The sequence below is a fragment of the Pecten maximus genome, chromosome 6, assembly GCF_902652985.1.
Source record: "Pecten maximus chromosome 6, xPecMax1.1, whole genome shotgun sequence".
In the NCBI taxonomy this organism is placed as follows: domain Eukaryota; kingdom Metazoa; phylum Mollusca; class Bivalvia; order Pectinida; family Pectinidae; genus Pecten; species Pecten maximus.
Genome location: NC_047020.1, coordinates 32,196,251 through 32,268,339, shown reverse-complemented (window position 1 = coordinate 32,268,339; position 72,089 = coordinate 32,196,251). Strand labels below are relative to the sequence as shown.

Below are 72,089 nucleotides of genomic sequence, written 5' to 3'. Positions count from 1 at the left end.
GAAATATAAAATGATGTAGTGCTACATGTACTGTGGATCACATGGGGATCATCATCGTCAAAATCCAAGGGTCACATTACCACGTAATCATCTCCTCTTCACAAGATTACATGAACACAATCCTTGGAATTTTGAGGAGTGAGATCGAATGCAGCTGATTTTTTTTCCAAACAGTTGCAGATTCAACGTCATGTTTGCTAATGTGTTAACATATAGTACATGTATTATCGTATTTATCCTCTGGTGTGACTGTGCCCCTGTGTTATCAAGTGAGATAAACTTTGTGGGCTTATTTGCACATATCACTTTTCTCATTTATCAATTGCTGATATATCCGAATACTAAAGATATATTATTTGTGGGTGGGGCTTTATTAACAGATAAATATGTAATAAGATATAAATATGTTTAATACAAATGGAATTCTAACATTTCAAATTTAGTACAGTTGTAAAGATCAAGGGAATACTGATGCTTATTAGAAATTTGATAAGCTTCCCCACAGGTTATACCAGACAATAACTTGGCCTTAGTCAACAACATCTAAAAATAGCACACTGTCGACATAAAATACTAATAGATTTATACAGTAAGTCCTTGATGCTAACTTGTATATATTGAAAAAAAATATTAAATCTTGAGTCCCTACCCTTGTATTATCAATTTTGAGTTAGAATGAAGGTGTCGTTATTTGTCCATATTCCCTGTTGTTTGTTTTCAGTCAGTTATATCACAGATTTAAGATACATCAAATTCTCTTACCCTACGGCCTAACTCTGTTTTACGTTTGATGTTCATTGTGAGGATCCCGACAACATCCTGGCCTTTTCTGTAGAACACCACTTTCCTGTTATCTCCGTCCTCCACATTCTGTCAATAATAATCTTGCAATGTTACTTGTTCCATGTATTGATGAGTGTATTAAGATGATTTTGTTTTTTAACAATTTTTAACGTATGTCATTAAGGAGATTGAATGAGGTCACAGCAAAGGTTAGAGACGCTCAATAGTATAGCATAGTCTATCAGAGTTATAGGTTCTTCTGGATTAATACCTCAAAATTACTGACAATTTGAAATAGTAAGAATCCCTTTACACCACAAACCCTTGAACTGTGACAAAGTTTTTCCTCTTCTACCATTACTATGTATACACACAGTACTACTTAGCTAATGCAATGACTTTAGTTTTTATCACAGAAAACTGATACAATACCTAGTATATAGACAGTACAAAGATTGATACAATGAGTATAGTTATGCAGTAAACATACTAAATCACTCTTACCTTTACAAGTTCACTGATGGTGGTAGTTTCTAGTTTGGAATCCACAAGGCCCACAGCCTCCATGAAGATGTCGCCAATGTCTGACCTGGAGTGTATATAAAGTGAAGTACATTGTATATTCAATAGGATTCACCACTTACACTGCAATTCACTCTGGCAACACTGCAGAAATTTACTTCTAGAGACATTTGTCTTTCATAAAGGTGATTAATATACAGTGTATGATAAGTTTTAAATTCATGACGTAGCATCATTATCCAAATTATGACGTCATAATTGTTTTCGGCCCGGCACAGCTCCAGAGTATGTTATACTCTTACAAATGACATGCAGAAATATTACATAGGCAAACATCATTGGTTAACAGACCTATTATGTGATAGATATGGCTAAAGTACAATATGCTGTTTGCCTGCAAAGCTCTATCACTTGTAATGACTTTATATAAGTACCATAGTAAGCTCAATAATCATGATATTTTGCTGATTAAATAATCATGATATTTTGCTGATTAAATAATCATGATATTTTGCTGATTCAATAATCATGATATTTTGCTGATTAAATAATCATGATATTTTGCTGATTCAATAATCATGATATTTTGCTGATTAAATAATCATGATATTTTGCTGATTCAATAATCATGATATTTTGCTGATTAAATAATCATGATATTTTGCTGATTCAATAATCATGATATTTTGCAGAGTGAATGATGCATAAAACTTTCATCCCACAACAGTATTTATGATTTTTCATTCAAAGAAACTTGAATCATCTCTATAGCTACCTAGTACAATTGTTATTGGAGAAGGCATTGATGAGTGAGGATGGATATTTGTTACGAAGTATACATGTATATGGTACACAAACTTACCAGAATGTAGATTGGTATGTGTAGGACATACCTCCTCCCGTCATATTCTGTCCAGCAGTACGGCCACTTTGCTCAGCATTGTCGTAATGTTCTATCCTACGTCGACCCAGTCTCCTGTCATAGAAACAGGCAGCGTCTCCAGCCTGTTTATAATATCAATCAATAACAAACTCAACATCAAATGTGAAAATAACTGACTTCCACTTAATGTAGCCATTAAAATAGACAAAAAAAAACCAGCCATCAATTTCATGTATCAAAGGTAATCAAGGGGACATAACTCTATGTAGTTAGGGTAAATAACAAAATTCATTAAATAAAGGGCCACATCACTATGTTTACAGTTAAATCTGTCTATAAAGGCCTCTCAAGGGAGTGCCATTATAGGCAGGTGGCCTTTATACAGAGGTTCATATACAGTCAAACTTTGTTGTCATAAAGTCATTGGGATTGTCTACAAGCTTATTCAATACAATATTGGAAAGTAAATGTGGAACAAATACATGCATTTTTCTTTAAATGATGACGAAAATTTCATTGCGAAATACACCTACCTTTATCATTTTCATCATCTTAAACACTTAAAGGGAATATCAACACATGGACTTTATCACCCTGTGTGGTACTCACATACAAACTTTTGCTGGTCTTTGTGTCTGAGATAAGCTACAGACAGGTGATATACAAACTGATATAAAGACAAATGTAATGTTAGTATATGGTCATAATGTGAGGAAAAATTGACCAAAAATTACATACCACCCAGACATTACTTCTAGCTTCTAACTCAGAGTTGACCAAGAATCCGCCTAGTCTGTCATCAACCTCCAAACCAGCTGTTTCTGCTAAGGCCACGTTGGGCTCCAGTCCTACGGCTACAATTACGTGGTCTGCCTTTATCTGAGGAAGCAAAGTAACATGTATACATTACATCAAGTGACAGGTGGCTTATAAAACATAAAATACCAAACGTTACACAAACAATTGGATTCAGTTCACAATGTAAACAGTTAGGGTCATCTTGAGGTAGGGTCCCCCTGTAGTAGCTGGTGGCTACCTCACTTAACATGATATGAAGACCAATGACATGCAATCAGGGGCAATTAAGGTAAAGTGTCTTGCCCAAGAACTCATCTATAACAGTACAGGGTGGTCTGTGGCCTCAGAGAAACACAAACTTCCCTGATGGAACCCAACATCTTGGATCAGTCCCTTTCTCTTAAAACTGAGCTATCCCCTTCCCAGTAATACAAATAAATATATAAATGATTATTGAAAAATTAGCACTAGACAAGAAATCACAAAAGAAATTTACTTTAATAGATGTTGACACAAAAAATATAAAACGGTAATCTTACCTCAGTGTCGTCACTCAGGTTGAGTACCACCTCGTTGTTCTTATATGCTAATTTGCTTACAGTCCTCTCACTCAACACCTGTACTCCTTCTGTAAACAAAAACACAAATCATCTGAAATATACTGGTCAACCCTCAAAGGGTCAGGTCTGTACTAGTTTGTCTGGGATTATCTCCCCTGAAAAAAGTTAAAATCTATTCTGTTTACGAGTATATTTACAAGACCTGTACTCCTTCTGTATATAACAACACACTTCAGTTAAAATATGCTTGCTAACTCTCACCAATCTTCAGAAGATCAGTTCTGTACCAGTTTGGTATTATCTCCCCTTACAATGATATGATGAGGTACACTGTAATTATCTCCCTTTGAACAAATCCTGATCAATAGTCTCGCATTCCCCAAACTCTCGTCCTCACTCGAGACTACCTGAAACAAGGCAGTCTCGTGCGAGGACGAGAGTCTGGGGCAGTCTCGAGCGAGGACGAGAGTCTGGGGAATGTGAAACTACCTGATCAATAGTTCTGTCTACTACTGAGATGACACATCTTTCAATGATAAACAATAAGATCCATTAGTCCCGGAAACCTACATTCATTAGAGATGAGGGTCAGTGTTCCAATCAAATTATTTTCTGAATTTCTGCACCACGTATGGGATTTCAGTCATCAATTTCACAACAGTTAAAAACTAGTTACATGTAAACAGAATGCAGCTGATGTTTTGACATCAATATAGTCTTAGCAAAACTATTATCTTGTCTGGACATGAAGGGAATTGATGACCTTACCTGAGGCAATATGTGATGTCAGCCATTTACATAGTTGTTCTGGCAGTACCAGTCCAAGGTTACCTAATAAGGGAAAAAAAGAAGAGGAGGTAGAAAAAAAATAACATTCTACATGTATATGGATAAAAATTGCAAACTTATGTATATAAAAAAATCTGGACATAATCATACAAATGAACAAAGAGTGCTTTGGTATATATTAATGGAAGGTACCACAGTCATAGATGTCTAAATTGTTGAAAAATGTATTAAAAGTGTTAGAAGTGATTAATGTTTTCAATATACATTCAAGGTAAACACATAGGCAGATAAAGAACACTCACCACCCTCTGGGAAAACTTGTGTTACTTTTAGACCACTTCCATCCTGGTTGGCTGTAATTATAAAAGACAGTTAAGAAGAACTGTTATTGATTTAATATACAAAAAGACCATCAATTTAGTATTAATTGACAATCCACAGAATCTCACCAGCCCGTAATTTATTCAGGGCTGTACAACCTTTGATCTAGCAAGAAGCCACTCAAAGGACACTTTACAGTACATATTAAATATCAATCATGCAGCAACTGCTATATGCAATGAGGTGCTATCAACGTGTTACCCTAACCACTACATATGCCCCCTGGTCGAGGTATTATTGTTCTGTTTGCTTAGACCTTCAATGTCACTTTACAGAAGAATGAACCCAGCCCAGACCATCTCAAACTCCCATGGTAATTTTGGAGATGAACAATGGCCATCTCCCTGGAATGCTACAGTTTTTGCCAAGTCTGCCTATTACATTGTACTTGCTTACATTTACATTCAATCTAAAGAGTACCACCTCCTGAATGCTTGTCATTACCTCTGCTCTGAAGGGATACTGCCAGCTCACTCCCCAGAAATCCTCCACCAATAACTGCTATGGACTTGGCGGATGAGCTCAGGGCATATAGCTTTTTGAAGTCATCAACCTGTAAAAGTCAAATCTGTGAATCTTTGAAACCTGTCACAAAACCAATAGTGGTCATCTAGAAAATTGATTTAAAACACTGAAAAGTTGTTTTTTACGATTTTAATGACAATATTATTGAAATAGTTAATCTTCACGCAATAAATCTAATATGAAAGCGTATAACACTGCAGGACTCACCGTTCTGAATACAGTTACTCGATCCTTAACCTCTTTTGGTGCTTCTTTGAATATAGGGAGATTTCTAGGTTCACCACCTGGAATGGGTTGAAATTCAAAATTAGTTTTTTAAAAGAAGGTCAAAGATCACAGGTCAAGGTCAACAAATGTGTTGTACCAATGGAAAGGTTGGACAAGGAACACACATCAAATATGAAACCCTTAAATCTTGTACAGTTACCAAACTGTGAGAAAAGATATAAGTTCTTTAAAAGTAAGTAAAAGGTCATGATCAAAGTAAGTGAGTCTGAAACATATTATTAGCAATAGTTCTCCTGGACTTCATCTTGATGCAGGGTAGCCCAAGTTTCGTCTGGCCCCGACACCATGTCAGACATGGTGTCAGGGCCAGAGGAAACTCGGGCTACTTGATGAGCTAATGAAGGGCAGCAAATGGCCATACCCTCATACTCCAAATCGGAGATGGTTAAACAGGAAAACTTCTGTATAAATTGCTTTGAAAATCTGTTTCACTTCTTTTCACTCTAAGACAGGATTTAAATTTGTTCAATACTTATATAATACATGTATTTAATGCTCTACCTACCTGTAGCTATAAGACATTTATCATAGCTTATTTCTTTTCCACACTCCACATATACTGTTTTCTTGTCTGCATCTAGTTTCGTTACCTATAATATAAAAATTCAAAATTAATAACTTATTTCAAATTGTAGGCAATAGTATTGGTTAAATTTGTGTAAATAACTTTTGTGCACATCATTGTAGAACTTTCTAGACATTTTCATTGCTTTGATACAAATGGGAAACTAATTGTAATTTGGATAATTTGAGGGAAGTACAGTTGTATATACAAAGAAGTGATGTCATGGTTTCAATGCAAAAGCAAGGAATGTAACTAGTTTGAAAAGGTTCACATATTTTGCCATAGTTTGAAGGAAACTGAATGATGGATTCAGCAGTTATAATGCAGAAATAAATTTTGAACACAGAAGAAAGAAGGAACACTAATTATTAGTACAAGTAAAGCGAGCTTAGGTACATTTTATATAATGCTTTTGTTTTTGAGGTTTATTTAAAGTTTATTTTCAAATCAATATCTTGTTATAATAAGTACATGTAATTGTTTTTCAAATTCATAATTTGACTTACATGTACCATAAAGACAAACTATCTAGCTGGAGAAAATGTAAGGTACAAAGAACATGTACCTTTTGGCCTCCTATAACACAAACACCTCCATTTTCATTCTCCATAAGCTCCTTCCCGGAAAAGTAATAGCTCTCGGACTCATAGAAAATACTGCAACAACATAAAATGATGATTACTCTCAGACTCGTCATACAAATCATGAAAATAATAAACAAAACGAGAGTTGTCAGAAGACAACATGGCATGACAAGTGGGTTGAAATTCAGAATTAGTGTTTAAACATAGGTAAAATGTCATGGTCATGGTGAGTTGGTCCTCAAATGTAGTACCAATGAAAAGGTCTTGTCACAAGGAACACACATGTGAAATACCTAAGCTGTATATATATCCTCATTAGTATTGACACAATGTGACAACATCGTTTTACAACAAAAACACTTAAACCTAACTGTCTATGGATGATGTTGATTCTGCTACCATGGAGTATGGCGATAGTGATAGCTCCCCTGGACTTCACCCCAGTGAGATAACAAAAATATCTCTTCCTACATCCTGGTCCTCTGCAGGTAAGGAATGAGAAAAGGATACAACTACTGTTACATACTGTGTAAGATAGGGGTAAAGGAAACCCCTTACAGAATTTTGAATTAATTTCTTGCCCACGGCTAGAAGACACAAAATGACCAAAATATATCTACTGCCTCCACTGCAAATTCTGAGACATTTTGTCCTTGCTTTCTTTCCATTATATTCCATTCCTGTCCTGAAAGTATATATATCTTGCTTTGGCCTTGGTGTTGAGTATATGTTGTAGTGATGAAGCTATTTATGGGATTGTCTTCTGATTGAGAGAGACAAAAAGTCTATGAAATTGGTATGTGAAGTTGGCAGTATAAGTACAGTGGAGTGGTATTTGAAGTTGGCAGTATAAGTACAGTGGAGTGGTATTTGAAGTTGGCAGTATAAGTACAGTGGAGTGGTATGTGAAGTTGGCAGTATAAGTACAGTGGAGTGGTATGTGAAGTTGGCAGTATAAGTACAGTGGAGTGGTATTTGAAGTTGGCAGTATAAGTAAAGGGGATTGGTATGTAAAGTTGGCAGTATAAGTAAAGGGGATTGGTATGTAAAGTTGGCAGTATAAGTACAGTGAATTGGTATGTGAAGTTGGCAGTATAAGTACAGTGGAGTGGTATTTGAAGTTGGCAGTATAAGTACAGTGGAGTGGTATGTGAAGTTGGCAGTATAAGTACAGTGGATTGGTATGTAAAGTTGGCAGTATAAGTACAGTGGATTGGTATGTAAAGTTGGCAGTATAAGTAAAGGGGATTGGTATGTGAAGTTGGCAGTATAAGTACAGTGAATTGGTATGTGAAGTTGGCAGTATAGGTACAGTGGATTGGTATGTGAAGTTGGCAGTATAAGTAAAGGGGATTGGTATGTGAAGCTGGCAGTATAAGTAAAGGGGATTGGTATGTGAAGCTGGCAGTATAAGTAAAGGGAATTGGTATGTGAAGTTGGCAGTATAAGTAAAGGGGATTGGTATATGAAGCTGGCAGTATAAGTAAAGGGGATTGGTATGTGAAGCTGGCAGTATAAGTAAAGGGAATTGGTATGTGAAGTTGGCAGTATAAGTAAAGGGGATTGGTATGTGAAGTTGGCAGTATAAGTACAGTGGATTGGTATGTGAAGCTGGCAGTATAAGTACAGTGGATTGGTATGTGAAGTTGGCAGTATAAGTAAAGGGAATTGGTATGTGACGTTGGCAGTATAAGTACAGTGGATTGGTATGTGAAGTTGGCAGTATAAGTACAGTGGATTGGTATGTGAAGTTGGCAGTATAAGTAAAGGGAATTGGTATGTGACGTTGGCAGTATAAGTACAGTGGATTGGTATGTGAAGTTGGCAGTATAAGTACAGTGGATTGGTATGTGAAGCTGGCAGTATAAGTACAGTGGATTGGTATGTGAAGTTGGCAGTATAAGTACAGTGGATTCGTATGTGCAGTTGGCAGTATAAGTAAAGGGGATTGGTCAAGCTATGACATTTCAGTTCGATGACACTATAAAAGCATATGTCAGTGATCTATCATTTATGAACACTGTCTTCCTAAAACCACAGCTCTTAGTACAACAAAATCCTTAAACAAACAAATACAACAGTCCTATCTCTGAATCCCTAAGGGCTATTTCAGTAAAATATTCATCCCACGGAAGTACTCCAGAAATACAGAAATTCTGTGCACGGTGGGTGTGGGAGAAATTGTCTTACCATATTGTGCTGTTTGAATCAAACTACTTCTGTGGGTGGTTCCTGTTTTACTGGAGTCCTCCCATTGGGCAGATAATTTACTGGAATAGCCCTCACTGACAAAACAGATACTTACCTCTTTGATCCCACAGGATGGTCCTGTTCCATCCACTTATCAATCTTCTCCGGTGCGATGTACCACAAGTATTTAGACAGATAAGGACGGCTGTAAGGTATATATTTTTCCTTTCCAATGATCCACACCTATAAGATCAATTACAAAATTAAACTCTCAGACTCCAAGATGACTATCTGTTTCCCATTTTTGTTTTCCTATCAAACTTTAACTTCATCATGCACAAATACCAAGAACATGAGCAAAGGAACTTTCATAAGAAATTTAGAAAGATCCTTCAGTGATTATGACAAATAATGACTACAACCTTTTAAATCACAGAAAATAAAGATGGTCATCTGTCAGCCATCATATTCTTTTATGTGAAATTTCAGGGAAAAGAAAAAGGCCTAAACATTCTTCCTATCACTTGGTACTCACAAAAACTGTTAAATGATGGAAGTCTCTTTATTGTTTTGTAAGTAGATGACAGAGACGAAAATTTTTGGTTCTGTAAACAGTTCGTCCTAACCTTCAATCCAGGATCTTTGATGTCCTTACCTTAGCTTTTGGGTCTCTAGCTTTGATTTCCTGGTAAGCTGTAAAGGCAGCAGTACCAGCCCCAATGATGAGGTACTGTGCATGGTCGGGTAAGAAAGGTGGCGGAGGTGGTGGTGCTTGCATCTTTTGAGCTCTAGATACTTTAGGTATAAGAAAAACATACATCTAAATTCTTAGTTTAAACATAACAGACATTCTGATTTAAATATCAATTTAAAACCATAACACATTTAAAATTCCAATTCAAAATTAATAAACCTATTTTTGCTCTCCAATATATCATGCATGTTCTTATTTACAAACACTTCAGGAATCCAAAAGCTGAATTATGACAGTTTAGTGTTTATAAAAGACCACTAAATCTTTGTGATTCCAGTAAAATATCTACCAAAGTTAATTTGAATAGTACATTTGTATATCATCCATTGATGGTTGGCTAAAGATAATACCTTTTTCCTTGACCACTGATTTTTTGGAACTTGAATCAGTCCATGTACTTTTGGTGTAGATAATCTGTTGAAAAATATTTAAAAAAAAAAGAAAATGGTTAAGAGGATGACATGATTACAATTCATGCCATTGAGAAGAAAATTAAATCAAGAAAGGTCATCATATATTATTTCATATTCTACCATGTTTGCTATGTAATGCCAGTTTTGATTGGTTTAAAACCATGTAATATTTTCCAATAACCCACGCTCGTGCCAATAATACACGGTAGTGAGTCACGGCTGTTACAATTTTATATATCTAATATTCACACATTTTATAAAAGGTTACTATAGCCGAGTGGGCTAATGGGTTAGTCATTCAATAATTTTTTTTTTATCCTTTTTTTTTCAAAATCAATGCCATATGATAGATGCTCTTGATCGTAGTACTGTATTGCCTGTATATTTCATCAACAAATAATGCAATACTCTAGAAATAAATCACAAGGTTTTCTGGGGGTTTCTTTGCTTTTTTTCTATTAGAAATTAAGAGGTCGATCTCAGAACTAAACAGTACAAGGTAGAATAGAAATAATCAACTTTGACTCGTGTATTGTTGCAGGGTATACAACTCGGACTCGGATATTTTGCAATTTTAATTAATAACTCAGGCCTGCGGCCTTCGTTATTAATTTAATTGCAAAATATCCTCGTCCTCGTTGTATATCCTGCAACAATACACGAATCATCGTTAATTATTTCTTAAATAATTTGGACACACATGTACATGTTTACTGCCACCAGTATTGGAGGAGCCTAAACTGGGATTATCTCTCTTACAGCATGATCATATTCCTAGCTCAATCATTATGTGATATCTTTCTTACCTAAATGACCACCAATCCCTCACAAAGGAACCTTTCATCCAAAAACATCTTTAAATAAATAAATCCCTACCTAAGTCATAACCTACTTAACTTAATTAACCATGTCCCATGCCTTACCCTGTTGGTCAGTCAACCCTGACCTTTGTTGTTATATAACACAATAACAGATGGCATACATATATCCAACTGGCTACATAAATAAAAGATAACCCTTTTTCTCCTAAAGTATCCCTTCCCTATTTAAGTGATAATTACCCTAATCCCTGAAAGTAATAACATGACTGAATCACTGAAAGGCATATGCTCACTCCATCCTCCCTTTTCACATCCAACAACACACATACATATAGGCTACATTTTGTATGTCTGTAAAGAGAGGATAATGGTTGTATAATTATCATCTTACTTACCCCAAATGCTGTGAAGCCTACACATAGACCAACAGCAGTAAGAGTGGAACCTTGATCTGACAGCTGCTGTCCCGAACCAGTGGACATCCATTTTTTAGGGGTCAGATGCGTCTTTGCTTTAACTGGGTGAAGAATAATAATCTATTAAGTGTCCATAAGTCAACTGAAGCTCATCAAAATCACAGGCTATAAAATTCTAACCAGTCATCTTTAAATCATCATCATATTATAATGTAGTTTACATAAATTAACAACAATTGAAAATAAAAAAAAATGTCTTTTATCAAATTTTAAAATTATTTTGAAGCAATATTGATATAGTATTTATACCTGTTTTTCACTCATTTTGTTGAATGAATAAGATTTATCTACAGATAAATACACTTCACCATATGCACCATGCCATACACAAACTTGATGCATTTGTATCAATATATATATATTTTTTAATCTGACTTGAAATAATAAATGATCTCCTAGATAATTCAGTCAAGTAGTACATTGAAATTGAAGCAACCGGGGAAATATTTGCAAATATTTGCTTAGATAAGTGACACCATAGCATGGTTCGAAACTTTTTTTTTTTTTTTTTTTTTTTTGTGCGACCACCACCGTGACAACGAATTTGTCTAACCAATAATTACTTTTAAAATTTTAAAATAGCTGATGCATCATAAAATTGTGGAACAAGTTTCAAGACACTTAACTTTTGTTTTGAAGCAATAACGTATGTCCTAAAATTAAAACGAATATTCATATTGCCCTTCAGATCTCCGCGATTCCCTGAAACGACCTTCCACTGTTCTAAACATATAAACAATTTTTTGCATGCATCGTCTGAAGTTCTTACTGTTGCTACCTGTGTTAGGCTTTCTCAGTATTGTTGAAAATGTTCTTGAGAACGTGCAAGCTCCTCTTAAGGGACATGTCACGATGCGATTCATGGTGTAAGCTTAAATAAGTGTCGTTACAGTAGTGCTTATTCCAGTCAACGTGCAAAGCCTTATCGCCCGGCGAAAAAAGGCTCACAAAAGAGTTCCACAAAGGGAAGTAATTGGATATATATTTTTTGGTTGCACAACACTAATAGGTCTGAGGTAAGTCTTATTATCTTAATTACGCAGTCAGGCTTCGTAGAAAGGCCAACACAACGGTCAGTGTTGTTAAGCTGTTTAGACAATCAGTGCGTATACCTATTTACCAAATAACGTCTACAATATAATTTCATAAATTTCTGCAAAAATTTAAGCTTAGATAAATTACTGTACAAATCAGCTTAAACAAGATATTTTTTTATTGAATGATACAATTTCATAAAATCACCTTTGCTCGCGATTTCCAAATAAATGCTGTAATAAAGAGTTTAAACCAGCATTTTGAAGGCAGTTTATAATTAAACTATATGTAAGAAATTCAAATGATTTTAATCCAAATTTCATAGACTTTTATATGCAAATTTAGGAAAGAAAGTTGGATTCTAGTTAATGACTACTATATAGGCCCTGTTCATGGCTAATAAACGTCATATTAATCAGACTTCATATATTGTGTTCAACAAATACTTCACGTCTATGCATGGAAAAGTCATGATCAGTTAAGAATATATTTTTTTAAGGTGTCTGTAGCTATAAAAAATGTTCATGGATTTGTATATTGAAAGTAGGCATAATACCAACACTGTGACAGTTTTAAGAACTATAGTCAATATCGACATTCATGTAATGAACATTTGAGAGATCTAATTTTAAATAGATTGAGAACTTATCGAATTTTACTTTGAAACCGTTTAGTCAGTAGTAATGTAATTATATATTTGGTTTGAATTAGTATAATAGAAAACAAAAAATAGCTGTATTTTGACGCAAGGGAATATTGGACTGTATCTGGTACGGCGCTTGTCTTGCCTTTCAAAAATTCCTCAAAATCCACAGGTACGTAATTTAAAATCTATTGTTTATCATAAGCACTTTAAACTTAGTGTCAGGTGCACATCTTCACATCACAGTTGATTTACTAACAATAAGAGCACAGGGGCTTGGCACGATTTTCCAAATGATGGTCCATATATATATGTATTATAGTGTATCTATGTTGTTAGTTCCCTTGACACTATAATACATATATATATGGACCATCATTTGGAAAATCGTGCCAAGCCCCTGTGAATAAGAGTATACACTTTATAGGCATGTGAAGTAATTGCAGGGAATATAGTTCAAGCCAGGCACAAGCAGAAATCACACCACAATATGTACATCACAGTTTATGAAAAATGCTTTGTTTGTGTTTGCACAGAACTTTATCTCCAAGGCTGGTGAAAGCGCCACAGGCCGGTGTAACGTTGAAAATGGACCCCCGTGGAAAATGGAACTTTCCACGGGGGTCCATTTTCAACGTTACACCTGCCGTTCTTAACTTTCACCTGTAAGTGAACTTGAGAAGATAACCATTTCCATTTGTATAATAAAGCCAAGCAAAGGTGACGGTACGAACAGACCAAGGGTTGGCAGATATACCAGATATATCTGGGCGATCATGAATGCGCTCCACCTGGTTTTGGTTAAGCCGTGCCTAGAAAGCTACTTACAGGAGACAGAATTTACTGGAAGCCTTCCATTACCTCTGGTTTGGGTTCACAGTGCCTAGCAACGGATGCATCCTTCTTGTCTTGATGCTTGAGTGATTTACAATGTACGTATTTCTATGGGGCGCCGTTTTACTATTTATTCCCATTTGGTGATATCACCTATTCGAATAGGTGATATCACCAATTCATTTTTCAAATAAGTGATATCACCTATTCGAATGAGTGATATCACCTATTCGAATGGGTGATATCACTTAATGAAACGAATAGGTGATATCACTCATTCGAATAGGTGATATCACTCATTCGAATAGGTGATATAACCTATTCGAATAGGTGATATCACTCATTTGAATAGGTGATATCACTCATTTGAATAGGTGATATCACCTATTTGAATAGGTGAAATCAACAAATGGGAATAAATAGTAAAACGGCACCCCATATATTTCAGCGTAGTGAAGATCTGGACTTGACAATCAATTTTCTGGATGAGAGTTTAATCACAAAATTCAGAACTTTCCAAACTCCTTGGAGGTCATGATATCATTAGATAACTGACTTGTGACCTCGGCTTTTATGGTTATGATGCTGAGAGAATGAAGAAGGGAATATCAAAGATGTTGTCAGGGAGCGAGGTTTTCCTGGATCGAGTTTCCAGAGGCTCCAGGTTCCGGTATGTCGGGCCATGTATTTCCAGACAATAGGATGACGGTGGAAGATGGAGGTTGCATTTGGCTACTGTCTTGAGTCTGTTCTTCACACGGAGGCAGCGATGGCTATCAAACTATACGGCATAGCCTTTTTCTTTTTGATGTTGTACCGGATAGAATCAGGTGCTAATTTCACGGATACGTCTCGGGGTGTATGTCTGCCGCAACGTTGGGGATTTGTTATCCAACTAGCATACAGGGTTGAAGAGTCGTAACGTCAGTCGGGGTTATTTGCTGTAAATAGATAGGAGGACCATGGATTTCACAGGTTGGAGTTTACATGTACATTGTATATTGATGTTCCTTGTCTGACATCTTATTGGAGTGTAACGTAATCAGAAGTCTTGGCTAGCGCAGACTTGTGGTATGCCGAGTCCATTGTTAACACCGAGGAGCGGTGTGCCACGTGTAGGTGTTGGATCCTTGGGGGATTGAGGCAGTGCGTATAGTGACAATATACTGGTTATAATCTCCTTTGGAGTGGAATATCGTTCCAAGGGTCTTCCAGATGAGAGACTGGACTGCGTTAGGCTCCATAGATCTTAGCCTCTCATTTACAACCTATTTCTTAGCCTCTCGTTTTCTCTTATGTCTTGAATATAAGGGTGAACTAACCAATCTAGTAGGCATTCTGGGACTCGACCTTTCGCAACGAACTGTTTAAAAATAGTCGTGAGTACAGTGGCAACCTTATGTCCGCCAAGCTTCAGATGTTTCGCAGAAATCTTGTAGATGTCAGAAGGGTTAATCTTTCTGATGACTACATTTCTGCGTTAACCAGTTCCCTTGCTACTGGAGGTCGCTTGACGTCAACGTAAAATTGTACACAATTGAGAACTCTCATAATCTTTAGGGTTATCAATCGGTTGCCAGTTTTACAAAATGCGATCTTTCCGTCCATCATGAAGAATCTCAGACGGTTTTAGATAAACTTACCTACATCAAGCTTTGAGAACGTGCACGATGATCACCCCGATCTTGATTCTTCCGATTATAGTTGGTGAACCATCTTGACGCTTTCCTGTTAAGACTCCATATACATGTAACATGTTCAATGTGATGGCTCTACTTTCGGTCGATTTCTATTTCACCGATGCGGCTTACGTAAGATAATTCGTTTCCTTTCTACAGTAAAACAAACCCTGCACATTCGAACTGCTAGGGATAATGTTAAAAGTTAGAGGAATATAGGGTTATCAGAGTTTAGTCCTAGACCATTATTAAAGTATTGATCTTACGTATGTTACACTATACTCACTGTATGCCTACGTAGTAACGTCATCGTGATTTATTACGATTATTTAATAACTGTAATACAAATAAGAAGATATATAAAGATTTAACAACATTTGATGATTAAAAAATGAATAAATAAATAAAAAAAGAATGATTTAATCATCCAGATACAGGTAAAGGATATGTCCGAAATATTGCAAAGGCCTTCATGATTTTCAGTCATTGATTTGAACTGATTAAATCACAAAAATGTGTGCGAATGTCTTCCGATATTAAAAAGAAATGACCACTGTTGTGCAATATCCAGAAAAAAACTTCACTTTCTTTAACCCCCATAATTTCCTTATACAAGTGATTGATAAAATGCGCACGGTACACATTAATGTATCAATGTTACACTGTATAAGTAACTTAATCTACGTTTAATTGTCTCGTGAATCCAGCTGCAGGCAACTAATTGAAACAAATTACTTGGACCAAATGTTAAGTCTAAAACATACTTTAGATTTTTTTCATCGGTAAAAAAGTAGTTTGCTTTAGGCTTTCACCGGTTTGGTGGTAAATCGTCTTAGATTTCTTAACCCAATTTCAGACAATCATGTTTGGAAAGTTGAAGTTGTCAAGACAATCATATTTGGACGGTTGAAGTTGTATTTTAAGGCAATCGTTTATGGTTGGTTTTCAAGCACTCGTAACCTTTGGCATTATCTCGTATTTTACATTGAGCCTATTGCTGTGGCTATGACGTCGTATTTAACCTTTGGCCTATTGCTGTGACTATGACTTCGCATTTAACATTTGGCCTATTGCTGTGACTATATGACGTCGTATTTAACCTTTGACCTTTTGCTGCGACTATATGACCTCGTATTTAACCTTTGGTATATTGCTGTGATAAAGACCTCCAAAAGCTGCGACTTGGACCTCGTTTTTAAGTTTTGGCCTATTGCTGTGACTATGACTTCGTATTTAACCTTTGAACTATTGCTGTGACTATTACCACGTATTTAACCTTTGACATATTGCTGTGACTATATATAAGACCTCTTGCTTAACATTTGGCCTATTTCTGTGTCTTTGACCTAATATTTAAACTTCAGCCTATTGCTGTGAATTTGACATCATATTCAACACTTTAGATTAACCCTGTAACAATGATCTTAGAGTCATAGAGTGCGAGATTCATGAAAACTGATTCTGGAATCATGACAAGAGGCCCATGGGCCTTAACGGTCACCGGAGTTTTGATATATTTTAGCACATTTGGCTCCCTGTGACCTGAAAGGAAGGTAAAGGTCATCCATTTGAGCAAACTTGGTAGCCCTTCATCCTAGCATTATACAGACATAATATTGGGTCTCTGGGCCTTTTGGTTATCAAGAAAAAGTCGTTCAAAGATTTAAGTATATTTGACCCCTGTGACCTTGAATGAAGGTCAAGGTCATCCATTTGAACGAACTTGGTAGCCCTTCATCCCAGCATGCTACAGGCCCAATATCAGGTCTCTGGGCCTTTTGGTTATCAAGAAGAAGTCGTTCAAATATTTTAGTATATTTGACCCCTGACCTTGAATGATGGTCAAGGTCATCCATTTGAACAAACTCGGTAGCTCTTCATCCCAGCATGCTACAGGCCCAATATCAGGTCTCTTGGCCTTTTGGTTATCAAGAAGTCGTTCAAAGATTTTAGCATATTTGACCCCTGTGACCTTGAATGAAGGTCAAGGTCATCCATTTGAACAAATTTGGTAGCTCTTCATCCCATCATGCTACAGACCCAATATCAGGTCTCTGGGCCTATTGGTAATTGAGAAGAAGTTGAAAATGTAAATTGTTTACGACGGACGAAGGACGACGCAAACCGCACGCCGGACGCCGGACGCCGGCGGACAAAAGGCGATCACAATAGGTCAACTGAGACTTTGTCTCAGGTGACCTAAAAAACTTGCAAACAGCTAAGGCCTAGTGAATTGATCTTGTATTGTTTTCCCCAGTCAATCATACTCCTATCTAGATTCACATTATATACATTTTGATATAATTACTCTACAGAGTGTCTGTTCCCCTGGAAACTACAGCCATTAACTACACTACAGTAAATCTATCTACACTCACTGAGAGTGAATGTTACAGACTTTACAAATAATGTTTTCCATGCAAATCATATAAAATAAATACAGTGCACAATTTGTTTTCTTAAAAAACTACTTTATTGGTATGATTTTAAAGTCTTTTAAATTAATATGAAGTAAACAAAGACCACATCTGTAAATAAGGTACAATAATCATTACTCCAGTCACTGCCATTTGGTTTTATGACAACTAAACATAGAAATGCATTAAATACACAGCACTGCCAAAACTAGTAAATTTCAGCAATGAAATTAATTCACATCAGCGGTGCAGAAGAAAATTAATATAAAAATTTCAAAGTAAACAAATATTATGAAAAGATAAATACTATTTGTATCTACAATGTATTTACTAGTAACAGAACAAAGATGCTGATATTTTATAATGGCTATTGTTGTCATTAGTCAGCGGATCACTAAAAAAATCATCACAATGAGAAAGTCAGAAGTGAAACACACAATGAAGATATTTATAGTTTTCTGTAAAGATTGTTTTTTGCTGGGTTTCATTTTTAGCTTCAAGAATAGAATAAGATATTGAAAAATAGATCATTGAGAATAAAATACAGAAAATGTAAATTTTTTATTTTATTTTTATTATTATTATACCATTTTGCTTCTATTTTATTTTTTATCAAAACCAGAATAACAGAGCTGCAAAAAACCTCAACCTTTACAGTGTACCCAATACACCAAAAGAAAGTATAAGATTTGTTTTTCCCATAATAAATACAATGTATCCCTATAAAATGTAAACTGTAGTATTTGTCAATAAGCCCCATATCAAATAAATAAGAAATATATTAGAGGCTTATAGAGTCTGTAATTTGCTCATTTAAATATTTCAGTAATCAAGGCAAATATTCTCACCTATCAAAATGCTATCAATATAAGATTTGATTTGCTAGTTCATTAAAAGATTCACGGCAAATTCAATTGGGAAATTGATCTCCTAAATGTATATTTATTGTCACATTGGACCAACTCTGTCCCAGGGTTTGCAAAAATATTGTTTTAACAAAGTGAGCTAAAACATGGTTGAGAGTGAGGAAATATATGGTAATTTTATCAGAATCAATAATGATTTAAGCAAATAGTCAAATTATCATTAAACCCCTATATATATACCATACATGTATCTTCATAATTAAATTGATAAATATTACCATTTATTGGGATACAAATAGCTTATCCAGTTAAAGTGTTATGTTATTAAACATATACAATTTGATTGTCAACATTGTAGCTATTCCACAACCAAACATTGGATCATTTTATAATTAAAGACATACATGAAAATAAAGAAAAGTGATTCAAGACATTAATACCTGCCATAGATAGACTAAAACATGGTAGCTATCTATATAGAAACCCAAAATAAAGTTATTTTAAAGAATACATAACCACTGGACTGTCTTGATATGGCAAATACAGTTGATTTGAATGACACAGCTTTGGAGGCAAACATTTAATACCTGGTAGGACTCTAATACAATATGGCATGGTTGCCTGCATAGCTGTATAAATGCTATCCCAAGACGTTCACATTTCTGGCACTTTCTGCTGTTTTTTTTTATAATTCTTGTTACATCTATCTTAAAAGTAGGTTTTTATACCGATAGATCATTAAATGAATTTTCAATGTATAGTCTAGTTTCAAAATTTCATTCTATCCTTGAAAATGGCAAAAAACTAAAATGTTGCAAAATTACAAACCTTACAGTACGTTGTATCTCAGATTCTTATGTGTGAGTATCCCAGAGGAACAGTCGTAGGTATATATGATACATTTGTAGAATCTGATTTTAATTTTCTTTATGCATACAGGACATTCATTATATAACAATCTCCCACCTCCCTCTCATGTCAGATATTGCTTTGCCTGTCTATCACTCTCTCATTCTGTCTATCACTCTCTCATTCTGTCTATCACTCTCTCATTCTGTCCATCTCTCTTTATTTCTCACACAAGCACACCACTATCACAGCCTATTCTTTTTTCACTTTGGTATTAATTTTCCACGCCCCTATGATGTACCGTAGACGTATCAACAACAGATCTTTGCCCATTTGTAGCCAACTCCAGAATGGAACCATCTTGGATCCTGTAGTTCAAAAGAAAATCATATTGTTTAGTAAGTTATAGGTTTAAATAAAATCAAACAAACTTTATATACCATCCATCCCCCTATTGTTTTTCCCTTTTAAAAATGTTTGTCCAAATTAAGGCCAAAATCCCAATTGTGCATGTTGTTTCATGTTTCACAATAGAATTACAAAATGTGGTATTTTGTATGTGAGGATATGGAATCCAGCAAGTTCAGTTACTCATACCCCACATCCATATAAGCCTATGTTCCCAGTCGATATTTACTTCTACGGTTACTGGTTCATCATACACAGACATGATCACTTACCTTCTATCTCCTGCCATGTAATAGCTACCTCGGCTATTCTCATGTTGAAGCACTGGGCCAGGTACAGCATTTCTACATCAAATGCCCTGTAAATATTTTACGATTTTAGTAAAAATGAAAATTCTCATACGACCTGTATTGTATTAAAACCTGTTTAGCCTTCTTTTATATTTATGTTGAATGTGAAAAATGCTCATGGATTTGTTAAACAGTGAATAAATATCAGTACAATGGATTTAATATTCAGGGCATCCAGTAGACCCTTGAGAGTATGTTTTTGACTCCCCAAATTGAGATATGACTCTTGGTTTTGAGGGACTTGTCTATTTGACATATGTTTTGACCCTTCAGATTTCTCAGAAATAGTGATTTGACTTCTGAAATTGCTAAAAGTCAAAGGTCAACTGGATGCCCTGGATATTGTAAAAAAAAAGAGTTATGCTTATTTAAGCTAGACAGTTTGAGCGAATTTCAAGTTTCCATCATTATTCTACTTACCATCTCTCAACATGTAAATTAGAAAACAAGACAATAGCTGCATCCCTGGTTAGGAGTTTAAAGCCACACTGTGTGTCTCGGATTCCACGCACACACAGGAACCAGACCAGAAAATGGAATGCCTTCATCAGGAAAGTCCGGAACATTGACCGCTGTAACATCAATCAAAACATATTGATTAATACTGAGATCATTTTTTTTAATCTGAAGATCAACACCTGATAAAACCTATAAAAATTTTGGTCTTCAGCTGCAATTAACACATCCGAAACATTATCATGCTTCTACATATACATTTGTTATTTTGTATGTTGCATCTTTAAAATACAGCTTTGCAACAGTACAAACTTATCTTAATTTCTCTGGCCTCATTATTAACACAAGATTCATCAAACATGGTACTCTTCGATCATGGAATGGTCAAAGGGGAGATAACTCTTAAATAAAGTTAAAAGGAGCTTGAGTATACTACAGAGGTTTCCACTCTCTGTTCTGCTATTTCTTGGATATTCTGACATAAATGTCCTGTTTAGTGTGAAATAAAAGGGATAAGAAGCAAATGGTTGTCTCAGTGTTTTTACTAGACATAAATAAAATTACCAATATGGTATCAGAAACTGGCTATTAAAAGCAAAAAGTGAAAAAAAAAAAACATCTACAATACTTGAATATGAGGTATTTATGCAAGAAATAAAACTTTGTGATCATCTTCTAATTCATTACACAGGAAGTGCAATATGTTGTTTTTTTAATTTGAGAAAAACATTTAAAAGTAGTAAAAGAAATGAATTCTTCATTTTTAAATTAAAACCAGTTTTAAAGATTCTATAAAGTTACCTCTGCAATGGCATCCTTTTCCAAGTGAGCTCGAGAGCCACAGACGACTGCTAGGTTGTTAGAGTTCTTATTTATCTTTAACATTTCTGTTTCTAGTTTTCTGTAATCTTTAAACTGACTGGCACCATCAGCATCAGCAAATAACAGCAGTTTTCCTCTTGCCACAAACATCCCCTGTGGATACATTGATGAACATGTTCAGTGCATTGCAGAATTAAACATCTTTTTCAAACTGGGATATTAGATTTTCACACATATTATAATTTTTTATGAAAAATTGAGCTCCTTTTTCTGGTGTTGAAATACTACTTAAATGATTTTTTCTTTTTTAAATTGTATAACAATGATGAGAGAGAGAAATGTGTCACCTTTGTTGGCAAAAGTGGACATGCATAGGGTCTAATATAATTAGAGTAAACACAAAGAGCATACAGTATTGTTTTTCTCTCTGAATAAACAAAACCAGTAAACAAGCAATAATCAACAACTAAATCACACGTTCTTTTTTTTCTAGACACCTAACTTAATAGAAACAAAATTCTAACAGACCTTTTTTTTAATGAACAGGCATTTTTAATTACAGTCAAACAAAATTTTCAACAAACAAGCAGTTTTATTACATGAACAAGCAGATTTCTAATTTAAACCGACACTTAATGATAATACATTTCACGATTCTCACAAAAGAAATTTTCCTCAACCATTATAACTTGTAAGCTTTACATTCTGACCCAAATATTAACATAACCAAGTTTGACATCCACATACAAGACGAACAGCTCCTCCTTTGCCTCGGTTCTTCTCCAAAGACAGCACTCGAACCTTATCTACGCCATATTTACTGGAGTATAAATGTCCTGTCTGAAATGGATTAAATATTTTTTATTACTGAATCAGTCAGACAAATTTAATATTCTATAAGTCTAACAGCTAAAATTAACAAGGAAGAATCAACTGTGTGATCATATTTTATATCAAAATAAATTATTTTCGCAATAAAATTTGTATTCAAACATTTACATTTATTGGTAGCTTCAAGTTGATGAAATCTATTCAAAGCTCAGTTTTGGTTCCAGAAAAATTATTCTATGAAGACTAACAACAAATTTGACCATTGTGACTTTCAATGAACTTATTGCCCTTCAACCAGCAGGACATAGATAAATTTCAATAAAATTAACAAAGCTTCAGTATTGTATCTGATATTAGATAATTCACCTAAGACTTAAACACATCTGATTCACATGTTTTCAAAGACAGTTTATAGCAAAATACTCCATCACTTTAATCCATTATAATAGCATATTTTTTTCTGATTAAAGTAGGATATACAAAGTGTATTCTTTTCAACAGTTATAATCTAAAAGACTATGCATGCAAGAAATATATAAATCATTTCATTACTATATTTATCATATAACAAGCCCATGGGCCCAACAAATAGTTTTAACTCAAAGTGAAAAGTGGACTTATTGCAGAACAATTGAATTGTATTTGTAAGCTTTTTTTACTTTAATATATACATGTATCCATTTTACTCATACAGAAGATTGATGAACAAGAAAAATAATAGTTTTTATAGAAAATGATCCTTTTCACAATATATTTTTCGGATATAATTCTTTATTTCATTTTTCCATTGTGGATAAGATATCAACATTGTGTAATACACATGGGTAGGTGGGTTTATTGTTGGGTATGGGCTTGTTGCCAGATAAATACGGTACCAATATGAAAATACATACCACCGTGGTCTTGTCTTTACTGCCATCATCCACTACCAGAATTTCATAGCTGAAGGATGGTGTCATTTTCTAGAGGAAAATATCATGGTTGTCAGTAGACAATATATACTGTAAAATATTGTTATTACAACTGAGCATAGGTTAAATTTATCAAGCACATGTCCATCCAGGAAAAATATATAATTTTCCGCATAATTTTGATTGTGTGAAAGTGACTGTGGACAGTTATTATTTCAATACTATTGCAGAGATCTTGGAAACAATTAAGTAATCAGTGTCCCACAATTGATTTTGTTCAATTATCAACTGTGACAAAGGTATCCTACCTGTCTTTCTTCTAAATAATCTATTGCTTCATTCATCATGGCAGGTACTACAAGAAAACAAGCTCCATCAATAAAACATTTTCAAACCATACTAATTTGCTATTATACGTTACTGTAGTAAGTCAAGATGTGTTTTTTTTAAAACAAATCATTGATAGGGACCTTTGGTCAGACTATATACCTTTGACCTTTATTCTAAATTGTATAACTTTCATTTTTTTATGTTAATATTTTTCCCCCAGAGCATCGGTATTTAAATCAAACCATTTTAATTAAGATAAAAGAAAAATTATGCTTTCGAATGCAAGTTTATATCTTCAAAAATCCTTTGTTCAGGTAAAATCTCTAATTAGCACAGACATTTCCAGAAAATCAAGGCTAAGTCCTTCAGCTGTCTCTTTTCAATATTTTGGAATGGATCCCGGATCTACCATGATACATCTATATAGCTATGTACATGTAATTAACAATTCGTAAAATTATACATGTACCTGATATACAGTTAATGACAGAAAATTCTTCAGTACTTGTTCAATTGACCCAGAAGAAATTTAGGATAGTATACAATTTATAAACAGCACTCTTTTATATGCTACGTATATACTGTCATTGATCTTTAACAAATCAGTCTTATATGCGACATCATCGGTCCTAGCCAATCACGAATGTTGACTTACAATCATGTGCCAAAATCATATATAACAAATAATGTCCAGTGCATCTAGTTGACTCTAATTTTTAGAAATATCAAATGTCAAATCGCTATTGCTCATGATCAGAAATCTGAAGGGTCAAAACAAATGTCAAATAGACACGATCCTGAAATCCCAAGAGTAAAATCTGATTTTGGGGAGTCAAAAACATATACTCTCAAGGGTCTACTGCATGTCCTAATGCCAGCATATATATGTACATACATCTTTCCTCTTCATTGTAGGCTGGGACCACAACTGTTAGGTCAACACTTGGTGGATCATGGATACTTGGAAACTTTATTTTCTCTTTCTTTTTTGGATCCAGAAAGTATTCTTCACTCTCAAATCTGCCAAGGTCTGGATATGCCTCACTTGATTTATAAATAACAACCATCACCTAAAAAGTAGAAAAAAATATAGGTAATATTGACTGATAAGATACATGTAGTGTGTATCCTCTAAATAATTTCATGATTTAATTCACTTATATACTTAAAATCACTAGTATTTCAGTCATGGACATCCAATCATTTCCTGTAAACATTGCACACATTTTTGATGTCTATATTATAGTATTTAGTAATCTGGGTGTAATGTTTAAGCATATAAACTTATTTTTAAGTTAACAATAGTGTCACTAGCAAAATTTTATATTAAAAGCTTTGTACCTGTATCTACAATCCGATCACGATGCAACCATGGAGTCTACTTTCTATGTCACCTTGATTAAACTATGCTGTACTATTCTGGTAGTATTCTTACTACACAGCATGATATCTGTGAAATCCTTACCTATATACATACTGCATCACAGGTAATACAAATGTACATATATATACTTTTTATCATGTCTTGTCTGCCAATGCAATATATGGTTTATATACCCGAGATAAGTGCCAGCGATGACAGCAAGGGAAATCATGGGGGCTGGAAGCAATGGGCTTCAAATTTTAGTTCATACCAAAATAAGAGATGTTATTGTGTCTGGACAGTAAAATGTATAACTAAAGTTAATTAGTGGGAATTTCCACTTCTCAGAGGCCGTTATGGCGATCATTCTTGTCTTGTGACTAAATATGTTTGTTTGGCAGAAGTTAAAGACCGGTATCGTTAACCTGTCAATTAAGCCTGGTGTCTATCTTTTTATTTATCATTTGGGATGAAAGGGCTGTAGTACATTTCATTGTGTGCCAAGGAAAATATTTTCAAAAACATCTGGAGTGGAAGCCGGTTGCATCAGTCGAGTCTACGGTTCGTATTTGAGTTATGCATTGTCCAGTCACTTAAATGTAGTCCGACATATAACATTTCTACCAGTAATAACTGATATGAATACTCAATCTCTTACCAGGATCAACGCAACAACCAAAATTAGCAGAAGAACGCAAGCTATAGCTGTTAGTGTGCACTCCATGGCTGTATGTCGCCGTCCCCGGAAGTTGTTGTTCTTTCCTAGGTCTCTGAGACGCTTAATAGTCAAACTGAAGCAGGATAAGCGTTTTGCGAGTGTAGTTCTGTAAATAAGAAAACCACAGGCGAAATCCGGAATTTGACCAAAATATAAGTTCAGAAGTTTCTAATGTCAACATGGATTCTTACAGAAGGACAGGTGTCCCGTGGTAAGTCGCAGATGTGTATCGTTAGGTAACTGAAGCAACTGATTATGATCAGACGCACAATAAACAAACTTTGCTTGTACCATCAAATAATTATTAAAATATTTTACGTTGATAATATGGTAGAATATCTGGTCCATACATGTATGAATGTAGATATACATGTAACATGAGAGGAGAACATGTAGCGGCCAGACAAGGGTTCGAACCCGGGACCTTTGAACACTAGCGGGATGCTCTACCAATTGAGCTACCTGGTCACCGATGATTGACCCGGAGTCCTGGCAGTCTCGCTACACACTTCTGTTGGTCCCTATATATAGACTAGAGGTATCAAGTGGTCCCTTTCAGTATTACATCTGATCATGGTTCCTATACAGAGGTACTGTCTGGTGGTCCCTGTTTGTTTGTTTCTTGGGGTTATTGCCCTGTAAACAGCCAGAGTCCATTTTGAGACAGGGTCTCCTTGTAGTATAGTTGATGACTACCTCTCTGAACAACATATGAGAGGCGTGTTCCATGCTATCCAGAGCAATTATAAAAAGGTAAAGTGTCTTGCCCAAGGACACAACCATTAAGATTGACCTGTTCCTCAGCTTCTCAAGAAATTAAACGGACACACCTCGGATGTCCACCTTAAATTATGTGGCCATCACTCTGATTGATTGAATTCTAGATCAGGTGATCCCTGTACTAGATAGATCGATACATGTTTGGTAGTCCTACAATGTGACTGGCGGTGTCTATATGTGTACATAAGAGGTTAGAATGAATATTTATACATAGCAAGCACTATGCTCTGACCTGTCTGCGAAATCGTTATCAAATTCAGCTACATTGTATATATGAGGTTGATCAATTGATGTGACTGGTGGACCAAAGATACATAGGTTTCTGACATTTTATCAGTCTTAAAAATCTGATATTGATCGACTATGGAACATTCAGATTAATGTCAAGTGGTCCCTATATAGAGGAACTCATGTGTGATGGTCCCTATATAGAGGTACACATGTGTGATGGTCACTATAAAGAGGTTCACATGTGATGGTCCCTATATAGAGGAACTCATGTGTGATGGTCCCTATATAGAGGAACTCATGTGTGATGGTCCCTATATAGAGGTACACGTGTGATGGTCCCAATAGAGGTATATTTAATGTGCTCATTATATATATGTAGATACATGTCTGGTGATTCCAATATAGAGATGCATGTCTGGTGGCCATTGGATACAATATCATTGGATACACATGTCTGATGGACCCTATAAAGAGGTACACATGTCTGCTGGTCACTATAGAGATACACATATCTAGTGGTCCCTATAAAGAGGTACACATATCTAGTGGTCCCTATAAAGAGGTACACATGTCTAGTGGTCCGTATATAGAGTTACCACATACATCGTATCTAGATATATACACAAGTCTGGTGGTCCCTAGAGGTTCACATGTTTGGTGGTCCTGATATAGAGGTTCACATGTCTGGTGGTCCTGATATAGAGGTTCACATGTCTGGTGGTCCTGATATAGAGGTACACATGTGGTGCACCTGTATAAATCTTTGTAGATAGACACATCTGATGGTCTCTATATAAAATTATACAAGTCTGTCGGTCCCTATATAGAGGTACATGTCTGGTGGTCCCGATATTGTGGTCACATTTCTGGTGGTCCCTATATAGTGGTACACGTCTGATGATCCTTATTTATATTTTTATACTGTAACCCTGGTAAATACTAGCCGCAATATACCATTCGGCTAGAGATATCTTCTTTTTAGCTTGATCTATTGAGCGTAAGACTAGTAAGCCGGAGGTCCCGGATTTGATCCCTAGCAGAGGCAGTGATTAAAATTTAATTAATCATGCGCTCTGTTACAATACAGTGGTCTGGTGGTTCTTTTGAAAAGGTGCAAATGCCTCATGGTCCATACATGTACATGTATGTCTGGTGATCCCTATATCATGGTACATGTCTAGTGGTCCCTATATAGAGGTATGTCTGGTGGTCTCTACTTACATAATGTACATTTCTGGTGGCCCCTTTACAAAGGTACATGTTTGTTGGCTCCTTTATAGAGGTTTATGTTTGGTGGTTCCTATTTATATAGAAGTATGTCAAGTATGTTTGGTGGTCCCTTTATAGAGGAACATATACCTGGTGGTTTCATATAGAGGTGCATGTATGTGTCTGGTGATCCCTTTACCGATCTAATTAAAATCAGATGTACATTTGCACTACGCTACTCTCCGTATGAACAGTAGCATAGTGCAAATGTGCAACTGATTTTAATTAGATTGTCCCTCTACATGTATGTTAGATGGTCCCTACATAGAGGTGCATATATCTGATGGTCCTGATAGAGGTACTTATTATATATTTGGTGGTCCCTCAATAATGGTAAATGTACATGTGTGGTGGTCCCTGTATGGAGGTACATGTCTGGTGGTTCCTATATATAAGTAGGTTTGGTGGTCCCTTTAGAGAGGAACATGTATCTAGTGCTCCCTATATAATGGTACATGTACATGTCTGGCGGTCCCCATAGAGGAGCATGTCTGGTGGTCCACATAGAGGAGCATATCTGGTGGTCCCCATAGAGGTACATGCACATGTCTGATGGTCCCCAAATAAAGGTACATGTCTGGTGGTCCATATAGAGGTACAAATGTCTGGTGGTCAAATAGAGGTGCATGATGTCTGGTGGTCCCTATACAGAGGTACAAATGTCTGGTGGCCAGATAGAGGTGCATGATGTCTGGTGGTCCCTATACAGAGGTACAAATGTCTGGTGGTCAGATAGATGCGCATGCCTGGTGGTCCCTATACAGATGTACAAATGTCTGATGGCCCAATAGAGGTGCATGTCTGGTGGTCCCTATACAGAGGTACAAATGTCTGGTGGCCAGATAGAGGCGCACGTCTGGTGGTCCCTATACAGAGGTTCAAATGTCTGGTGGCCAGATAGAGGCGCATGTCTGGTGGTCCCTATACAGAGGTACTCAGGTTCAAATGACTGGTGACCCGATAGAGGCACATGTCTGGTGGTTCCTATACAGAGATACATATGACTAGTGGCCCTTATATAGAGATACATATGACTGGTGGTCCCTATATAGATGATCCATGTACCTGGTATATATTTGATGGGCAGTCCTTATGCAGGCTAGTATGCATTGATTGCAGGATTAAGCTATTTTTTATGCTTGAACCAGATGTACACAGCTTTGTGAAAACACTGGTGTATTGTGGTTCATCTACAGAAGTAAATATTTTTTTCAATTTCTATAGAAGTAAGACACCTGACAGAGTTTGTAAAAATAAATTACCTTGACACATATTCAAGGTCACAAGGGTCAAACTTCTTAAATCATTCAAACAACTTCTTCTGATTACTGTATGTTGCTGGTAGGTTCCATTGAACACAACTGGCAAAGTTTGGGAAAGTAATTACCTTGACCCACATCCAAGGTCACAAGGGTAATCTTTTAAAATACTTGAAACAATTTTTGTTTAACAAAAAAATCAGAAGAAAAGTACAGTGGAACTTCGTTAACTCGAACTCGGATAACTCGAATACCCCGCTTAACTCGAAGTACCTCGTCGGTCCCGGCCGAATTCTCTCTTTATCTTAGTAAAGAAAACTCGGAAAACTCGAACTCGGAAAACTCGAAGAACTCGGATAATACGAAGTGAAAATTTGGTCCCAACAATAAAAATCCTATTTGAAATGATCGAATAACTCGAAGTATAATTTCGTCGATCGGTGGTAAACACCGACATTTTTTAAGAGCTAAATTCCGTTTGTAATACTGAACATATTGGCACTACTAACCTACATGCTATTATAAGTGTTTCATAAATTCATAAAAGAAATTGTCGGTTGAATTTTATAACAACATGTCTTGGTGATAAAAGGTACTGCTTTACTAACATCAGGTAATTTCCTAAGGCGGTCGCTGATATTAGTACACACGATCGTCAACAACTCATCTACCTGTTCGCTCAAGCAGAACTAATCTCTGACACACCGGTAGATCTACCCGGCTGATGTTTTTACAGGTGTAGAAATGAAACAGTCACCAGCGCCTATTAAATCTTTAAACTGCTGAAACTATAGCGTAATTACTGCCAAGCTGTTCAGAGTACAACTGTAACGGTCAGTGCTGTCTATTAAATCGGATAAAACGCCAGCTCAGTTACAGTAACATTTTATACGCACATGCGCAGCCTAACTTCCGGTGCTAATACACATGGAAATGGCGTGGTTATCAATAGGCCGATCAAATAGTATTTTTTTATGTCCAATTAAAGGTAATGGTTCTGTTACGTTTTGCATGCAATCTGTGTTAAACTCAAACAGTAACCGGGTATTTGATTTGACATGAATAACTTGTTATTTTGTTGAATTCCGTTTTATCGTTTACCTTTTGCAAACATGACTTGGACATCAGATCGTTCTTGAAGTGACTAAGTGAAAGAAACTTTATCGTGACTGTATATCGGCAAAACTACACCAAATTACAAGTAACATAACGAAACATTACATATATATTTACATGTATTGACCAGTCTTCACACTAAACTGATGAGCGAAACAGAGCGAAGTTATAATGATTATATAATGTTGACAAATATTGACCAAAAATGATAACTCGCTTAATTCGAACACTCGGATAACTCGAAGTTTTTTCGTGGTCCCGTCGACTTCGAGTTAACGAAGTTCCATTGTAGTTATAATAGGTGAGCAATGCAGGCCTATCAGACCTCTTGTTTATGTTTACAGAATGTGGTTTTCCTGCAATAAGTTTCAATAATTGTCTACAGGTAAGGTTAAATCATTAAATGCAATTTTTTAAATCAAAGAAAATAAAGCAAAATAATCTTTTCCACCATTTATTTACAAATAGCTGACTACTGTAAATTTGAAATCTAATTTAACATCCAAATTCTGTATTAACTGGTTTATTTTTATGTCTTCTCAATGGTGAAATGTTTAGTGGTCCTGGTAAAGTCAAAAATCTTCTTCGGATCATCACGCACCTAACACCAGCAAATACACACACTAAGTAACGTAATCCATCAGTCAATGTTAGCTCACTTTGTCAGCAACCTCTGCAAAGAAAATAACATTCAATATTAAAAGTACATGTATACAGTACATGAAACAGACTACATGTATAGTTATTACATACCTGATGCTAAGTAACAAACACTCCAAACATGAAAGAATATCATAGATTTTAAAATGATTTGAAACAAAATTCATTTTTAAATATTGTTCTTTTCGGGATTAAAATTTACCTATGATGGTAATTGAAGATGTATTCAAATGCATTAATATTAAATTACCCATATTGAAAGACGCATCTCAGAGGAAATACATGTACCAGACCTATAAAAATTGTTCTACAAATGTATATCAACAATTTTTCGTTTAATATTAGTTTTTTTTATGTTTCACAATATTGAAAAACAGCCCCCTGCATTCATAGACTATAGTCACACTTCTAAAACAGAATGCATCAGCAAGGAGAAGCACAAAAACAAGACATCATACCCTAAACATGATTCCAGAACATAACACAGACTTAAGAAAATATTTGTTTACATCTGAATTGAACATCTCAAGACAACTGTCTTTGTTTTTCCTTAGGTTGGCCTGCCATAAAAAAAAATAATATAAAAAGGACATGGAATAGCACGAAAAAAATCTCCTTGTCTGATGGACTAGTTTATAATTAACTATAGTTGACAAGGAAAGAAAGTCCAGCAGCAAAATCTGCTTGTAATGTTGGGATGAAGGGGACAAGTGCTTTTACCAGTCCCTGTACATGTGTACCTGATATGTATACTCATGCATACATTTTGAGCATGAATAGTTTCATATAAGTATTTCTGCGTACAAAGTATCATGCAAAAAGATTTGGTAAGACAATAGGATTTTTTAATTTTTGTTTACTGTAACTGGACTTGTATTACTAGTATGAAATTACATATGATTACTATTAGCATCTTGATTTTAAAATGCTTTCCTTAAAGTAATGAAAAGTAATTTGGGGTAATCACAAAAATTGCTTGGCAGCTGTATTTAGCAGTTGACATGCAGGAATAGCGACATGCAGCAATTCAGTACTTGTTTAAATCTGCACAGGAAATCATTTTGAAGTCAATGTCAAAACTGTCAGTATTTCTAGAAATAAGTTTGTCTCAAAGGCAGACAAATCACATGATTTCGATAAACTTTTTTCCTTCTAATTTCATTCTTTAAACATGCATTGAACAAATATATAGCAGGATCACTGCAATGCACGTAAACTGGTCGGGATCACAACTGTTGACCCACCATGTTCTGTGGCTGGCGACATCAAGAGTTATAAAAACTATTGCCATTGCCATCTGAAATAATTAAATAAAGCTTTGAATCTTTGATGATCCAGTGTACAAGTTTGATGAGAAACATTTGCTTTCTAACAAAAAATTGTATTTCTAGAGAGAAAAAAATGTAAAAAAAAAAATTAAAAAAAAATAATAATGAAATGGGAAGGCAACAGTATTGTACTGGTGATGACTCTTAATATATATTTTTTCATGTTTTTGATTGTCCTATTTAGAAATAGGTGTTCCTCCTCAATGACAATTAAATGCCAATTTTACGAGAAAAAAAAAAGTTGTGTTTAATTTTTATTAACAATTTTCTTGCTTCCAGCAGAAAAACCCTCTTCCCATCACTGCAAAGTTGGTTTAAATATCATTCAGCATATTTTTTTCAATGTTTCAACAAAGTGTCAGTTTAATCCGATATCATGTTCTTAGTTTTTTTTCTTTTTCGGTTACTGAAATAGGCAATTATGTTGGCCCAGCATTTCCCTAAATCATTGGTTTAAATGATTGTAATTATCTAGAATTTAAAATTATTATTAGAAATTAATTATATAAGCTTTTACATGTACAGTGTAGAAATCCCTAGAGATATAGTGATACATACTGATAGGCTTTCCTCCTTCCCATTTTGTCACTTTCAGGATTGATTCTCCTCTCTTTGCCATTTGCTGCTGAACCTCTGGCTTCAGAGCACTCCTTACAGCCTTGGCACATATTCCAGAATACTGGATGTAGCTTTAAAGAGAAACCATTCTTAATATTATTGTTCTGAACTCTATTAGGATCATATCATGTGGCAAGTTTGAAAAGATATTCTCTAGTCAGTTATTGATTTATCGTGATATTTGATATATATCATATTCTTGTCTATTAGTGTTAGGCCAAATAAAAATTTCTTACTTTCTACACTAATATTGAATTTTGGGGCCGAATTTTGGCAACATTTTCTGTTCAATTCCGGCAGCATGCTCATTCGCACTCGAAAGATCATTGAATTAACACGTCAACGTTTTTTCTCCTTTAAGGTTCTATACAGCATTATAAAGCTTCACACTGACAACATATAAAATATAATGACAAAAAGGGAAAAACACGTTTTCCAACCGGCATTTGTTTGACCTTGGAGATCCTACAAACGGGCCGCTACAAACTAGAGAAACGACACATTCTATAAAGACATTACTTATATAATTTTTCATATTACTCATAAAATAATATAGTGTTATCTGTATTGTACCTTAACCCAGCCGCTCTCCACGCAGCCGACATTATAGAAGTTATTTCAGTGCCGGTTTCGTCAAATCGACAGCTATGGCTTCCAAGGAAAGGTCAAGGCTAAACCTAGTGCCTTCTAAAACGTGCAGGCGGATAAATCCGGATTGCGACCCGGATAAAAATGTCTTATATATATATATATTGACTTATTGATTTCAATAACCTGTCTAGTATTGTTCTTCATATAAAATATTATTTTAATTTTTGATTAATTTTGATACTGTTTTAGCAGACATAAAGTCAACAAAACGATTATATCTTATGACATATTTTTAATCAATCAGAGTTACTTCCCTTTGACCAAATCGTAGATTTGGGCTCGAGGGTCATCAGCAGCAGAATTACACCATACTTAAAATTTAAAAGAGACAGAGACCTATATACTTTAGTGTATAGGTCTCTGAAAGAGAGAAAGAAAATGTCACAATTTTATGTTTAACTCACCCTCCTTTCTCTTGTGACGTAAGTGTAGGATTATAAGTTTTTGACATCACGAATTTGAAGAATGATGTACAGGGAATCAAATTTATGTCGCACATTTTATCGAACAACTCCCATGTTATCAATGCCAACAACCGATACAATTCGTAAATTTTAATATTAACACGTTTCATAATATCAATAGAATCTTTGATTGACTGTGGATTCAAATTATTTTCATTATGATTTGACAATTAAATGGATTCACTTCCATTATGATGTCACTAGATGAATGGCGTCAAAATATCAACCTTTTGAGATTTTATATGAATATGAGAACATGTTGATTTCACGAATTTCACGAAACAACCGTTGGTTATGCGATAAACATAATCTGAGAACGGGTTTCATTTTATGAGAATTATTAAACTTTTCTCGATGTTTCCAACTTTCACCTGTTCCTGCTATGGTTCTTATGACATCAAAACGTACGTTGAAAAATAGAAAACAAAACGCTTACTGTGTATAGTTTAATCCTTTCAGCTTTTACCTTGAAGAATGCCTGATCAATACACGTTGGAGACAATGCTCACTCTATTACGAGATACATACACATGCACTAACAAACACTAATCCAACATGCACTGGTTTATACAGACCGTGTCTCAGGCTTGGATATGTATATGCCATTAAATTAATTTCATGAAGAAAAACTAATTGTATTCATAATTATTCATAATTATGCCTTTCAGTGGTAACCCTAAACGTTTCCAGAGCAACGAGGTTACCCGTATGGGAGAAGGAGGCGGGCGTGGGCCGTGCTCCGGACCCCGGAGGGATCTCGCCGGCCCTGTAGAGGACATAGAGACGGAGGGGGAGAAAAGACTCCAGGAACTTCTACAGAAACAACTCCGCACCAGTATCACCAGACAGTAAGTATAGTATTGTTGTTTTGAATAATACTTATATTTTGGTCAAATGAAAATTAATGTGATTGTGTCAGAAACTATTTATTATCACATTTTGATTAAATTAATTAAGGTACGGTTGGGTCCTTAATGTACGCTTGTAATTACATGTAACTCAATGTGAAGCAGTGTTTTCTGATCATTTATTAGTTCCCTACCGGTAAAACCGTATGGACTATAGGTTTCCTCCCCATCTGTCCGTTGATCTGTCTCTCTGTCTGTCAGCCCACCCACTCAGTTTTCCGCTCTCTTCTCAGTCATGCCTCAAGGTATGCTGGTGAGAGTTGGTACGTCACTTCAGTATGAGTAGCTTCATATCGAGTTCGAGTTTCAGGGTTTTTGGGTCAAGATCAAGGTCTTTGTTACTATTTTTAGAGGGGCCGATAGGGAACATGTATTGTTTTATCGATACCCGGCATGCTTGTTGAAGTAGCCATTTTATTGGCTATCATCCTGTATCGGTAAATACAATATGCGCGTTAAGTCACAGGTAAAACGGCTTTCTGTTTATGCAGGACATACAATTTCTTGTCGTGGTATATCAGATCTTCTTTTGAAAATATATAATAGGTTTTATCCTATAATCATAGGATGACTGGTCACTGTGCCGCGTCCATGGTATGACATTTCAGTGTGATGACACTATAAAACCGAGACTTCATCATCCTTAGACAACGTCTTTGTGTGACCTTAACTATATATATTAGAAAGGCATATTAACACAAAAAGATTAAATTTGTGATTTTAATTGTACTTACCAATTTTGTTTACAAATACAAATTTTAAGAAATTTAGTTTCAACTATGCTGTATTCTTGCAGCAACTTAGCTTGTTTCTTCTTTCATGTAAGCACACTCGTGGATTTGAAAATATAACGTCATATGTTTCTCCTTACGTCCATATCCACTGGTCATTTCCCGACCTTACTACTGTTTTTGTGACTTTTATTGTAACGACCTTTAAATTTCCTCTCTCAACACAGACAGATCGCGCAGGGCCGAAATTTTGTTGGTGGCACTCCTTTCAAAGCTTCCACCGACGACCTTTCTGGAGTGACGTCATTGTCCAAATTCCAAACACTTGGGGAGACAGACGCGTACATACGGGAGCTAAAGCAGTGTGGTTTGACGGAGGAGGAGGTAACTCTTAAGTTACAAACGGACAACCTGATAGGTAAACAGGTAAGTGCTTTCAGGGAGGAATATAGTCCTTGGTCCACTTACACACACAAGTTAATGGAAGAATGAGGGTCTTTCAGACTTTGACTTCATATTGAAAACAAATACTCCACTTTCGTGATAAACTTATTTTACGTCGATATTACATTACAATTATTAAGGTAGAAAACTTTGCTTCTTAATAAGATATAAAGGAAACGAAAAATAGAGATACTACTATGTGATTTCTTAAGAAAGAATTTCATAGAGAATAACAAAAACTAACTCAGAGGCCGGTCAATGATTACAACATTGTAGATTCTCCTGAACTATGTAGGCACATAGCATGCAGAATCAAGAGATACTGGAACTTGCTGTAGGAAATCAGTCATTACTGAAGCTGGGCAAATTTAGTACAATTTTAGCCATAATCCAGGTTATTTATAAAAACAATTACACACGTACCAAGAAACAATGCTTAAAAGGGAGGTTGAATCACATATCGGGATGATGTGAGAGTTAAATATATTATGAAGTACTCCCTGGGATAATTTGCTACAATTGAGAATAAACACAGGCGTGTTGGTCTTAATAGTATATATAGCAAAGATATATGAGCCCCTAATCATACTATATGGACTTTGATATGATACGAGCTAACGTTTTTCTTCTATAAATACTAACCAGAAGCAGACGCCTGTGGAATAAACAATAAGTACACTAACATACTCTATGGGGTTAAGTGTAGATATTTCAAATTCTTAACTTTCAGTCGACTTGTCGACCTTTAGATATGCAAGTGTTTAACAAAAATATATCGAGAAAACTCGTCTTTGATTTAACAGAATGACAGGAAGAGAAGATATGGTGCCGACACATCATTCTATAGAGATAAGCTTGAGGCCATCGAGGGTAAAATTAGACGAAGGAACGATAATTTGTCCAAACCGGATACGTTCTCGGATCAGAAGGTGCTCACTCGCCATGAGATGGACCTGGAAAGAGCACTTGTGAAGGATGACACATCTTCACGTAATCTCTCAACGGCTCTTACCACACAGGCTAGACACAAGGTCCATCTTCACCCAGACGACCCTATGAACCACCTTCCAGAGATCTTAGCTTCCGTCACGAGAGATAGATATAAGGAGCATGGACGACAAAAGGGACATAATTCGGATTTGCAAGAAGACTTGGATGTGTGTAGTTTTCCAAAGGAAAGAGAATTTTATGAACATGAAGAGTGTGTCTCTGTGTCGAATCATGGGCATAATTGTGAAAATACACTAAAACAGCTCGATAGGTATGTCGCAGGAAAGGACATCACAGTGGATGCAGTCAATAATTTGTCAGCAGAAGCACAAAAGAGTTCCATGTTATGTGACAATACAAGTGCAATAAGACACCCCCCAGAAACAATGGCGACCTCAACACCCATCAGTGACAGTAATGAAGATAACTCAGTCAACAACGAACGCCATGGTCACATAGAATGGGTAGAAGAGGAGTACATCGTGAAGAACCGACTTACACCAGATGAGATCAAACAGATTCCTAGGTTTGAGAACTATTCTCCTGGTACCAAGAGCAAGGTAAGTGTGGCGACTGAGTTTCAACCTACTTTAGCTCAGTAATAAAATCAAAATATTTCACAGGAGTTACAGAAATACAAATCTGTCTACTGCCTGTCATGGTTTTATTTAAAGACAGAGTTCCTAATACTGGTAGCTGTCTCTACATTGTAATATAAACGTCCATGGCGATCAAAAAACAGTAAAAGAACTTAATCAATATCGTATATTAGGACATTTTTGTGTCGACAATTTTGGCGTTTTTTCGCTAAAACGGTAATTTTATTTTTTTTTCAAATCGGTGTGTCAAAATTTGGCTTCTCTATAAACCATGTGGCTTGACCGATGTCCGTGTTGCAATATAACGATTCCTGTTTTCTCAGATAAAATGCTGTATTTCCTTCTGGGCGGTTAAGATTTATCATTGTCATTCTTGTAGACAACATTCAATTTTCAGTACACAAACCTGCTATGTACTGTGAAAATAAAATCATACGAGAAAATTGCGGTTTAATCATAATCTCTTTTTAACTTTTGAAAACCGCTAAGAAAAGGAAATACCGAAATAATCTACATTTACGGTATATACATACTCGTCTTTCTGATAATTTATGTTACTCGATATCCGACATTCTTTTATAATTTAACATGATCCCCAGACTTTGTTGTTCGTTATTGCGATGAAGGTTCACATACATATAGGACATCATTCATTGTAAACGATTACTGCTTTCAACAATAACAATTGAAATTGCAGTTGGACGATATAATTTTATTCCGTATGGAAGACACGAAGTGATATGACAGTTTGATATATATTCGTAGGTGCTGTTTATTAAAAACCTGTCGAATAAGGTGACCGAGGAGGACTTAGTTGCCCTCTTTATAAGGTTCCAGAGCAGTGACGAAGATAAGCTGCTCTTCCGATTGTTGACAGGGCGGATGAAGGGACAGGCATTCGTCACGTTTCCCAGTAAGTACAATGAGAGGAATCATTGGATAATCATTTTCAGTAATTGTGGTATTGGTTAAAACATTAAAAATGTTTTTCTAGAAACACCATACATACGGATTCTATAGTGCTACATTATGGTTGTTAGGTATTGAGATTGATTTTGCGACCATAAACTGTAATTTTTGTGGGTACTATTGTTAAGATTTTGTCGTACGATGGTTTAGTTTAAACATCTTTTATTGCAAGACGGTTGACAAAATGATTGGGCACAAGTCATTGCAACTTAATTTATAGCCCTTTCCGCAATAACATACAAAATTTACAAGAGCGTGCAATTTTCATATTAAGTATAGATTTACCTGAACACACAGTGAGTGTCGCGGTATGATGAATCCACAAATTCAAAACTTCAGTTAACTTATCTAAAAATATTACACACTCCAAATCATGAAACCTCAAATACAAATATGGACAAACTTGCTATCAGAGATGTCTTTTTGTCCCCTGGTAAGACGCTTCCAAACTCTGACTCTATCTGGAAATATATTGTGCATCGTGTATTATTGAACATTGCGGCTTGTTAAGTACAGGTGTGTAAGTTGTATCGATACCTTTATGTGCAATGGTAGATTTTGACTTGTTAATTACAGGTTTGTAAGTTATATCAATACGTTTATATGAAATGGAAGATTTCGACTTGTTAATTACGGGTGTGTAAGTTATATCGATACGTTTATGTTCAGTGGTAGATTTTGACTTGGTAATTACAGGTGTGTAAGTTATATCGTACGTTTATGTTCAGTAGTAGATTTTGACTTGGTAATTACGGGTGTGTAAGTTATATCGATACGTTTATGTTCAGTGGTAGATTTTGACTTGTTAATTACAGGTGTGTAAGTTATATCGATACGTTTATGTTCAGTGGTAGATTTTGACTTGGTAATTACGGGTGTGTAAGTTATATCAATACCGTTATGTGCAGTGGTAGATTTAACAATCAGTTTCGTTTGTCATTGTAGGTGTGGAGAAAGCCATGTCTGCCATGCAGCTCGTCCATGGTCTGAACTACAAAGGCAAACCTATTATCATCCAGTTCGGACGAGGCCCATCCTAAATAAATATTTTATATCTAATGTCTTGATTTGTTGTTGTATTTGATTTGATTATGTATCATTGTATTGTGTTATTGACTCTACTTAGTTATAACTGAAACATTCCTTAAAGTTTTTGTGAGCGAAGACGTGATTTATTTTAACAAATATTAGCAAATATTTCATGGATGCATTTATGAAAAGCAGTTATCAGAACATTGTATTATGTAGGATTATATATTTCATAGCACAAGGTATGCTACGATAATGTGTTGTGTTTCTATATGTATTCTGTCACCTGCAACACACAAAGATCATTGCAGTTAAAAGCAGGTGAAATGTAAGCTTAATCTGTTCTCATATTGATATTACACGTAATGCAAATGATTAGAGAAAATGTTAGGAGACCCGAATAAAAATTCCCGTAGGATGTGTCTTAATATGTTTTGATGTTAGTTAGAACTACACAATCTATGTCTTGTGATGTGTTCGACACAAAATGTCACGCGTATGAAGTGGGGGAGTAGGGTAAAGTGCCTTTCCCTATGGCACAACCACGACATCACAGGGCGTCCGTATCTCGGTCACACCAGTAAGAGATCGAAGTACCTACCTCTACTACCTCTAGTCATTTCCGGAGGTTGCTTAGGCTGGACATGTGCTGTATCCCAAATTCCAAGATTTAATAACAAACTATGCATTGTGGGTATACTTTATTATAATATTACACTATTTCCTTTTCACACTCGATAATAAATTGATTTATGTGAATATAACTTAGACACAAAACCAATCTCAACAACAAAAACAAAAACAAAGAACAGCAACAATTAATTCCGTGTAAGATAACGGTATCACAGCTATGTAATATCGGTCAGTGTAAAGTCATATCATCTACGGCACTGCTTTCATATAGTTAAACCTATAACAACATGATACTGATAAGGTTGTAGTTTTGGAGGGTTCGGATTTTCACGATTTCAAAAAAAGAAAAAAAAAAAAAATTCACCAAAAAATGAAGTTCGCAGACATTATTTATATTAATCGGGTCATAATGTCCTTGTTTTTGATATTAATTTCTTTTTCCCCGTTTTAATCACTTCCTCGAAAATAAGAAGAAAAATGAAGTCCCTCGAAAACAGTATCTATTAATGTAATTGATAAATATATCAAATAGCACTTCACATATTTAAATGTTCATGAAACATTAGAAAACCTCATAAGGCCTACCCTAAAATCTCGAAAAATCTGAAAATGTATAGAATCTTTTTTACGTCAGAATTGACCTTATGTGTGAACGATTTGACTAGAATAGTGATAATATAAATGTTAGCCTAAACTAATCAGCTATTTTGAAGAACATCTTAAACTACCTATTGATATCAAACAAAATAAAAAGCCGCCTTATAATTCTTTAAGTGATATGGTAATGAACGTGTGCATATTGATTATTTTTACTACATGCTGGTATAAGACTGAAATGGTAACTTTCAGAATCGATAGTATTGGATGTATCTGTGGAATAGGCTGTGTAAGGCAAATGCTAGCACACAAAATATTAGTGGTCATAGCTGTACTGACAAAATCCAATATTTGATATAAACATTAAAATGGTACCACTTAATTTCGAGATTTTAGGGTTTTGATATAAGCTTACTTATGTACATTTTGATTTTGGTGAGTTAAATCTCATCGAGATTTGCAAATAAATGGAAAACCCATTTCAGTCAATATTCATGACTTGAAATTGGTAATGGTAAGTGATAATGTTAAGGTATTTTAACTAACATGATGGCTCGGATTAATGATTAAGTAACATTGATAAATTAGATATACAAAATAACGTATAAAATCACAAAATATGAAATAAAAAAAGTAGTAGTTCTGAATTGAAAATATTAAGATTTAAACTTATGTGACTTGATCGGCATGATATCATACGCATCATTTCGGCAAGTGTATAATGATATACCGATACGGTTTAGATGTTAATGCTTGATTGTAAGTCATAAAGCTTGGAACTGAATCACCAATCATCCTCATTTCCTGCCTCTGTAGGGAAGATCAATTTTTTTATTAAAAATATGAAAAGATGTTTTATGGGATTTACAACTTGTGATTTTCAGTAAAAAACAGTCAATTACAAATTCCATAAAAGTTATATATAGTTGGAAAGTTTATGGATTCAGAAAAGGTGCGTATTTCTGTAGACTATGTATGAATGATGTTTACAAAATCAATTTTTCACGATATTTTCTTATCAATCAATATTACAGTCATATGGTATGGCATCTAATTGGGTATGTTTGCCGTTTGGTATCATGAAACAATGAACTCAAATTCGGCTAATAGCTGCATCTACATCAATCATGAATCCCTTTCTATCCTGACTCTAATTAATATAATTAATCATGAATTATGATCTAATTAGTAATACGCACTAAAACGCTCTGTACGAATTGTCTTTGTTCCTCGACACAATACATTTTGTATGTCATTATAATGTCGCCCGCTAAAACACTACATATTATATGGACGGATTACCCACATGGGTAATATTTTGAATGTCAGTTTTTCCTACTCCAACTTTGCGCTCCAGGAAGAGAACATTTCATTAAGGGAATCATTCCTCGAGGAATTGTTGCCTCCATGAAACTCAGCCATATGTCGCTGTAGTTCAGCGAGTTTCTGTCGAATCTCTTCCTCCTAGTGAAACAATATGGTTAAAATTTTAATCCGAGATTTCTCTCTTATATCAGGTACTAGTAAAAACAAGATGATGATGATGATGATGATGATGATAGAATGTATATATGGCACATCATTGGTGCAGCAATGGGGTTTTGATATTAGTGATATTTATTTTTTTGTCATAAGATTGGAGGTAAAGGAGATAACATTGTATGTATTGGCATGTACTGTAATCTTTAGTATTGAAAACTCTGACAATTAACATGTTGAGTTATGACTATCGATCGTTCAGTGTATATCATTCAAATAGATCTAACTTGATAAGGTATAGACTACCAATATAAATTATGAAAGACTACATAGAATTGAAAGTAATACTTAATTCTAAATGGTTTTAAAGGTAATTTTATGGGTTGAATACTTAATGCCTTTTTAACCTAGCTAATACATATATTTAACGGTCCTTGATTTTTTTATTGTATCGTCATTGGCTAATTTAACGCTAATATTACCATAATAAAGGTCACGTGACGTATACTTACCACAGTTTCATTCCCCTTGCGGATCTCATCAAGTATGTTAGTGCGAAGGGCGTAGAAGGACGTTTTAATGGCAAGTTCTTTGGCGCGAGATCTTGTACTCCCGGCACGTGACGGAGAAGTTGATGTCGATCTCGCGTTTCTTCCCGGTGAACGAGATCTTGCTCTCTCACGTTCAGACCGTGCAATCAACAGTGTTTCTCGTTCCATGTCCATCCTACAAGAGATCGATAAAGTAATAATTGTATACAAATCAGAAGTGAAATAACTAACAAATAAAACGATTTTATTTTCTATTTTTAAAACAAACCACGAGGCAAAATAACGTAATAATTGGTATCAGGAACTTTCATTAGGGTTTAACGAAGTTGACAATGTAGCGAACTCTTTACAATTCCTTACTGCAGGTATCTCGTATACGGCAAAGGTGGATTTAGAATGTGATACAAACGTAGTTATTCCAAAGGAAGACATTTTTCCCGGGCGAAAATTTTCTATTATTTTTCCGTAATACATAAAACAACACTAGGACAAACGGCAGAGATTGACCTGTGGGGTGTAGTCTTAAAATGTCTGTTAGCCTGTTGGGTGTAGACTGAAAATTGTCTGTTAAAATGTGAGGTGCACACGCATACACATAGAGGGTTATTGACGCATTATGTTGAAGACAAATGATATTTTGACGGAATGAATAGTAAATGCACTTTTCAATTAATTACAATATAACCGATATAATTGCTGTTACTTTCTTGGTTGAAATAAACAGTTAATACCTCGCCGCCTCCAGTTCTCGTGCTGATATCTCTGCTTTACCTATCATAGATGCACACATTTGGTCCAATGATCCTGACAGTTCATCGAAAGCACCTTTTGCAAAAATGAACAAAATCGTTTTAGTAAATGATGGCATACTGCAGAAAAATATGATACATGTATATTCAAACTTATTCACTGTATGCTAACATTCGCCCTCGGACATTCATAAACAAAGCGAGGTGCGAAGTCATGTGGGAACAATATCAAAAGTTAGTGATGAGTACGAATTAGCATTCTCAGAGGTTTGTCGCTATTAAGAGAAAATGTTACACTCTCGGTTAATATAGGGTGTGACAATGCGTGAAGTTACAATTAATAACTATATCTTGCTTTCCCTACTTTATTATTTTCCGTTGATATATAGTGTAATTTACTCTTGAAAATGTGTTGTTTTTTTTTATTTCTTTATACTGTTATAACGAAATACGCCTACATGAAGAGAAATTATTTGAGTGGCTTGAAAATAGTTATCAAGATTACATTGTATATAGCTGTTTTATATCTTTTGTATAGTTTGTCGCATTCTGGTTTGGGACAAACATCCCTCTTTAAAATGATCATTGAAGTGGTTAACATATAATAGCATTGACATCTGTTAATAAACGGAAATAACGTCAATTGTTGTACTCGCTGATTACTGCTGGCCATTATTTAACGGTTTTGGTTCAACTACTAACTTTGATCTACGTACTTTTCATTTCCGTTTCGGCACCAATCATTTCATGCTGAAGTAAGGTTGTGTTACCGAGATCTTCTCCGAGACTTTTGTTTACTTCCGGTTGTTCGTTCAGGATCTCGTTAAAGCTCTGTTCGCTTTCAATGAGAGCTTCCCAGTTGCGTCCGATGTTCTTTGCTGCCTTGGCCATTTTCCTACACATTGTGTTGATGTGACGTAATCGTTGTATCTCGTGATCGATGTCGTCATTTAGTGTCTCGTCAACATGTGCTGATTTGTCTTTCATCACTTTCCAGTAATGTTTGAACACGTCCATCGTCCGAGACCGCCATGAACGGTGTCGTTTGTAGGCTATGATATAGAGAATATCATCAATGTTAACTGTGCATAATTGCTGTGTTTGAAACCAGTTACTGCAACGCATTACTATTGATGTACGCAAAACTTTAATTTACCTAGGTATGATTATGTATACGCTTGGTATGCATGGAACTTTTACGTTTTCTCAAAGAGTTTTTATGATTAAGACATTTTTGTTATAAATGTACAGGTACATATGCATGGCTTATGTTATCTAAAAAAACAATAGTACATCCTTTTAGTCATTCGTTGATCTTAGTTCAGGAAAGTTCACATATATGGATATCTATCGTACACCGGCAATTTTCTTATGTGTCTGTTGAAAATTAAAAGAACAAGCTCCGGCCTGACAATGTTAGATAACGACACAATACCGTGCTAAATCTATACTCATGTGATATTTCTAATACTTGCCTCAGTAACATTTACATCCGGACAACTGTCCAAATGCAAACATATGAAATAATAAGTAAAAACTGACTTATTTTGATTATTAGCTTACTGTAAACGTTGAAAACGCGAGGGGGAAATTTACGCTAATAACACTTAGTCCTTTTGATCGCGAAAATTCCCCGCATACGTATTATTTTGATATCAATTTGCATAATCTCGAACTACAAACGAAGGTGGATCGATTGGGAAAATTACCCCTAGGTGTATGGCTTACATATCGAAATCGCGAAATATACAATTAACCCCCCACGAAATAACCACGTTTACAGTATTACATGTATAATCTCACCTTCTTTCGCGCATGTCATGATTTCTAGTTGATCCTCTGCAAACGAGAGATCCCCTTCTTCTTCTTGAAGCTTCATTCGTTTGAAGTCGTTGATGGCCTCCTGCAGTGTTTCCGTCTCTGTCAATCTGCTGGCCGACCTCATGTTGTCTCTCACCATACTCTTAACTACACAGTGTCGTGGACAAAGACCATTAGGATTATTGTAAAGACTCGACAGAAAAGAAGCAAATTCAAGCAGAGACAAAAACAAGACAACTGGCATTTCTTCATATTAAATACACTTTACTTAAGATAACAGTGTCGAAGAAAAACAGTTAATTAAGAATTTAAAACAGAGCATTCGTGAAACCATTGTCTTAAGGAACATTGTGAACAACAGTTACCACACAAGGCATCAGAGATGACATTAACTTTTAAAGTAGCCAAAATAAAAGTTGATGATTTATACCTACATATATCCTTGCAGTTGTGTATGGAAACATTATTGAAAAAAAACTACCTTTAGTCAGGTTCTCTTCTAACTCCAACTCTTTGAGAGCATCCTCTGCTGCCCTAAAGCTTTGCTCGGCGTCACCTTCTTCTGGATTTCCACCATCCTCCTCATCGTTATTAATTGAGCTGTACATACTCGGTACAGATATCCTTGTGGGGGTGGTCTGGATGAATGAGTTCCCTTTCTTAGGTGTGCTGGTCACACGGTCTAGTGGCTCCCGGGGTGTGGACGTTTCTGGGATGTGAGACAGAAATGTAGTGTCAGAAAGGATTAAAGCCAGAGCGAACATGCTATTCTAGTAATAAGTTATTGCTAGTGCAAGCAAAATGTGACGCTATTTTCCACTCTGCAGCATGCATGATACAACTTTAGACAGAGTGAATCAAAATAACGTTTTTTGAACATTCGTGTTAGTTTACTTTTCAAGGATAAACACAAATCGTAACATAGCTTTTTTATTCCAATACCAGTTTTCTGAAATGACAAATATTTGCTTCTGATTTTGCGGTAATATATATAAAAAAAAAAAAAAAAAAGTGAAATGATTGTTAAAATGCTGCAGTATTTTTAAGGCTGATAGTGTTGATTATAAATTAGGTTACAGTGACTGGGTCTTCATTTTTTACTTATTTAAACCATGCGACTCAGATGAACGTTTAGTTGTGGTTTTAAACCTGCGATATAAATTTGGAGTAAATAACAAATGGTACTTGTAATGATTGCTGTCAAATACGTCACCTTCGGTTTACATGTACATTTTGTTATACATTCTCATTACCTGGGGCAAACTGTAATCCGCTGTCGTCACGGAGGATCTGCACACCACTATCCCGCCCCAGGGACCGATCTAGGTTGACTACATAAGGAAGCATTGTTAATAAGTTAGAACGTATAATAATTAGGTATCAGGCAGTAATATTGGCTTAATACCATGCTCCAGCAATAAATATGGATATAGATATATCAATGTACTTAGAGATTAAATATTTCCATATAAGGAAATAAAGGTATCCTTACCCATATACATATTATTACAAAGCAATAACAGTTTGTTATACATATTTTCAAATATTATACAATATTAGAGTATTTGGATACATTTTATAGTTAATAAAGTATGCAGTTACAAGTAACGATTTAAGGTGGATATATCTGTATACACTGTCCATGCAAAAGAATAACAAATTCATTAAAAATATATATTAATAAAAAATATATAATAATATATAGCGCACCTATAAGCATACACTACCATTGCATGCTTAGCGACTATCGAGACAGTAATGTTTAATTTGCGTTATAGCAAAGAACATAAAAGTGAATTATTTTTTTACATTTAAGATACTTCGTAGACTATTGATGTCTTTGCGAATCATATGAATTATGGAAGTTCGTAAAAATCAACTGATTTGTATTATCGTACCGTACAACGACCATTTGTTTTTGGAAAACAATCTCATGGCTTTTATAAGCCTTTATACAATATATGCGTCACTAAGAATATTTGCATTGATATCATCGTTCTTCAGGCAAATGTAAGTAGAACATGATAACGTTTGTCAGATACAAACGTGTCGTGAACAGCCTGTTTAGTGTTAGTCTGGCTGGCGTGCAGAATTGGTTGACATTTCTTGCAAGTGAAGCTATCTTTGTATGACGGCACATCTTATTAATTTTCGTGGTTTTACCAAAATCAGGAAAAGATGACTTTTCACAAATGAAATAAAAAAGAAATAATAATAATAATAATAAAATAAAAAAAATATGTAAATAATTTTCTACTTTAATTACATTTTCCAATGATCCATTTTTGGCAGTATTGATAACATTTGACAGAACCTCATGGAAATAACTACTTTTGCATTACTGTATAAAGCATGCTACATTAGTGGATACTTTAGTTGTGGTTTTGAGTTATTTATAATTTTTGTAATTTATAGATATGTTCGTTGATTAGAGATTGTAGCATGTGTATACATATTGATGGGTTCGTAAGACACTACAAGTATGGAGGCGTGCTGCTGTCATAGCGCTTAACCATATATAAAACAAATGAGATAAACACAAATATTGATACAGCAATAATCACAATACATTGAGGTGAAATGTTTACAACACCAAACGAACGAAAATTAGAAAAACAAATAAAAACAGCGATACTGACGTAATGTTAATGTTATATGCTTATAAAACATCGCCCACGTACCTGGATGGCGAAATGTTTGGCACAATCAACAAATTTAAGTGACAAAACAACAATACCGACGTGAAATTAGTTAAATGCATCTTTGTGGCATGAATGAACGCAGGGCTTATTAAATGTCATGAATCACATAAAACCGAACTAATGATATTTCATGATAGCATAAAACAGTGCCCAACTTGATGGCGATATGTTTGGCGAACTATCAACTACATAAGATAAAAGTGAAGAAACAAATGCATGAAGGAAATGTAACAGCAAATTAACTGAAATAAAGCAATGAATTTTTGAAGGAGTGTATAATGATCAATGCAAACCGGCTTAATGATGGCAGCAATATGTAATGAACGACAGGAATATGCCTTTGCCGATAAAATCTTTATTCCAACTAGGTTCTGGCGTATGGTCGCCGCGTGAAGCTGAGAACCGCTTTCGTTACTATTGCCGTAGCCAAAAAATACAAAGCGTCTTCCTTACCTATACTGCCTAGGTGTGGAACCTGATCATCTTGTGTGATGTATATATGAACTCCACCAGAGCCGTTCAGCTCTATTGGTTCAGATCGTGAACCAGTTTCATCTGTCTGAAGGCAAGCGTCTTTTGTTGTATTTAACACGCATGGCGAGGCAACGTCCATTGCATTTAATTGTTCAACACTATCATCTGCATCCAAGTTAAGGTCACTATTCTTTTCATTTTCTTCATTCTCTTCTTTTTCTTCTACGGTTTTGTTTTCTTCGTTGCTGTCTTGAATGTCGTTTTCTATTCAATATTTCACATGGGGTCAAAGAAACAAATGAAGATGATTTATATGAAAAGCTCACATGATGAAGATGAGTGGGGGGACTAGCATTATTAACTGAGATATGTTCACGGTGTTTTGAATTTTTAAAGATACTACATCGCCGACAGCTTATATACTGCTTGTCACAAAATAAAACCCATAAATTATATATTTATATAAGTATTTAACAATACCAACAAATATCAATATTAACCACAGGGTCCTGAAATGATGACTTAGGTGGCCGAAAATTAAATACATGCACCAAACCGTTGTGATACAATTGATTATTTATACATTTTTGATTTAGCAATATGATGATGAAAAATAAATTGGAAGGTGGATATAGCGTAAATTGTGTAGGTTTTGGTAAGTTCTAAAAATCTGATCATAATTACTATTTTGTCGGGTTGATAGAATTGTTACTTAGATGTAGTACGCATTTTATTTAGTTTAAATGAAAATATCTCAGTAGATAATTAAGTACATGTATTAGGTATATACTATGTGAAGTTAAGGTGATCGTAATCAGCACAATCGCAAGACCATCAGAGTTAACTTCCCTTTGTATTAAGGTCATCTGCAGATATTGCTATAGGTATTTTAATTCGATTCTGTGGATTTTAATATTATTCCTGTTATCATGTTTATTGAATTTAACTGAAGTGAAACTAAATTGACATTAAGTAACTAAAGATTGGTCTTGTGATTGTAAGTGAAGTAAGTATTAAAAAATCAAATGTAAAATCACAATGTGACACAACACGAGTGGTCACGTGATATTGGTTATGCACACAGATTTGTGGTACCTTTACATGAACATTTGGTTGTAGAACCTCCTCTCATGTAACAGGTGTCTGCACCTGTACAATCAGGTATTTCACGTGTACGATATGTCATTGTTTCTGAAATATAACCATTTATTATAAAATCCGGACACTTCAAAGAGCGAAATAGGTTACGCATATGGATTAAGCGGTACTAAAGTTTTTAAATAGGTAAGGTAATATACAAAATAAATGTTGTCAATGTTAATAAGCGATATAGTAAGCAATATTCACGTGACACTTTACCACGGGATAGTGACCTACCTACTGATGAGAAGTCCGGTATGGGCAGTTGATCATCCTGTACGACATAGATGTGAAGTCCTTTGTTTTTGCTTACTAGGTGAATCGGAGCAGTATCATTTAGGCTTCTATTGCCAGTGTCAAAACTTCTATTTCCAGCGTCATAGCTCCTATTTCCTGCATTAAAGCTCCTGTTCCCTGCATCAAAGCTCCTATTTCCTGCATCAAAGCTCCTGTTCCCTGCATCAAAACTTCTATTTCCAGCTTCAAAGCTTTTGTTTGCATTTAATGGCTGCTGGTATGTTTCCCGAGGCTTGCTTACAGTTGCTACGATCTCTTGCTCGGTAACTTCTTGCTTTGGGACTGTAAACCAGCATATATTGTCTCTTGTAAGAATGAACTTTGTGAATTCAAAATCAATTACACATATTACTATATTTGCAGTTAATTTACTAGACTTTCTGAAAATAGATTGACCACAGAGATGATAGCAAAAAAGAATGCTATGAATAACGTATTTACTGTTACCTTTTCTTCCCAGCATATTTGAGAGAATTTCCCTTGCTGATGTTATATCACCATCTTCCTCTTCTAATTGTAACGCTCGGCACTTCTCTAGAGCGGCCTCTATAGCTCCTCCTTCGGAGGCGCGGGTGGCCCTTCGTAACTCCTTGCGACATATTATACGTTCTATATAAAAAACAATGATTGCAACAACATTAATATTGTACATAAAATCGGGGACATTATTTGATATGTCTTTAATAATATTATTGTACTAGTTTTTTTTATTTGTGTCCTTACCAGGAAATATTATTTATGAAAATACTATTTTATCTAATAAGAAGTAAACAGTTAAGAGTTTGGCTTACCTTCATCATTGACACATATTCACGTGCATTACAGACTTCGCCTTCAATTTAGTTTTATTTTTTTCTGTCTTAACAATTCCATTAAGTTCAAAGTTTTGCAATCATACAAGGAATTATCGGATATTGTTTTTATATATTCATTACCAATTGTGGATGTATTTAATCCCCGAATAGCATTTGTTGTAGAAGGGAGGAAATGTGCCCACTGCAAATTCAATGTGAGTTTGAGACAGGAATGGTTGTTAATATGATATTGCAAGATGACCTTACACAAAGGTGTATTGAAACAAGTCAAGCAAATGTATTTTGTTACGTACTCATTTTCCCACCTGTAAATATTGAAATAAAGTCGGTATGACTAAAGGATTATAAATGAAGATAAAACTACGAAAGTACTGAGTACAGACAGATCTGTAATAGAACCGCAAAATTGATGAGGCTAAAAGGGAAAGATGAACACGAACACCCATGTGGACATAAAGAATAAGACCAGATGTTTCAGAAGGGTACGCGCGTCGCCAAAACCCAACACGTTACTATAATAAGTAATGTCACGTTCTCAAAGTGAGAACCTGGGTAGTGAAAATAGAACCACAAGAGTCGCAAAGAAGAGTGTTTCTTTTTGTCTTACGAAGAGTTATACCGGGATAAATCCCAAATGAGATAAAAATATTTCGAATCATTGTTCTGTGTTTATAAGCCAGCAATCTACATCTATAGGGCAACTCCTTACATTGGGATAAAGTTGTGGAAACTACGCACGTTGAGACAAACGAACCCGGGAAATAGAGAAGAATGAATGTTACTGTAAGAGTAGGGAAAAATTACTCTCGTTTGCTTAGTAACGTTAACAACAGTACTTTAAAATAGGGTTCATATGGAATTAGAAGTTGGTTATGACAGAGAATTTCAGTTTTCCCATAGTATCTCGATTGTCTAGAATACACTTTACCTATATATACCTGCACACAATTCAAACAGTAATAAGGTTGCAGACATTAAATAATTTCATTTATTCATTTATATCGTAACTTAAGTTTTGTAATTAAAATATTAGACATTTATAGCAACTCTACAGCATTTGAATAAATGGGTATTATTTTCAACATCTTATCTGAATGCATGTGCATTAAAATACCTGAATTATATATTCATAAATACAAGTTGGAATATCCTATCAATAAGATATATATAAGTATTTGGTATAAGTTACATAAATAATTCTTCCATCATCATTACTCTTATTCACGTGTTACCGGATAGCTTCAAAACTCAACATTTTACCTTACATCATCGCTCTAGGGTAAAGGACACTCTCAAAATGAGAGAATGAAGGAAATTATTTAGCTTTGTAGAATATATTGCAGAAAGTTAATGTTCTGATTACAGAAGCATCATTGGGGAATTATTGGCCAATTTCAAAGTATGTTTTACCTTCTAAAAATGAGCAAATGCGGCAAAATAAGATTGTAGTCCTGATTAAATGAAAACTGTCTGTGGAAGACGCTCAGGTAATTACTAATCAAGGAACTAGCGAGTCTAGGCCGTATTAAATTAGGATTGAAAACATACCCTCCTCAATTTCCAATTCTCTCAACACTGCTTCGCCGTTTGTGATTTCGGCCGCCATTTTCTCCGCGTTGACCTCTCTCATTCGTGTCAGCCATTTCAGAACCTTTGTCCGGTCTCGTTGCTTGATAGCTTGCATCAAACGCTGGGTAAGTCGCATTTGTTCTGATAAATTGTCAGTGAAATTAATTATTTCTTCCCGTTCTATCTTTTTAGTTTTCCGCACATCAAATCGTATAATTAATACAACTACATTGATATCTTACTATATTCTGATTATATTAAAATGTTTGGTACACTGAAAACTAGCCGATCATATATTTTGAACTTAATGTGATCACAACGTGATATATGGCTATGACTATTCTCATATTATTGAAAAAACATATGCTTACTTTCTTCTTCAAGGGCTCGTAGCTCATCCAATGCTTTCTGGAAGAGTTGCTCTTGTTTCATTTCAATCTGTAGAGAATCCTCCTTGGATACAACCTACAAGGTAAATCCAATTCAATTACACTAACAGTTCTAGTAAATATATATACATTGATCACATGTTTTATTGAAATAATGGAAAATAAATCAAAATCGTGTATTTTGGAACAATTGTCAAAGTACAAATCAGAAAAGGGAACAAGGATTGGATTATGATTAAGTTTATCTCCAAGGGGTGCTAATTTTAGTATTCGTAGATAAAATAAAATCGTTACACATTTACTTTTTTCTCAATACCTTTTGGTAAAACTGGGAAATTTTAAACTATGAAAATATATGTAGTATACTGTAAAATGAAATAATCAAGGGTTCTTTCTTTCGTGGTCACAAGCAATTTATATATTTCGTTGCATAAAGTTTTATGGATAACCCAAATATAACAATCATACAATTGTTTTGTTTTTTCAACTAAATCTATAGTATTTATTTTCGAATTTCTTATTGCTTATGAACAACGAACATTCCATGTTATGACGTATCAGATGGACTGAACATCAGGCAGTAACCCACCTCGTAAGTAAAGACTCTAAATGGCACTTCCTCCGTCCGACCAGTGGCCAGGATTTCTACCATGTCTCCGGGTGGTCCCTGTTCGCACGTATCCCTCCCAGAACCGTCCGTCCGTCTGTTTCAGCTTACATTCAGGGTGGTCTTTCACCGCGACCGCACGGGCCTCGGGCATGGCCAGAGACACTTTGTGTACTTCGTGTGCCAAGAGGTAGAAGGTCCGTGGTGCCTTGAGTCTATAGCCTAGACACCATTCGGGAGCTGGAGTCTGGATCGGGGATGGCATTCCAGTAAGTGTCGGAAGAACAACGTCAATGATTTTAACATAAATAGGTATACCTTCAGCACTGCTGATATTTGGTGGTCGTGCAAACACTGTGAGTTTGTATGATCCGTGCTTAGGGAAGATGCATGTGATGGTCACAGTGTCATCCTGTGTATCACACATGACGTAATTGTCATACGCCTCCTTCTTCAGTCCCCTCCTCAAAAACAAGTGTGGCGAATACGTACACACCTGGGGGTCTTTTGATGTGCATTCGGAACTCTCCTGTCACAAGATTACTTATGTACGATGGCCATGGGTCTTCCTCAGAAAAGCCCATCTTCCGGAAGTCTTCGTTTGGTCCGAGATGATTTCCCTCCTCTATGTCAGGAAAGGGTTTTGTTTGAATTGGTTCGTCCTGGCAGCTCACAAGGTAGCTACATGCCGGAGCAAACCTGGTTTTCTTATGCCTTTCTTTTGCAAGGACATTCAATGAGTACTCACCAGGTTCAGGGCAGTCTCAAATTGATTGCCATCTTTCCGTTTTCTATCGAATGCATGATATGTCGGCTGGATACTGGTTCGTCTTTTTCTCCCCGAATGAGGTCATGACGGAACTCTAAGTCTTTCTGTAAAGTGAATTTTATTTCTGCATCTCCGTCTTCCGCCTCTACCTCCCCCTTTTTGTGTGTGACAGCAGTCATCCCCATATCTTTGGTGTCCTCTCCTGGACCCCACTCCTGCCTCATATTTGGTGGTAGCGGTTTACAACTGGCAGATGTTCCAGTACATTCTATGATGTACGTCACTAACAGAGCATGGTGTGTTTCATTAGTTTCACTTCCGTGTAACTCGAACAGATACTGACCCTCCACTGGGCACCTGATTGTAGCGCTAATGTCACCCTCCTCGATGTCACGTTCCAGAAACACGTATCTATCCAGGGTGTTTCGCGAAGTAGAAGCCACCTCCCGGCTCCCTTTGGATCTGTACAGTTTATAAACAAATGCCATGCTCTTCTTCTTTTTCATTCCCAGTACAAACGTGACAATTCCATCTGGGCAATGCACACGGCACGTTGGATGGGATCTAAGGTAAAGGCCATGTCTGAAGAAGTCTGATCTTAAGGCGGCTGCTTCCTTTGCTTCCTCATACGTCAGTGGTCGTGCCAGCAACTGGAATTTCTCATCGTCTGGAAAATGGTCGTAGATAAACATTTCCGGTTCAGTCAAGAAGTAGTAATCCCGGAACCGCACGTGCGTCTTGAAAGTTCCTCTGTTTTCACGCATGGCACGTCGCTGACTGACTTTGCCGTTTTCGTCTTCGATAAGACGCCAGTTGTTCTTCAGAACGCCATACGCCGCTTCGCAGATCCAACGGACGTCCATCACACGCCATTGTCCATCCAGGAGCACAACTGTCCATGTTTTTTTCTGTTCCTTGAAATCGTCTCCGACCTCGTATTTTATTGTGTTCCGAACGCATCCCGTCACAGCGAAACACTTAAGTCCGGCGTGTCTAGGAGAACCAAATGAAATTATATATGTATGGAACGCCACATGCATGCTACTGTATACCACAGGGACCTGGCACACATGACCTACCTACGGTACCATTATATGTGTTACATGTAACATACTGTACATGTCATTAATATATACTGACTGTGGGTTGGATCTCAAGTCCATCTACATGTGTCACGTTGTTCATATAAATACCTTCTCACTGTGGGGTTGAATGCCAAGTCTGGGGATTCTATATCAACATTAATGAGTACCAATTTCCACTTCATAACTAGCAGAGTGCTTTCTTCGTAACAGGAGCGTAGAATAAGATATATATCTATATACATATGATTTTCATTAGATTGTGTCAAAAGATAGTGCACCTTAAGGGAAAACGTGTGACCTTATATTCGATTGGTAAAACTGACATGATATTGGGTTGATTGACGCTCTAATGTGGAATGGTTTTAGAAATATTAATAATACATTAATGTTTTATAATTTCACCAGTAGCTACAGAAAAGGCAAAAACATATTTACTTGCAAAGAACGTGGAAAAGTTCATCATAATCAATTTCACGTCTTCGTAGTTTCCATAGGTACATCGCGGTGGATTCCGCGTGGCTCCATGTGGATCGTGGAAGGTCTCTGATGTAATCGTCGTCCAAGCATCGAGCTAGCCATCTTTAAATATATATGACGTGTATGTACGAATCATAAGTGTAATTACATTTGACATTTTTGACATTTTTATGTAATATGTATTATATATGAAATGACCATCTAATCTAAACGCTCAAAAGGGGAACGGTGAGCAGGTTATGTTACATCTTTTGTATTCTCTGAATATTTGCTAAACGAACATTCTCGTTCGGAACTCCTCATGTGTTCTTCACAACAACTCGGAAACATTTTTATTCTATGCAAAAACATCGATTCCCGAAAGACGAGACAGAGATAGCGTAGTTTAAGAAATAAAATCATTAACCTTAATTAAAAAATATCGATAGATGAAGGAAACGATGCCCTGCCAATAGTACCATTGCTACAGAAATGGCATTGTTGTTTTGTTTTCGAGAAATTCCCTTGTCACAATATGGAAGTTTATGCATCAAATCTGTATTGTAGCATGGGTAAGCATGTAATCTATTTCGCTATTCCTTTTTACATTACCTCGTGAGAACTCTGGCCTTCTCCACGTCTGTCTCGGCTGGGCGAATGAGGAATTCTACTAGAAGTGCAATACGATGAGTTAGGTAGCTCGATCCGGTCTGTAAATATAGAGTTTTAGTTTTAAATTAAAAATTAATCATACATATATAATAATTTCGAGGACCAATGTGTTTGCAGTAACTTTATGATTCTGGATCGAAAAAGGCTTTCAACGGTCATGGGCAACCAAATAGTCACATAATAATGATGTTTACAATGCATGTACCAAATTGTTTCCGGGCGCGCTCTCTGTCTTAACATAATAAAAAAACTAAGAGACAACATGTTCAAAAAGAATATAAAAATATTAAGCTGTGTGATGAAAACAAGCGCGCTTCAAGCATTAGCGTGAAAACTATGTGTGTTGGCATAAACGTGTCGGTTTTTTTTTTACTTCACATGAAAACCGTTTTGCCAAAGTGCTTTATCACATGCAGATTTTACCTCGAGTGCATGCGTGTCAAGCTCATCTAATACATCGTCATCCAATAGTCCTTCTTTTGATATGGATGGTGGGCAGGGGAGGGGATTACCATAATCGTCTTCCGGTGACTGCCATTTGAGTTTGTGGTACACTTCCTGTGCCTCGCTGAGTAGTTCAGGTGTAGGTGGCTCTCGGTAAAACCCCAACTTCCGCAAATGTTCCTTCAAATCATCTTGCTACAATTTGGAAAAAAAAAAGAAAAAAAAGCGTTCATGACAAAAAGTTAAACATAAATATTCAATGATTACTATCTTTTTTTTTCTTTTTTTCATCACAATGTGACAACTGCCATATTTATTGTGGTATCAATCATATTGTTTACTGCTACTAGTATCTTCCACCTAAGTATTCTTATTGTGACGTCATATTGTGTCACAGTAGTACTGGAATCAAAATGTCTACTTAAAAATGCATGACGACAATCTAAGGAAGCCTAATCTTATTTTATTATAGCGACTCGGCATTCATAGTAATACCACAAAAGTGGTCTGAATTCGTTTCCATTCCATATGCGTAAATGCAAAACTAAAAATTGTTATAAGTTTTAAGAATCTTCAAAACATAAAACGTATACAGAAGACATTAGGACCTGTATATACTATACTTAACCGACTCGGTTTGGTATGTGTCACAGCCATACGAGATAAAAACATTTGGCGAGGAAACAAATACTTAATGATGTGCCAAGGTCAAGATCAAATCTCTGGCTCTGAACAATTTGTATTAATTTAAATCTGATTTAATTGAATTGATTCCCGCCTAAGTTGAAGTATATGCCAATGCATAATTCTTAGAGATCCGCACTGCATTGATTTATAACTTTGACATTTTTTTTTCCTGTTTTAAAGTAAGTTGAATTATATTGGCTACTTAGTTATCTTTTACTCGTTATAACTCGCAGTACATCAAAGAACCAAGGTATTCCTACTAATTTAACGGTTTCTTCCAATTCGTCTTAGTTTTAAAGATGACGTACTTAGAGTGATAGATAAAGGTTCGTTTAATGCAAGTCCAAAATCCAAGATGACAAATGGATGCCATCTACAGAAAATGTATTGTCATGAAAATATAAACATTCAAATTCTGGGGTTTTTTTTCTTCAAATTTATCAAAAAAATCAAGATTTTAGTAGATTATTTAGAGCAGAGCCTCGTTAGCTCGAAGTCAGATTTCGAGATAACCGAGAATATATTTTACATAAAAAATTAGCATCGGAACTGAATGTTTACTTCGAGTTCAGCAGGGTTTTCGAGTTATCAGAGTTATCGCGGTTTGGCTGTATATGATTTCCTCAATGTTCCTAGCATCACTGACGAGTCCCGATATTAGGTAATCTAGATATTTAAACGGAATGTTGGAAGATTTGGAGGACCAGATACAACAGAATTATGAAAAAAAAAAAAAAGGTTGAATACGTATTCGATTGTTCACAATGTTTATTTTGTTATCGGGACGTTAATATCATGAACTGCTGTTTTATGAATTGACCCTATATAATAGGTTGCAGTTGATATTGTTGATTAAATATCGCTGATATTGTTTTAAAATATACATGTATAAGTTTTGATATATCACCCGGTTTTCCCATAGAATGTAATTTACTGACTGTTAAATGAATAAGCTGTTGAGTGCAAAACGCGCTGAATTGTTGTAGAATTTCCGATACATTTTATCTTCTAATTTAAAATACAACCACGTTTTGTGTAAATATTGCTCGCTGGCTGTCCTACTTTGATATTTGTGTGTTAATGGCAGAAACGGGTATTTAGGGCACAGTTTTTAAATGTAAGGATCAATGGCGGTATTGATTGAGCTATCGCACCTGCACAGGTATGTCATATACAGAATTACCTTGATCGGTAACGATCAATGATAACAATAGACATTTGTGTCGGACATAATACACAAATCGACTTATTGTTTTATTTCGTCTGTCTTACAGCGCTGATACACCACATACCCGCCGACTATCTGACGCGGTAATCTCCGTAATGCCCCGGACAATCCCAGGGTTAGCTTAGTATTTTAGGGATTACTTGGAAGTCTAAATTCTATTTAGGTTTTTCACAATATGAATGCCATATATGCCACAGGGAATCAAACTCTTCGTAGTTTCTTTTGCTTCCAATACGTGCATTAAGCATTCTCATACTTTCTCTACTGGTAATTTTGTATCTAATGCAACTGATTGTTGAATGAAAAATATTAATTGACATGGTCAATTAATATTTTTCATTCAACAATCAGTCACTGCAAAGACCAATTAAAAAGGTTTATACAGTAAATAAGCAGGTGACATCAGTGGTAACAGCTGTACTTCACAAGTGTGACTAATATTTGGTATCTTTCACGAGTGTGACTAATATTTGTTATCTTTCACGAGTGTGACCAATATTTGGTATCTTTCACGAGTGTGGTTAAGTTTTGTTACCTTTCACGAGTGTGACTAAGTTTTGTTATCTTTCACGAGTGTGACTAATATTTGGTATCTTTTACGAGTGTGACTAATATTTGGTATCTTTCACGAGTTTGACTAATATTTGGTATCTTTTACGAGTGTGACTAATATTTGGTATCTTTCACGAGTGTGTCTAATATTTGGTATCTTTCACGAATGTGACTAATATTTGGTATATTTCACGAGTGTGACTAATACTTGGTATCTTTCACGAGTGTGACTAATATTTTGTATCTTTCACGAGTGTGACTAATATTTGGTATCTTTCACGAGTGTGACTAATACTTGGTATCTTTCACGAGTGTGACTAATATTTTGTATCTTTCACGAGTGTGACTAATACTTGGTATCTTTCACGAGTGTGACTAATATTTTGTATCTTTCACGAGTGTGACTAATATTTGGTATCTTTCACGAGTGTGACTAATACTTGGTATCTTTCACGAGTGTGACTAATATTTGGTATCTTTCACGAGTTTGACTAATATTTGGTATCTTTTACGAGTGTGACTAATATTTGGTATATTTAACGAGTGTGACTAATATTTGGTATCTTTCACGAGTGTGACTAATATTTGTTATCTTTCACGAGTGTGACTAAGTTTTGGTATCTTTCACGAGTGTGACTAATATTTGGTATCTTTTACGAGTGTGACTAATATTTGGTATCTTTTACGAGTGTGACTAATATTTTGTATCTTTCACGAGTGTGACTAATACTTGGTATCTTTCACGAGTGTGACTAATACTTGGTATCTTTTACGAGTGTGACTAATATTTGGTATCTTTCACGAGTGTGACTAATATTTGGTATCTTTTACGAGTGTGACTAATATTTGGTATCTTTCACGAGTGTGACTAATAGTTTGTATCTTTCACGAGTGTGACTAATACTTGGTATCTTTCACGAGTGTGACTAATATTTTGTATCTTTCACGAGTGTAGCTAATATTTGGTATCTTTCACGAGTGTGGCTAATATTTGGTATCTTTCACGAGTGTGACTTATAGTTGGTATCTTTCACGAGTGTGACTAATAGTTGGTATCTTTCACGAATGTGACCAATATTTGGTATCTTTCACGAGTGTAACTTATATTTGGTATCTTTTACGAGTGTGGCTAATATTTGGTATCTTTCACGAGTGTACTTGTAGGACTCGTCAGTGTAATAGGCGATTGAAATAGATAAAAGGAAATGATGGAGAGGTGACAAAATGTATCATGGGGTTTGTGCGACTTCTATTCCATATTTTGAAGTTTTTATAGATCGACTTTGAGGTAAACATCTAGATTAACATACTTTTGACTTTTGGCATAATTTGCGAATCCCCGAATGACGAAACATGTGTATGATACAGATTTATAGCCATTATCCGTTATTTAAATATGCTTTTCACTTGCATGTGTTTTGTGCAAATCTTTATCCTTGTATTTTCAAAAAGGTAAATCACTTTCGATTGTGCGCTGCATAAAAATTAACTTTAATCGCCGCTAGTTTTGTGTGATCCTTTGTACTAGTTATCGGAGATTAAACGATTAGACAAAAATTCAACAATCCCTGCACTGATACGAAGCCCTTTGCCATTTTAATCCAATAACGTCGCTATGATTTAAAACTCAGTTACATAAGTAGGCTTTGGTTGCTGTTTGTGTAGAATGATCAGATTTCAAATGTATAGCCACACGATGCAATCGACATGAATTATCATTCGAGGGTAAAATATTTAATGAATATTTAAGATAAGCATAATTTGATGGCAAACATTTATTGGCTATTCTAAAAGCAATAAAACGCACTCAACCGTGAAATTCTGTATCAATGATCTCTAGATTGCACGTTTCTCCCTTTCAATCATTTTCTCTCTTATAATGTATACTTATTGTAAGAGTTTTGAAGTTGTGACGTTGATGTACGGCTGACTGAGGCTTTTCGCAAGGTGAGCGGAAAGATTATTGACATAAACAGGATTGGCTGAAATAGCACTTCTAGTAACACTGATGATTGTATCGCTATTATTAACTCTGGTAAAGTCAGGGAACATCATACAACTAAGTCTCGCGTAATATCACATTTCTCAGGTTAACAATTCCTTGTATTAACCTAAACAGGTCAACAACTGTTTTGTGATATGAATTTATCCCGGATTATATCGACGTATGCATCCTGATCGATGTTTGTGTTTGTATATGTATGTTTACAACAAAATTTGGTAGATGAGTGTCCTAGATACGGTCAAAACGTTTATTTTCAAGCCACACATGTTTTGATTGATTGATTGATTGATTGATTGATTGGTTGGTTGATGGGTGGGGCTTTTCGTCCTTGTTCCGGTTATAACGGAGCCTATGACACGAGTGACAATTTTCGTCTGCCATTTTTATATAACTATAACCCTATGATCGACATTCCTTCTCTGTGATTGGTCAAAAATACTCGGGAAATTCCCTATTACTATTTACAGCCGAGGTCATTAATTTGCGATGTTAGCCTCTCATGCAGGAATTCGTCGCTTTCAGGTTAATATTGCATTTTAGTCGAAAACTTTGAGAGGCATCGTAGCCAATCACTGAAGAGGAGTTTTCTCAGTCATGTATCAAATAGTAGCAACTTTGGTATAATCACTTATGACGTAGTACTATATATATAGCTGGTAAAAATCATGAACACAGCGCCATCTAGCAGTAATATCAAATATGTGCAACATAGATGGCTGTAATATTTAAATCAACACAGATAAAAATATTGTTTGTAGATGTCATGAACACCAGAATCACTCGTACATTGTATGTGCCACTACAAATAATGAAAATGGTGATTGCATACTGCAACACGAACGAATGCGTCGCTAGAAATTTCACCCAGGGGAAAATATGATAGAAGTAAGACTGATGATCCCCGTGTAGTGTAATGGAACCCATTAAAAAGATACGAAACTAAAACAAAGAAGCTAATAACTTTAAACATTTAGCGATTGATTCAAAGTATTTATTGTATCATAAGCCATCCTCAATGAGTATAACGATTTCGCTAGTTCCGCAGATTTTGTAATTAGCGTGTATAGCATTCATACACCAATAAAAGCCTCTTATTGTGTCACACATACTCTAAATATTTAAATGAATTCCTCGAGGGAAAGATCGATAAACGACTTAATGTACACCTGACCAGCCCCCGGATAGAGATATGTACAGTATTACCCAACCATTGACCTGTAATCCTTATAACAATGGAAACACTTAATGAATTAAAGGCCGTGTTTAATAAGTTATTTACAAGTTTTGATTGAATATTGACCACTTTGTAACCGCAGGTATCTAAACTCGTGTAGTGTATACAGTGTGTACTAATATCGGAGTCGGCCATCGGGCTCCGGAACCCCAGAGCTACATTGTACGCGCGCCGTGCTAAGTAAACGCGACACCCTTAACTCGTAAAGCATGCTACCGCCACTTCACTGCTTTTATCAGAGCAGTTTAACAGGTAATCAAAGATTAGTTACCCGACAATACTTCCAATAGTTCAGTGGCATTATTTCTGTAATGAGATTTACAGCGTCTCAAAACCTTTTCACATGCCGATAAAGGAATGTCCTTAGTACTATGAGGCGGTGTCCTCGGAGAGTTTAAGGTTTATATTTACAAATACTGTACCAAGCCCTCTCTTGGGAGGTATGGCTATTTATTGTCGTCGAACTGAAACACTTTCATCGGTGTGCTTTCAGCCTTAAGTTATATATTGCATACGTATATTCAGAAAATTAATTAAAAGGCCACAAACGTATGGTTGTATTAGTGGTGGTATTTGTTATACGTTGAGACTGACTTCACTGTGTGATGGTTGTGATCAATTAAAGTAAGTTTACCATCGCGGGAAAGAATAATTATATATCGAGCAAAATCAGTAACGTAAAAATATATAGAGTACAGTGCGTCATCGGCCGTTTGGCAATGAAACGTGTAAATGAGTGTAAGAATGTATGAAATTATGGCTCGTGCAAGGTGAAAACCTCAACATCTATAATTAGTTAACGTAAAGTACAAATTCGACCTTCGTGTTATTATACCACGTTCTAGCTATATTATGTTAACAGAACAACAGTAAAATACACAGGTGAAATAGGAGAAGTTGAAACCTTGTTTCCAGCTCTCTCTCTATACGAAATACTTAGCAAAGTGTCTTTAATACCTAAAAGTAGACTATTTACAGAATTATACCACTTTGTGAAAAAAATGATAACGATTTTAAGCTTCAAATTTTCGCCTTTCAACACTCGGTACTGTGTCTTGCTGTTATTTGCTGTCTTGACCCCCTCCCCCCACCCCATCCCCCGGCAGAAGAATAGAGACACCCCACCCCGGCCCCAGTCCCAAGCATTGTGATGCCCAATAGTCCCATACCACATGTTGTTGAAGATTCCTGTTTGGTGATACATATATTTTGCAGTTTTCCTTAAGAGAAGTGGTTTGCCTGCCAAATTTTGCTCTGCTTTTGCTACAAAAGAGGTGATAAATGATTCCATACCAACGAACATATGAATTTAAAACATTAACATAATTAGTTGTCCCATTAGTGTTTCAATCAATATTTTGTATCATGTATAATTTCAACAATATCAATAATACCGGTGATACTATTAATATACTTGTTTTAACGCACAATCAAAGATAGGTCTTTAGCTTCCTGATAGAGTATCTCTACCTGAATACATATGCACTTAGAAATTCCGTTTGATATTTTTTTAATTGTTAAATTCTATTTGCAAGTCTTAAAATCTTCTATCAGGGCCACTTTTGGACCTTTGATAGTAAAAATGTAAATAATTTAATTACAGAATCTAAAATCACTTCAATATAAGGGAAAAAAAACATATACAGATATGTTTGAATACCCTTTGTCGAGTCAATCGGTGCGCTGCAAGGCAGTGCAAGACACGTAGTTTCCAGCCTATATTGAGCAGAGTCATTCGATATTTCAATAGGCTTCAATAGAGATTCGAAAACCTGTATCACTATTCCCGGAGTTTCTAGTCTATCCGAGTATTTGTATTGCCGTTCCCGGAGTTTCTAGTCTATACGGGAACTTGTATCACTATTCCCGGAGTTTCTAGTCTATACGGGAACTTGTATCACTATTCCCGGATTTTCTAGTCTATACGGGAACTTGTATCATTATTCCCGGAGTTTCAAGTCTATACGAGAACTTTTATCACTATTCCCGGAGTTTCTAGTCTATACGGGAACTTGTATCACTATTCCCGAAGTTTCTAGTCTATACGGGAACTTGTATCACTATTCCCGGATTTTCTAGTCTATACGGGAACTTGTATCACTATTCCCGGAGTTTCTAGTCTATACGGGAACTTGTATCACTATTCCCGGAGTTTCTAGTCTATAAGGGAACTTGTATCACTATTCCCGGAGTTTCAAGTCTATACGAGAACTTGTATCACTATTCCCGGAGTTTCTAGTCTATACGAGAACTTGTATCACTATTCCCGGAGTTTCTAGTCTATACGAGAACTTGTATCACTATTCCTGGAGATTCTAATCTATTCGAGTATTTGTATTACCGTTCCCGGAGTTTTTAGTCTATCTGAATACTTATACCCACCATTCCCGGAGTTTCTCATCTCTCCGAGAATTTATTATCACCTTTCACGGAGTTTATCCGAATACTTGTACACACAAGTCCCGGAGATTCTATTCTCTTTCAGTACGTTTACTCACTATTCCCAGAGTTTCTAATCTATGCAATTATTTGTATTACTGTTCCCGGAGTTTTTAGTCTATCTGTATACTTATACCCACCATTCTCGGAGTACCTTGTTTATCCGAATACTTGTACACACAATTCCCGGAGATTCTATTCTCTTTCAGTACGTTTACTTACTATTCCCGGAGTTTCTAATCTATGCAATTATTTGTATTACTGTTCCCGGAGTTTCTAGTCTGTCTGAATACTTATACCCGCCATTCCTGGAGGTCTTATTCTATCCGAGAACTTGTATCACTATTCCCGGATATTCTAATCTATTCGAGTATTTGTGTTACCGTTAACGAAGTTTTAAGTTTATCTGAATACTTATACCCACCATTCTCGGAGTTTCTAGTCTATCCGAATACTTGTACTCACCTTTCCCGGATTTTCTATTTGATCTGATCATGAGTACGTATTCTCACAAATCCCGGAGTCCACTATTCCCGGACATTCTATTCTATTTCACTACGTTTACTTACCGTTCCCGGAGTGTGTGGTTTATATGAGTAATTTTCCCCTTGTATCGTATATCGAGGCGATCCATGCCGGTACCGGGACATTGCGGAAACTCTCTAAAATCTTACAAGGCTTTCCTAAGAATATATCCCAATATTTCCACAACTATTTCTCAGTACGTGTATATCCGTTTAGAACGTCGGTGCTGTATAAAGTGTCACATTGTGACTCAATGTATAAAGGCACTACATTCAAATCGGTACAATATTCATATCTTCAAAAATATCTTTCCCCTTCAAAGCTATATTAAATTGACGATAGCATTAGAATATTCGTTTATCAATTAAATAACTTTAAAATGCTGATCAGCTGATTTGTATATATTAAGGAACGTACGCGCGGTCAATAAGTTTGTGGTGGGTATGCATTCCTTCTGGTATGTGGTGTTGTACGGGTACAATGTATAGTAATCAGATAATCGTTCTAATCTCCGGAGACGAAGCGGCGACCATATTCCGGAATCGTCACCACGATCAACACTAGTGATACCGTATTTGGAATACACTGATTCACATTGTTTCCCCATTATGGGACATTTAACATTACACACCCGTACAAACTTTATCACATCACACACTTACATCAACACATCAAATTACACATGTATTGGTATATTTTTTTTATTGTAGTAAACAATTGATGTTTCCCCCTTTGTTTCACAAAATCGATTAAAATGCCATTCATAGATAAAACCAACACGGTTCTGGTGTATTGGTATCTGTAAATTAATTCATTATTGATATTCCACCAGGGAATGTCAACAATGATGTTTGGTAGTATCTCGACTGATATATGGAATTGACAATATTGTAATGAGGCCTATTGTTATGATATACTATGACACTTCTCTCAAGTGAATATTGGTTTCGATGACCTGGTATTGACGCTAATTTCTATGGGTGGCGAGTACCAGATCCCTATGTGTTCTCATTTGTACCGACATCAGAGGTGTACATTACCAAATGTAGGCAACAAGAATAAAAACAAAAAATGACAAATCTTGTTCATAAAATACTGTATAATAGACCTGTGCTGTTTCCAATGAATGATATTGAAAATAACAATTTTGAAGTAGTCTGGTAATATAAAATGATACATTCTATGATCGACACGCAAAGGTTGCGAGAGACGCATTTTAATGTGGACGTCATGATTTCTTTTGGATTTCCTTGCTATATTATCGAATGATATGAAGTCAGATGTGTTCGATGCTCATTGATATGGCCGGTTATATGCTCGTTATATGCTCGTTAATATGCTCGTTGATATACCCGGTGATATACCTGGTGATATGCCCGGTTATATGCTCGTTGATATGACCGGTAATATGCTCGTTATATCTTCGTTGATATGGCCGGTATTGTGGCCGGTTATATGCTCGTTGATATGTTCTTGATATACCCAGTGATATGCTCGTTATATGCTCGTTGATATGCCCGGTGAGGCCAGGTTGTCAAACCCTGGCTCTCAGTTTGAGTACGGAACATATCTTGGATTTGACCTAGATTTATTTAGTGGGTGTCCTCGATGTAAATCGATAATTTGTTGATACCCACGCAACCCCGTTAATGACTTTTGGTAGTTTTTATGACCATTAGTAATTTTAATGGCCTTTTGTAATTTAATGACATTAGTCATTTTAATTGCCTTAAGTCATTTTAATGACCCTTTGTAATTTGACGACTTCAGTAATTTTAATTGACGTAAGTTGTTTCAATGACCTTTGGTTATTTAAAGGACTTTTGTTATTTTAATGACTTCAGTAATTTTGATTGACTTAAGTCATTTTAATGACCTTTGGTAATTTTAATGATTTTCATTTGTTGCTGTTTGTGGTAGGCCAGTAGCTTTCCTTAAACACGTGAACCTTCCACTCAAAAGCCAAAAGTGAACCATTGCTGAAAGAAAAGTTAGAAAGAAGAAGAGATGGAGATTTTTTCACAAAGGGGCATCAGGTATATTTTACCTCTTACCTGTAGGGACAATTGGTAGTTATAGGCTTTGTAACTTTTATTCTACAACGTTTATTCCACATATTAAACTGTGTATTTCATGTTTGTATTATCGGATACAATTAACCTGTTTTAACCCTTGCGCGGCATTCCCTTCCAACTAGAATTCTACCGTATCATTTGATATCTACTTTATCTTATACTTTTATATTATGGGCGTCTATCGAATCAATGTTGTTGATATTAAAATCAAAGTTCAATACAAAATGCCATTACTTGTTTACAAAACGACGTCCCAAAGTACTCCTTGTTTACATTACTAAATGCCAGTTTGTGTTATATCATATCAGAAACTGAAGTTTAGGATGATAACCATAAAAATGATTTACCTTTATTACTGTTTCCTGGATTAAATTTAAGGAAATAAAATACTTTTTATATAAGCTATCCTTTAAAACAGAAATATTACGGTAGTATGGTCTGAGTTTGGGCGGCTCAGTTGATCAGCCTCGAGACTGTTTCGTGTTCAATATGACAGGTGTGTTAGTTTTGCTACCTGCTAATCACAAAGGTAAACAGTTATAGAAGTATACACTTCAGTCAATCTCCTGACTGTGCAGCTCATAAGGTACAATCTGTCATGGAGGTACTCCAACTAAAACAGGTCAACATTAAACAACTTCAAGTGATTTAATTCCTTGTTATTGCTGTTTACATTAAAGGTGTAAAACTAGGTATCAAGTATGGTAATTCATGTAGAATGCGCATCAATACCTGTCTACGACCATGCTATACTGTAATCACTCTTGGTCAGAGGACACAATTTTTACTTGTATCACACATTGCATAATGTGGCAGAAAGCAACGTGAAGTAAACAAAATTCAGAGCACATGACTGATCAGATATAAACATACATCATAGCGCATGACTTACGGCAGTGTGACGTACGGCAGACCTGACAGAAAGGGAAAAAATACGAAACTAAATCCAAATCATAACAATTACGTAATACGAAACTAATATATTTTTATTTGACAATTCGGAATGGCGACCTCCAGTATGCATGTTTAATACAGTAGCTTTATTCTGTTATCACAGTGAAAAGTCAAAACAAGGGCATGACCATAATTTATTCAACTATATTTTTATCACAGGAATGGCAACGACTAAGGGCTTCTTTTTTATAAACACTATGTACGTATGTACGTGACAGCAAATAGCATCAACCTCTCCATCGTTATTACATTCGATATCATGTTGGATTTGATGGCAAACTGCTCAGTGTGTATGTACGCGTACGCTCGCGAACGCTGACACGTTCATGTTTGTTCAGAAGCGATCGCTCGCACGCCCCGAACTTCACAACTTACGGTAGACTTGGCACAAAGTAAGATAATTCGAAACTAACAAATTATTAGATTTTGTGACTTGTACATGGACATGTTCGTTTAAGCGGACAAATTGTATTATTTTTATGGGACATTTCAGGCATTCAATATTGACGAACCTGCAGATGTTGATACAGACCTTGAAAGTGTCTGCTAAGGCTCGTTCGAAAGCAACATAAAATCGCTAGGTCTATCATTGATTCCTAAACAAGCAATTCTGGTATAACCGGTCCAACCGTTTTGACCGCGATTGACGATAACGGCCCAGAACTTGACAAAAGTAACATTAACACTAACAGATTATCAAACGACCACAACAATGCAGACGGTCTCGGACATAATTTTAAATTTCATTTCACTGTTTTTCAATTACATGTCGACGCATACCTATTACTCTGAAACCTGATATGCTACAACTTGACAGGCGGTTGTCAAATAGCTTATCTCACACTGCGCCGATAAATATTTTGAGAAAGTTTAAATAAAAGTGGCTAGGACAGTGTACAATATCGGTCGAACATTGATAAAAAAAAACCCATAATTAACCATACTTTTGAAAATAATTTATATATTGTTTCTTAAACAACAAGTGCAAACTACTTATTTGTTCCAGAACAGGTACTTTGAATTGAATACATTTTTTAAATGTACAGTGTACAGTGTATCTATCTTTGTCTTTACGGTAAAGGGGCCCAGGTTGTAGCTTGTACTGTTATATACATTTTTGTACGATGAAAAGAGCTTTGTAGTGGGGTTTGTTTTGTGAATTCTGTGTCATTCCGCCATGATTACTTATGACCAAACAAAAGCCACTGTAGTCTTTACACGACAGTGTCCACTTTGACAATGTTTAACAGGAGATTCCGTCATAACGCGAAAAGCTTCATAGCCCTCATTGTGACCCGATCATTCCGAAACAAAAGAAAATTTACGAATAAAACATAACTGGTGTCATATTTTCTGTATCATTGTGCTTGTGTTATGATCCGCATTTTATAACGACTCAAAACTATCTGTATTTCAATAGTTAATATTTGCAATTGCAATTAAAATACTCGCTGTATCAGCAGATATGAAATGATAGCTAAATGTAGCTATAACGTAAAAAATACAGTGGGATACTACCCCCGTGCAATGATAATGGATATATACGAAGAGTTAGATTTATTGGCGCTCAGGTAAAGAGTTTCCAATCTACCTATCAATATTTTATATCTATAGTGGATGGTTATATCCCGTGTAAACCTATAGGATGTGTTGGTATGTTGTTTCTAAGTGCGGGCTCGGCGCCGATCAGGGACGTAAATGGCTGCTGGACCGGCAACCTGTCACGGAATTGCTGAGAATGAAAGCATAGCTTATCGACTTCCTCATCACCTGGTCGACATCTCATCATCACACGTATATAAACCACATACCTATATACAAACACTTTCGATCTAAGGTCATGACCTAGCTTCCTTACTCCAGATAGATCAATAAGATATCGTCTTAAGAAATTGATCGATGTCTCTATACGGGAGTCACTGATAATTATCAGGCTGAGTATATACTGTAACGTTGGTACAACTTCGCATTGGTCTCCGCTGCCAAGGTATCCTGAACAACTGCATATGAATTAATAATATAAGTTCTACTTAGAATGCACGACTGTCTATATAAACACTGCTGTGTCATAAAAACTGAACGAGACTGTAAACCAAACAAATAACAATATACTTACCCTGTCTAAACCGTTACTTCCTTGTATTTTTATCTGACAAGTCTTCTAATATCAACGATTCCATTCTTGTGCCTTCTGAATCCCACTCTTCGAGTCCGTTAATAAAGTCACATAATTTCTTAAATTCCAGGAATGGTAAAAACTCTTATGGCACACCCTTCAAATGCAAAGTTCAGCATTGAGTCTTGAAACCCAAACAACGACGTAATGTGTTTTGAGGTTAGAACCCGTACATTGTCCGTACATTTTGCAACAGGTGAGGCATCCAATAGGTTAATTTCCAGATCTGCAATTCCAAATCCCTAGGTAGAACGATATGTTAAATACTGATTTGCTGATCAGTAGAATATATCGTCAGCGAAGCGTTGACGTGCATCAACAAACACAATTAAAACTCTCAATGGAATGCCCAATAGTTAATAGAAGGTAATTACAATTGTCGAAACTATGTTACTATTTGAAAACCTGCTGTGTATATATACATATAAGTATATATACGTACGTACGGTAAGGTACGTTAAATCAGAGTGTAATCTACGAACGGTTGTAGGTTCCCATAATTGTGTATTGATTTTACAGGTACACACATCATGGAATCCTGCCAGGCCTACCTAAGGAACAATGAGTTCCCTTAAGGGTATCCAACTGCCGACAAAAATTTCGAAGTATCTGTATTATAATTTGTCAAAATTCAAACGAAATTGAAATCTGAGGCCACATGCAAAGGGGGTGTTTCACAAGGAAAGCCCATTCCAAAACCGGATGTTGTCACGAGCTGGCTGGAACGGTGCCAGACAGACTGACATTATAACATGTTTTGCTACACTTGTGGGATGACAACGCATGGTGCCAAATTTTATTGCACATGAGTGCAGTCCACTCTGCAAGTCGGGGATGATAAAATAATAAACCCGAGTCATGCTGTTATTAACCGTATGTCGGTTAGAGGCGCCTAACGTGGTAAACCCCCTTCAGAACAACTTTAGATTTGCTTTTAAGCCCACTTCTTGGGATATGATAATGTTTATTTAGGTTCGTAAAGCGACATATATATACACGACGATTTCAATGCACGTAAAAACAAATACATACATACATACAATACAAATATTGCACATGCAAAGATAATTCACCG

The 72,089-nt window shown here is 35.7% G+C and overlaps 4 protein-coding genes and 1 long non-coding RNA gene across 5 annotated transcripts in view; 1 reads left to right on the top strand and 4 right to left on the bottom strand.

Moving 5' to 3' along the window:
* LOC117329545 (apoptosis-inducing factor 1, mitochondrial-like) overlaps positions 1 to 12,288 on the bottom strand; it is a 13,683-nt gene extending 1,395 nt beyond the window's left edge. Inside the window, exons 1-16 of the mRNA XM_033887538.1 lie at positions 12,111 to 12,288; positions 11,252 to 11,373; positions 9,973 to 10,036; positions 9,524 to 9,663; positions 8,984 to 9,111; positions 6,660 to 6,750; positions 6,035 to 6,119; positions 5,449 to 5,525; positions 5,161 to 5,269; positions 4,638 to 4,688; positions 4,315 to 4,377; positions 3,526 to 3,614; positions 2,927 to 3,067; positions 2,168 to 2,310; positions 1,288 to 1,372; positions 763 to 870 (exon numbers count right to left, since the gene is read on the bottom strand). Coding sequence (XP_033743429.1) covers positions 763 to 870; positions 1,288 to 1,372; positions 2,168 to 2,310; positions 2,927 to 3,067; positions 3,526 to 3,614; positions 4,315 to 4,377; positions 4,638 to 4,688; positions 5,161 to 5,269; positions 5,449 to 5,525; positions 6,035 to 6,119; positions 6,660 to 6,750; positions 8,984 to 9,111; positions 9,524 to 9,663; positions 9,973 to 10,036; positions 11,252 to 11,373; positions 12,111 to 12,195 — 1,581 coding nt within the window. The 5' untranslated portion in view covers positions 12,196 to 12,288. The remainder of the gene's footprint in view (positions 1 to 762; positions 871 to 1,287; positions 1,373 to 2,167; positions 2,311 to 2,926; positions 3,068 to 3,525; positions 3,615 to 4,314; positions 4,378 to 4,637; positions 4,689 to 5,160; positions 5,270 to 5,448; positions 5,526 to 6,034; positions 6,120 to 6,659; positions 6,751 to 8,983; positions 9,112 to 9,523; positions 9,664 to 9,972; positions 10,037 to 11,251; positions 11,374 to 12,110) is intronic.
* A 5,691-nt stretch (positions 12,289 to 17,979) lies between these two features.
* Positions 17,980 to 25,906, bottom strand: LOC117329543 (dolichyl-phosphate beta-glucosyltransferase-like). Its single transcript, XM_033887537.1, has 9 exons — positions 25,785 to 25,906; positions 24,659 to 24,833; positions 23,742 to 23,788; positions 23,416 to 23,484; positions 22,439 to 22,531; positions 21,671 to 21,844; positions 20,834 to 20,985; positions 20,336 to 20,421; positions 17,980 to 20,023 (listed from the first exon to the last, which is right to left on the bottom strand). The coding sequence occupies exons 1-9, from the start codon at positions 25,848 to 25,850 to the stop codon at positions 19,908 to 19,910; spliced, it is 978 nt and encodes a 325-aa protein (XP_033743428.1). The 5' UTR covers positions 25,851 to 25,906; the 3' UTR covers positions 17,980 to 19,907.
* Positions 25,907 to 25,936: 30 nt separating this feature from the next.
* Positions 25,937 to 39,924, top strand: LOC117329542 (RNA-binding protein 41-like). The gene is made up of 6 exons (XM_033887535.1): positions 25,937 to 26,055; positions 34,889 to 35,068; positions 36,087 to 36,285; positions 37,107 to 37,853; positions 38,658 to 38,805; positions 39,807 to 39,924. Exons 1-6 carry the CDS (start codon positions 26,024 to 26,026, stop codon positions 39,899 to 39,901), a joined length of 1,401 nt encoding a protein of 466 aa, XP_033743426.1. The 5' UTR covers positions 25,937 to 26,023; the 3' UTR covers positions 39,902 to 39,924.
* Positions 30,940 to 33,774, bottom strand: LOC117329544. The gene is made up of 4 exons (XR_004533230.1): positions 33,679 to 33,774; positions 33,046 to 33,176; positions 32,404 to 32,456; positions 30,940 to 31,172 (listed from the first exon to the last, which is right to left on the bottom strand). It is a non-coding gene; the product is annotated as an uncharacterized LOC117329544 (long non-coding RNA).
* Positions 39,925 to 40,576: 652 nt separating the features above from the next.
* On the bottom strand, positions 40,577 to 65,934 carry LOC117330142. Its single transcript, XM_033888362.1, is given in 20 exon segments — positions 40,577 to 42,584; positions 43,112 to 43,325; positions 43,882 to 43,975; positions 44,616 to 44,951; positions 45,703 to 45,867; positions 46,202 to 46,429; positions 46,974 to 47,051; positions 48,876 to 49,160; positions 50,274 to 50,615; positions 50,781 to 50,942; positions 52,697 to 52,858; positions 53,089 to 53,182; positions 53,696 to 53,773; positions 53,775 to 54,167; positions 54,169 to 54,471; positions 54,473 to 55,475; positions 56,003 to 56,146; positions 56,636 to 56,733; positions 57,119 to 57,334; positions 65,854 to 65,934. Coding segments are annotated over 20 exon segments (4,605 nt in total). The 3' UTR covers positions 40,577 to 42,455.
* Between the last annotated feature and the right edge of the window lie 6,155 nt (positions 65,935 to 72,089).

Bases quoted from the DNA above. Each gene is read 5' to 3' on its own strand.
- LOC117329543 (XM_033887537.1), bottom strand. From the start codon at position 25,850: ATGGAGTGCACACTAACAGCTATAGCTTGCGTTCTTCTGCTAATTTTG. The intron at 20,422-20,833 runs GTAAGTAGAATA...AAATATTTACAG, and splicing joins AATTTACATGTTGAGAGATG to GGCATTTGATGTAGAAATGC. The intron at 20,024-20,335 runs GTAAGTGATCAT...TTTGAACTACAG, and splicing joins TACATGGCAGGAGATAGAAG to GATCCAAGATGGTTCCATTC.
- LOC117329542 (XM_033887535.1), top strand. From the start codon at position 26,024: ATGGATTCTTACAGAAGGACAGGTGTCCCGTG. The intron at 36,286-37,106 runs GTAAGTGCTTTC...TTGATTTAACAG, and splicing joins ACAACCTGATAGGTAAACAG to AATGACAGGAAGAGAAGATA. The intron at 38,806-39,806 runs GTAAGTACAATG...TTGTCATTGTAG, and splicing joins GGCATTCGTCACGTTTCCCA to GTGTGGAGAAAGCCATGTCT.